This window comes from Camellia sinensis, chromosome 12, assembly GCF_055761805.1.
Source record: "Camellia sinensis isolate YWXY chromosome 12, ASM5576180v1, whole genome shotgun sequence".
NCBI lineage: Eukaryota > Viridiplantae > Streptophyta > Magnoliopsida > Ericales > Theaceae > Camellia > Camellia sinensis.
This window is the reverse complement of record NC_138972.1, coordinates 84352531-84424619: the sequence shown is the minus strand read 5'-3', so window position 1 is coordinate 84424619 and position 72089 is coordinate 84352531. Positions and strand designations below refer to the sequence as shown.

The window sequence follows — 72089 nt, the reverse complement described above, 5'->3', positions numbered from 1 at the left end:
TAAAATGGGTTTTGAAGATGGTTTTCAAGATTGTTTTGAAATGGGTTTTGAAGATGGTTTTGAAATGGGTTGTAAGATGGTTTTAATTTATAAAAGAGTAAGGATTGAATATGGTTTTTTTTTTTTTTTAAATGGTTAAAGCTGATTTTAGGATAAGTTTGGAATTTTTCAAAAATATTTGCTGAAAAAAAATAGTAAGGGTTGGAGTACTCCTATCAAATTAAGTTTTTTAACCAAGATTTCAATTGAATTTGATGAAAAAAGAAGAGTAAGGATTCGAAATATCATTTAGTTGTTGATGGATGGCAGATATTATTCTGAAGGGGAAGAAGACGGTTGCAGATGTTATGCCAATTGCTACAGGTCATGAGCGTGAAGAACTTTAGGCCGAACTCAAGGTGTCCTATTGTTTATTTAGTTCAATTCATGTGTCTGATATGTATGTGTAATACCATATACATTTGATAGTTTGAGAGAGAATTGAATATGAATTTAATCTAATTCTTTCATTTAGGAAATGAATGTTTTGGAGATGAATTATCCAGTTGGACCTTTTGTCCCCAAGGTTTGAATTATTGGACCTTTGCTGTGTACTGTGATTTCTGCTTTACTTTGATTGTGCTTTCATATGTATCCATTGAGTTCTGCTTTATTTATATGCATTTTGATCCCAATCTGATATGCATTTATAAAATTAATTTGAAATGTTGGATTTCTCACATGGTTTTATGTATCTACCACATCCAATTGTGGGAAATTATTTTTCATGTTTATAAAATTATTTTTCCAACATCTATAGTCCTAGGGGTGTGGATAAACATCTACATCTGATTTTTTATACATAGAAATTATTTATGTATCTGCCACATCTATAGTGGCAGATAAACATCTATTGTGGAAACATCATCCAATGGGTTTGATTCTTTAATGGGAAATGGGTGTTGATTTTCTATGGTTTTGAAAAACTTTTGATTGATAAAATTATTGCACCGAAGACTTAAGTGGGTCTTTCTGAGTAGAGAATTCTAATTTTACATAACAAAACAGAGGGTGTTTTTTTAAAAAAAAAAAAAATTGAAAATTGGAAGAAGAAAAAAAACATACATTTTTTGTGTTGGATGGGTTTATTTTTTGTGGGTTGAGAAAAGAATGGGTTGGCTTTTTGTATTAATTTTTGACTTTTGTGTATTGTGTCTATTCTATATGTGGATTGATGGATTTAGTGTTGATACATTAAAAATTCACACCAAAATGTCTGTTTGATTTTTATACAAGTGTAATATTTGAATTTGTATTCTGCAATTTTATTGGAATTCATTGTGTGATTTGACTTAGATTATCATTGTGGGTGTTCTTTGTTATCTTGCTGTCATATTTGAAAGTGGGGTTCAAGTGCCAATTAATCGAGGGTTATCACCAATTAATTTATTTCTTTGCTTCTGTTTAAATTTCGAATTCCTAAAGTATCTTAGAGATTGTTGAGTTTATGTAAGATTGATGCTGAGTTAAAACTCTTCCTCAGAAGTTCTGGGTTTTGTTTTTGAGGTGGAAAGAGCTTCATTTCATCATTTTATAGTGTGGGTTATACAGTATGTTTGGATTGGAGGTTGTTCACTTTATATGAGATTGATGTTGAGTTGAATTCTTCCTCTTTTGTGCATGTTATCATATTTATTAGGTGCATTTTTTTATTTTTTTTTTGTGCGTGTGTATTTTCTAGCTTAGAGTTGATTTTAGCTTTATTTACTTTTGTTTATATTTTAGAGATTGTTGAGTTTATGTAAGATTGATGCTGAGTTAAAACTCTTTCTTTTTCATGTACGAAATCAAAGTCTTAAATTTCGAACTGGCAAGGTATGATTGTTTGTTTTGATTTTGGTTGCTTTGGTCACTGTCGTTTTGATTTTGAAATCAGAAATTACGAAGAAGAGGTGTTTTTCGGATAATTTACTTTTAGTGCATTTTTTGGTTGCTGAGATTTTAAAGGGAAAAAAAAAAGGGAAAAACAATTTGGGGTTTTGGTGACTGAAGTTCATATTTTTTCTTTATAAAAAATAAATAAAAAAAAAAAATTGTATTTTCAACATTTTGTTAGTAGCTGAATAGATTTTAACTCAATACTCATGTTTATACTGTAGAACACGAGATTCAATGTTAAACATGATTGCTAAGGTAGCGTTTGATAACGTTTACGTTTTTTGTTTATGTTTACAAAAATTTTATAAATTAGTTTTTGTTTATTTTTAGAAAAACATAAATTATAAACGCGTTTGGTTTGAAGAAAATGTTTAAAAAATTTTAAAAACATAAACTAAAAAATAAGTTTGTTTAGGCCTAAAATATTTATATTTATTTTTATTATTTATGACAATGGGATCACACACATTATAATTGAAAAAAATGAAAAAAAGAATATTAATGAAAAAAAATTTAAAAAATTAATTGAAAAAATGAAAAAAACAAAGATGTAAACTCATTGGAAAAAAAAATTAATTGAAAAAAAATGAAAAAAAAAATTAATTAGAAAAAAAATTAATTGAAAAATGAGATTAATTGAAAAAATTTATTTGAAAGAAAAAATTATTGAAAAAAAAATTAAGTGGAAAAAAATAATTGAAATTTTTTTTTTGAAAAAAAAATTAATTGAAATTTTTTTTTTTTTGAAAACAAAATTTGAAAACTGAAAATGTAAACTCATTTTTTGAGTTTACGTTTTTTCCTCAAATTTATAAACTGAGACAACCATTTATAAATCAAAAAAATTATCAAACAAGTTTTTATGACAATTTTTAAAATTTTTATAAATATAAATTGAAAATTGAAAACGGAATAGTTACCAAACAGACCCTAAATATGTAGGACATGAGATTTCCTTTTGGATATGAGATTTCCTTTTGAAATTACAGTTTTAACTTAGTACTCCTATTTATACTATATATGTATGAAATTGCAGTTTGAAATTACCCTTTGAACTCGCACTCGCAAGGTAAGATTGAGAATCGTTTCAGTTTTTTTTTCGCTTGAGAATTGTTTAAGTATCTTTTGTTTATTTTTATTTCCTATTTTTTGGTAATTATTATTATTTAAAAATAAATAAAGTCTAAAAATAAAATTAAACTGCATGTGTTTCATCCTCTAATTTTGCTTCTCTAATTCCACCTCTAATGATGTAGAATTAGAGAGGCTAATTCTTTATAAGTTTTTTAAGAAGAAGAATACTTCTTTATATTTTTTCAATATCTTTATCAAAAACTAACAAGACTCTACAAATTTGAACATAATATGTATAAATTACAATTACATTTTAATCTCAATATTATTTACACCGTGCCTTTAGGCACGGGCATACACTAATATATATATATATATATATATATGATTAATAGATAGATACATGCGCATAAAAACAAAAAAGATGGAAGTTGAAAGCAGTTATTGAACGTGGGAAGTTATAAAATGTGGGAATTCTTTCTCTCCAACTTATCAGGTCTCACTCTCTCTCTTCCTCTCTCTCCTTTGATCCTAACATATATAAATTGAAACTATGATCCTAATAGAGTGATTTATTTTCACAAAGAACATAGCAATTCATTTTCCCCAAAATTTCCGCCAAATTTTCCCTCTCTCGCGCTCGGTTATTGTGATGTGATGTTTGTAACTAGCTTGGTTATTGTGTTTTCTGTTGTGTTTATTTTAATTATTGCCTAAGAAAAAGAGTAACCATTGTAAGGAAAGAAACCATCTCAATTGTCTTCTCTCTCCATTTATATCTCCGCTATATGTGTCAAGGTATGTCTCTATATCTACTTTCTCGATTAGCTTTTATTTTTTGTTGTATTGTGTGTCTATTATTTGTTACTGTTAGATGCATCACTATAAATATGGTCAGTTTCTTTCAATCTGTCATAGATTCATTGTTGCTGGTATAATTCATTTTTTTCTATTTTATTTTGATGACTAATTTTGAGTTTTTTGGTTATTGTTCAGTGAAGGGATTTTAATTTTTTGTTATGAAGTATATTGTTAATGCTATTTGAGTTTTTTTTTTTTTTTTTCTTTTTCCAGAGCTATTGTATCTATTGATGGTGTTAAATATGATTTTTAAATATAAATCTGTGTTGGGGGCGTTTGGTGTCAAACACATGCTCAAGAATCATTAAAAAGAAAAAAAGCCACAAAATGGCATAACAGGGCAGAAACATAACACATGCAAATTTGATTTTTTCTTCTGCATAACAGGGCACAAATCAAGGGTGTTGATTGTCATGCTTCTCTTCCTCCAAAAAGAGTACTATTGAATTTTTGTAAAAAATTAATGTTCCTTTCTTTTTTTATTAGGTTTTGGATGATGTGTAATTATTGTGTGCTTTATAATTAGGTAGTGAGTGCAAAAAATAATGATTATGGCAAATGCTACATGCATAAATCCAAATAAATTTCACTACTCTTTGAAAAAAAGGGCAATTTTCTTGGGTTTCATAGGTTCAAATTGATTTTTTATTCTATATTTTTCAGATACTTTTGTGTTTGATTCAAAAAGGAAAAGTGTTTCGAATCTTCAATGAAAGATAGATGCATTGGTTATTGCTTGCGTGAAAGTTTCACAATCTGTTATCAATTTAAGATGAGTAGTTCTTCTTTGTCCACATGGTTTAGTAATTTTATGTTTATTGCCCAAGTTAATTGATTAGTTCTCCATTGAAGTCTTTGCTAATTCAATAAATCTATATAATAAGGAAGCTCAGATTTTTGAATTTGGATGGGACTTTTGTCCCTTTGTCCAAATTTTGACCATTAGATTGATTTAATCTAAGGGCTGAAAACATCTCACTCTCATCTCTCTCAACACACACCCTCTCTCTCACAGATTTACTCCTCTCCTCTCTTTCTATTTTCAAATTTTGAACACACACTCTCTCTCTCTCTCTCTCTCCACCTCCATTGGAGCCCATTCCCGTTCTTCCCTGTCGAAACCCAACCCTTGCCGTGCTTCCCTGTCTTCATCATCTCTCTTCCTCCCTCCCTCTTTGCCGTCAACAGGAGAACATCAACAAGGGAGTCGTCACTGCCGGAACCGGACTGAAGTCTGTTCCCGGCCAGACCATCACCGTCACAGTCCCCGGTTACCTCTCTCTCTCTCTCTCTCTGAACTGAACTAGGACTTGAACATATTTCTAATTATTTTCATCATTTCTCACACCTCACAAGATCATGTCATGTTTCCCCTCTCTACCAATCCGTATTTCTGCCACAGCAAAATGACTCCATTGTTGCCATCACTAAAGTTGACATGAGATACAAATTATTATTTAGATATAGATCTACAATCAGTCTTTTCTCCCCCTAATATATCTAGATATAGATCTACAATCAGTCTTTACTATTGCTTTGCTTACAAAATGGGACAATGTAAGTTGAAGATGGGTTTAATGAAGTTTCCCACGAAGTCATTTGAGACTCAAAATTCAAATGCATCACTGTATTTGTGTGTATAATATATATAATTTGCATTTTGAATGTATATATATGTATGTAATGGGTTTGAAATGTTTGATGTTGAACATAGTTTTGATTTATAAAATGGGTTTGATTATTTAATGGGTTTGATTTATGAAATGGGTTTGATGATTTATGTTGAACATGTATGTATTTGTGTGTATTATATATATCATTATATGTATAATTTGCATTTTGGATGTATATAGATGTATATGTGTATATATATATATAGATGTATGTAATGGGTTTGAAATGTCTGATATGGTTAATCTGATATGGTTAATTTGAAATGTTTGATGTTGAACATGGTTTTGATTAAACCAAACAAGGCCATCAAACCATCAAAATATATTTTGCAGTACATGTTCAAACCATCAAAATATACTTATAAGTCTCAGTGAATCTCACATTACAATAGTAGTCATTGTTTGGCTCCCCAGGTCCCCTATTTAGATTTTGTTTATTTACTGTTCTGCAGATTTTGGCAGAAACCCTGTAATTGAGGGATGGGTTTTAGGATAGGAATGAGACACTGTTTGGCTCACTGATTGAGCGTTTTATTTATTTTGTTTTGTTTTACTTTTTTGAAAAGATGTGTTGAATTGTTTTTTTATTTATTTTTTTAATTTCTTAATAGTGTAATAGGGAAAAAAAAAATACACAAATATAAAGGGTTACAAATGAGACTTGCATCCCTATAATTTTGTACTTACACCTCATAACAGAATCACTTATATCTCATATGTCTGTATTTTTTTTTTCTGCTTCACTGTTAAGTAACTCTCCCATTTTTTAAATATATGTACTATATGTAAATTATGATATTTATAAAATTAATCATTATAAATGTCATAATTGAATTCTTTTAATGTTGTAACTAAAAAAAAATTGAGTCATAATCAAATATTACATAAGACATACATAATCAAACTAATATTATAATAGATATCACAGTAAATTTAATTTAATTATAACTAATACCAGAATAGGTTATACGTAAACATTACAAACATCGTAATTGGTGCATATGTTACATACCACAAGAGTGATGTGTATAGTAGAATTTTCCTAAAGTATTTGGTAAAGTTTAATTATTGGATAACCAACTAGGTTTAGCTTAGCTGACCACTATTACTTTCCTAAAGGCTTAATTCCTAGGGGAAGGTAATGTATTCAACTCTCTTTAGGGAAGTTGAATTAGGGAAATAAACACTTGGTGCTTTGCAAAGGGCGAGGAGTCTGACTCCCATAAATACTAATATAATAACTAACAACTAACTTTTGGCGATAAAAAAAAATAATTTAATTATTGGATACTCTAAGCACATTATGTAATATTATTTATGTAGTAATATAAATTAATGACATAACCAAAAACCTTGATTATTTAATGGGTTTGATTTATGAAATGGGTTTGAAATGGGTTTGATGATTTATGTTGAACATGTATGTATTTGTGTGTATTATATATATCATTGTGAACACACACCCTCTATAATCTGATAGCTCTGTTTTTTAACACACACGCTCTAATATCTAGAAATCTTTTTTTTCTCAAAGAGTCAACTTGGAATTTTACACAAATTGTTAGTGTTATTGGGACAATTATATATGTTGTTTAATTATTATTTTCTTTTTCTTTGATTCAACTAGGTCTTTCCTTGCTGGACTCTGTTGTTTAAAAAATTCAACTTCAGTGTTTCTTTCATTTGTCCTTTTAAATTTGTATATTAAAAAAAAAAATTTGTTTAGTACAGTTAAGATGGTCACAATTGTTGACAAATAGGGTTCTATCACTAGAGAATAGAGAGATGAGCTCTTGCCAAATTTTGGCATTGTTATAATTTGGCACCAAAAAATAGCACATGAATTGGAAGTGTTGTTGGCAAATTTTGGCTTTCGCATGAAGGGGAAGCATACCATTAGAGTTGCTCTAACATGCAATTTCCATGTCATTTGAATCTTTAAAGCGGCTTTGCCACGTTCCAATATGTATTTTTTTTTTTTTATTATGGGGTATAGGTTATTTGAGAAAATGGAAGTCATTGCCACCAACGTTGATAGTAATAAACATAATTGACATTTTTTTTTGTGGTGTTTCTTTTGATAAATGTGTATGAATGTGCGCTAAATCTGAGCATGTTAATGAATAGATTTAAGCATCCATTTTATGAAGTTTTAATACATATCGGAATGTATTATCAAATATGTAAAACAATTATATGTATTTGTTTACATGTGGTACAATCATAATAAGTTGCAAGTCTTCCCATTTAATAACTTCTGTTGTGGGCAACTTTTATAGCCTTAATTGGTTCCATATTAGTGTATCAGTTTTGTGTTTTTGGGCCAAAACTTGAAAATTGAACTGCAAGTCCACATGACATTTGGTTATATATGATTAGGGACAATGCAAATATTGAGAATACAAATATCCCAAATGTTGAATCAACTCTTTTATATATAGATACGATTATGGTTAGGTGATCTAAAATGGGTTTTGAAGATGGTTTTCAAGATTGTTTTGAAATGGGTTTTGAAGATGGTTTTGAAATGGGTTGTAAGATGGTTTTAATTTATAAAAGAGTAAGGATTGAATATGGTTTTTTTTTTTTTTAAATGGTTAAAGCTGATTTTAGGATAAGTTTGGAATTTTTCAAAAATATTTGCTGAAAAAAAATAGTAAGGGTTGGAGTACTCCTATCAAATTAAGTTTTTTAACCAAGATTTCAATTGAATTTGATGAAAAAAGAAGAGTAAGGATTCGAAATATCATTTAGTTGTTGATGGATGGCAGATATTATTCTGAAGGGGAAGAAGACGGTTGCAGATGTTATGCCAATTGCTACAGGTCATGAGCGTGAAGAACTTTAGGCCGAACTCAAGGTGTCCTATTGTTTATTTAGTTCAATTCATGTGTCTGATATGTATGTGTAATACCATATACATTTGATAGTTTGAGAGAGAATTGAATATGAATTTAATCTAATTCTTTCATTTAGGAAATGAATGTTTTGGAGATGAATTATCCAGTTGGACCTTTTGTCCCCAAGGTTTGAATTATTGGACCTTTGCTGTGTACTGTGATTTCTGCTTTACTTTGATTGTGCTTTCATATGTATCCATTGAGTTCTGCTTTATTTATATGCATTTTGATCCCAATCTGATATGCATTTATAAAATTAATTTGAAATGTTGGATTTCTCACATGGTTTTATGTATCTACCACATCCAATTGTGGGAAATTATTTTTCATGTTTATAAAATTATTTTTCCAACATCTATAGTCCTAGGGGTGTGGATAAACATCTACATCTGATTTTTTATACATAGAAATTATTTATGTATCTGCCACATCTATAGTGGCAGATAAACATCTATTGTGGAAACATCATCCAATGGGTTTGATTCTTTAATGGGAAATGGGTGTTGATTTTCTATGGTTTTGAAAAACTTTTGATTGATAAAATTATTGCACCGAAGACTTAAGTGGGTCTTTCTGAGTAGAGAATTCTAATTTTACATAACAAAACAGAGGGTGTTTTTTTAAAAAAAAAAAAAATTGAAAATTGGAAGAAGAAAAAAAACATACATTTTTTGTGTTGGATGGGTTTATTTTTTGTGGGTTGAGAAAAGAATGGGTTGGCTTTTTGTATTAATTTTTGACTTTTGTGTATTGTGTCTATTCTATATGTGGATTGATGGATTTAGTGTTGATACATTAAAAATTCACACCAAAATGTCTGTTTGATTTTTATACAAGTGTAATATTTGAATTTGTATTCTGCAATTTTATTGGAATTCATTGTGTGATTTGACTTAGATTATCATTGTGGGTGTTCTTTGTTATCTTGCTGTCATATTTGAAAGTGGGGTTCAAGTGCCAATTAATCGAGGGTTATCACCAATTAATTTATTTCTTTGCTTCTGTTTAAATTTCGAATTCCTAAAGTATCTTAGAGATTGTTGAGTTTATGTAAGATTGATGCTGAGTTAAAACTCTTCCTCAGAAGTTCTGGGTTTTGTTTTTGAGGTGGAAAGAGCTTCATTTCATCATTTTATAGTGTGGGTTATACAGTATGTTTGGATTGGAGGTTGTTCACTTTATATGAGATTGATGTTGAGTTGAATTCTTCCTCTTTTGTGCATGTTATCATATTTATTAGGTGCATTTTTTTATTTTTTTTTGTGCGTGTGTATTTTCTAGCTTAGAGTTGATTTTAGCTTTATTTACTTTTGTTTATATTTTAGAGATTGTTGAGTTTATGTAAGATTGATGCTGAGTTAAAACTCTTTCTTTTTCATGTACGAAATCAAAGTCTTAAATTTCGAACTGGCAAGGTATGATTGTTTGTTTTGATTTTGGTTGCTTTGGTCACTGTCGTTTTGATTTTGAAATCAGAAATTACGAAGAAGAGGTGTTTTTCGGATAATTTACTTTTAGTGCATTTTTTGGTTGCTGAGATTTTAAAGGGAAAAAAAAAAGGGAAAAACAATTTGGGGTTTTGGTGACTGAAGTTCATATTTTTTCTTTATAAAAAATAAATAAATAAAAAAAATTGTATTTTCAACATTTTGTTAGTAGCTGAATAGATTTTAACTCAATACTCATGTTTATACTGTAGAACACGAGATTCAATGTTAAACATGATTGCTAAGGTAGCGTTTGATAACGTTTACGTTTTTTGTTTATGTTTACAAAAATTTTATAAATTAGTTTTTGTTTATTTTTAGAAAAACATAAATTATAAACGCGTTTGGTTTGAAGAAAATGTTTAAAAAATTTTAAAAACATAAACTAAAAAATAAGTTTGTTTAGGCCTAAAATATTTATATTTATTTTTATTATTTATGACAATGGGATCACACACATTATAATTGAAAAAAATGAAAAAAAGAATATTAATGAAAAAAAATTTAAAAAATTAATTGAAAAAATGAAAAAAACAAAGATGTAAACTCATTGGAAAAAAAAATTAATTGAAAAAAAATGAAAAAAAAAAATTAATTAGAAAAAAAATTAATTGAAAAATGAGATTAATTGAAAAAATTTATTTGAAAGAAAAAATTATTGAAAAAAAAATTAAGTGGAAAAAAATAATTGAAATTTTTTTTTGAAAAAAAAATTAATTGAAATTTTTTTTTTTTTTGAAAACAAAATTTGAAAACTGAAAATGTAAACTCATTTTTTGAGTTTACGTTTTTTCCTCAAATTTATAAACTGAGACAACCATTTATAAATCAAAAAAATTATCAAACAAGTTTTTATGACAATTTTTAAAATTTTTATAAATATAAATTGAAAATTAAAAACAGAATAATTACCAAACAGACCCTAAATATGTAGGACATGAGATTTCCTTTTGGACATGAGATTTCCTTTTGAAATTACAGTTTTAACTTAGTACTCCTATTTATACTATATATGTATGAAATTGCAGTTCGAAATTACCCTTTGAACTCGCACTCGCAAGGTAAGATTGAGAATCGTTTCAGTTTTTTTTTCGCTTGAGAATTGTTTAAGTATCTTTTGTTTATTTTTATTTCCTATTTTTTGGTAATTATTATTATTTAAAAATAAATAAAGTCTAAAAATAAAATTAAACTGCATGTGTTTCATCCTCTAATTTTACTTCTCTAATTCCACCTCTAACGATGTAGAATTAGAGAGGCTAATTCTTTATAAGTTTTTTAAGAAGAAGAATACTTCTTTATATTTTTTCAATATCTTTATCAAAAACTAACAAGACTCTACAAATTTGAACATAATATGTATAAATTACAATTACATTTTAATCTCAATATTATTTACACCGTGCCTTTAGGCACGGGCATACACTAGTATATATATATATATATGATTAATAGATAGATACATGCGCATAAAAACAAAAAAGATGGAAGTTGAAAGCAGTTATTGAACGTGGGAAGTTATAAAATGTGGGAATTCTTTCTCTCCAACTTATCAGGTCTCACTCTCTCTCTTCCTCTCTCTCTCCTTTGATCCTAACATATATAAATTGAAACTATGATCCTAATAGAGTGATTTATTTTCACAAAGAACAGAGCAATTCATTTTCCCCAAAATTTCCGCCAAATTTTCCCTCTCTCGCGCTCGCTGGTTCACAGGTATGGATTTCTCTTTCTCTCGGTTTCTCAGTCCGTCTTCTTTCTCGCTTTCTCTTTCTCCAAAATTTCCGCCAAATTTTCTCTTTCTCTTTCGCTTTCTCTTTCTCTTTCTGTCGGTTTCTCAATCCCCCTTTTCTCTCGGTCTCTCAATCCATCTCGCTCTCTCAATCTAGATGACCTAAAGGTTTATATATGTATGTAATTTTTTTCTGAACTCAGAGCAATTACAGTGGTCATCTACCCAATAATTCAATCCTTTCGCTAATCAGCCTTTGCTATGGATATTTTATATATATATATATATATATATATATAATTTCTTACTGTCTGAAACTCTTCTGTTAGATAGATGTATTTGTTGCTTCTTCAATCTCTTCTCAATTTTCTGGGTATTTCTCATTTTGTTCCCATTCACCCAAATGCAGGGAATTCCAAGGTAATTAAATTCCATTTCTTTGAAAGGAACTAATCTCAAACCCCATTTCTCTCTGTTTCTTTTCCTGAAAAGATAGATTTTCATTCGAATGTAGTCTTTGAATCCGTCAAATGCCCCTGTTTTCAACCGATTGATCTTTGCATAAAGGGATCACGAGTCTTCGGCACAATTGCTTCTTGGGTTTTGTTTTGTTTTGATTTTGCTTTTCACAAGTATGATTCAACTATTTTTGGGTTTTCAAATTCAAATTTTGAAATTATTTATATTGTTCTTGATTTTTTTTTTCCCATCCATTTGGATATTCCCATGTCAACTTCGTAAAAATTGATGTATTTGTTTTTTATTTGTATTTGTGTGTATATATATATGTATGATGATTTGTTTGGTTGCTTAGGAATATTGGCGAACATTGAGAGATAGGAATTAAGGATGTTGGGAGATTTCTTCACCAGAGGACTTGTGTATGTTATCAACCGATCTTTCTTTTTTGCCACTGTTTGATTTCCTGTTTTTTCTTTTTCTTTTTCTTTTTTTCTTTTTTTTTTTTCTGAAATGAATATTCTTGGATTATTGACCTAATTAAAGGCTGATTCTTACATGTTTGATTGGCAGTCTGGTCCTTGGATATGCATACCCTGCGTTTGAGTGTTGCAAAACAGTTGAGAAGAACAGAGTTGAGATCGAAGAGCTTCGATTTTGGTGTCAATATTGGTAAGAACAGAATTGCAATTGAAGTTGACTCAAATATGTTTTGTGAAATTGTTGGTGCTAGTCTTTTTAAAATGTCTAGTGTGGTACAAGCTAATCAAATTTTATTTTTGAAAACTTTGGCACGGTCACCCTTCTCATTTTTACCTAAGCAATTTTTTGTTAATACAAAACCTGAAAACTAAATACATAATGCTTATAGTCAATAATAATAATAGCATCATTTTCAGCTTTCAAACAATAACGACATGATCATCGAATAAAAATGTCTGGTGATAATTCAAAGGCTGAACAAATAATCCAAAACAATTGAATATGTATGAAAAATTAGCGATGATGGCGGTTCATACTCTTCAATGCGTGAATTATGAGCAAGAATTAATGAATGTGAAAGAAGTTTCAAGAAAAGATTGAAATGAAATAAAATGTCATGAATTTGTTGATTTCTAGTTGGTTCTAATTTCTAGTTGGTTCTAAAAATGAATCAATCGAAGAGTCTCTTCGTTTCCAACTGTTCTTCAACTTATTGATGTGATCATTTCCCAATCAAAAAACGGATAAAATAGAGACATAGAATAAATACCCAAAACAAAAAACTAGTTTTTGATTCAACAGGTTTTCGAGAACTTTTAGATTGGCATGAATTGTCATGAATATGTGGATTTATAGTGTAGATGATTCCAAAAATGAATCAAATGAAGGGTCTCTTCTCTTCCAATCCCTCCTGATAAATTCCCTTAAAAAAACAGAAAACAGAGGAAAAAGAATAAATACACCCCCCCCCCCCAAAAAAAAAAATTAAAAAAAAATAAAAGAGAGAAATTTTTTGCAATTCAACAGGTTTTTTAATCAACTATTGTTTATGAATTTTGCAGGATAATTGTGGCAGTGTCTACAGTCTGAGAGAATCGGGGATATATTCATTTCGTGGTATATACACACTTTTTCTCAATCTTTGCTTGTACATATCATCCATTTCTCATGTTGAAATATGAAGCTCTGTTTTAACGCTTTTGAAGGTTGCCAATGTATGGTGAGATGAAGCTTGCCGTGTTTATCTACCTGTGGTACCCAAAGACCCAGGTAAAAAAAGAAAGAAAGAAAGAAAGGGACAATTAATCGCATCACCAAGCCTGGCATCGCCAAACATGATTATGATGTGCTAAAAGAAATAATTTTGTGGTGGTTAATAATGCAGGGAACCAGCTATATCTACGAAACTTTCTTGCGGCCATACATATCAAAGCATGAGACAGAGATTGACCGGAAATTGCAGGAGCTGAGGGCCAGGGCATGGGACTTGGCTATTTACTACTGGCAAAACTGCACAAAAATAAGGCAATCAACAATCATCCAAGCTCTTCTGTACATGGCTGCTCAGTCTGGAAAGATTACAACAACAAAACCCAACGATGAGGTAAAGCTTCTAACAGGTTAGCTATCTAGTCTTGCTATGCGCACAGAAATAGAACACAGAATATGACACAGTCACTCACAAGGCTATTGGTCCCATGTTATTATCTAGGGTTCATAGCTTTGTGAGCCTTATAATCATCCCACCCTCAAAGCAAAGAAGCAATCTGTTCCATGAACAATTAGGCATAACATGTATAGACACACTTGGTAGTTCCAAATCCAAACCAGACCACTTCTGTAAATGACAAGTTTGAGCTTTTAACTTCCAATTATGCATGGTTTGGATGACATTTTAGAAATACTATACTGTTACATTGGACAGGTTGAAAAATCTAAGCAAGAACTGCTATTTACAACATTTCTATACTGTTCCTACTTTCTTTCTTAATTTCTATTAACCCTATCACAAAATTTCACCATTCACCATTTGGGCAAACAGATTTGAATTGCAGAGATTTGTGACAATGAAGTGTTTATGGGAAGATGGTTTGTGATACCTATACACAAAAATTTATGTGTTTCGTTTTCATGCTTTCAGAAATAAAAACGGTGAAAAGTTCAAAACATCCATCGTTTTCATTTTTATGCAACAAACAGTTCTAAAAATTCAAAACAACTTTTTGATATATTTCCTAAAAAGTGGGTTGTTTTCTAACAATTTTTGCAGAAGCTATTTTCAGAAAGTTTGCCAAACAATTTTTACTTGTGCCTTTGGGAAAACAAACAAAACCAAAACCAAACACGACAACCATGGAACTCGAGCCCCTAATCACAAAGTTAAGAAAACAAGCACCTATACCATCAGCACCTTAATGTAGCTAACAAATCATAATGTCATGGACAAGCAATTGTAGGAAAATTCTCATTCATTCATTCATTAAAAGTCGCAATTGCATTAACAAGAATGCATTGTACCAAACACAAATCGATTTACTCTATATATTAGAAAATGGTTCACTATTTTCACCTTCATATGTTTCAAAATTCAATCTAACAAATAAGCTTAACCAGCCTATGCTGCAGCAGCAGCAGCTCCTCCATCCTCTCCGACTGGATCACCAGCATTTCACCACCGTATGGCTAACAAGCACAGGCACCCATCCTCCGAGAGGGGGCGGCCACCACTACCTCCTACATCTCTTGGCACTGCAAATCACCACCGGTTCGTGGCCAATTCACCCAAATCAGAGGCAGGTCAAGTTCACCTCCACAGCCCAGCAGAATTCATACACACTACTACTCAAGAGGAACTCGAACCGAGCTCCGGTAGCGAACCCAGTTCAACCGATGAAAAAGAAACCGGTGTTGACAATCAGCTACACGCCGCCCGGCTCCGACTCCGCCGGTCCAAAGGATTCCATTAAAAATAAAATAAAAAAAACTCTCAAATTCAATAATCTTTTTGTACCCCATGTAATTTGTTTTCTACATATGGAGAGAACTTGAAATTAATGAAAAATTTTAAAAAAAACAAAAACAAAAACAAAAAAGAAAAAGTCTTGAATAATTGTAGATAAATATAGAGAACAAATACCAGGTTGTTATTGATACCGTTAGGTTTGGCGTTATATGAGCACATATGATTGAAAATAAATATAGATAACAAATCCACAACAACCCTAGCATTAGGTTTGGAGTGTTATCTGAAGCTCCGAATGAATCGGAGGAGGTGATCGAAGGCTCGGTATATGGAACGGGAGAGGAAGCGGAGGAAGGAGGTGAAGGGATTGTTGAGGAGGTAGGAGGAGATTTTGGAGCGGAAGCGGCAGAGGAAGTGGCGGCCGCCGGAGCCAGGGGAGGTGGACATGGGCTGGAGGTAGGCCCAGGCGGCCTGTTTGACGAGGCGATTGCGGATGGAGATCTCGTAGCCGGACTGGGCGGGGGCGGAGGAGGTGGGGGAATTCACGGCGGAGGAGGGGAGGAGGTCCTTGAGGGAGGTGTAGGAGAGGGGTTTGATGGAGATGAGCTCGAAAAAGGGTTGTGATGATGAATTGGCTGATGAGGTGGTGGATGAGGTGGAGGAGGAGGCGGCGGCGACGGTGGGGAAGCTGGCGGCGTGGAGGGGTTTTGTTGGGAGGGTGAGGGTGGAGGGGACGACGGCGGAGGTGGCGATTGAGTTTCTGCGCCGGAGAAGAGGGTTTGGTCTCTTCGCCGTCATCAAGTCCATGGAATCCATTGATCCAGCAGAGAATTTTCTCACTCTCTCTCTCTCTCTCTCTCTCTCTCTCTCTCAAACAAATTAATTTAAATCAGTTTTTTTTTTTTTTTTCCATAAAAGTATGGGGTACGAAAATTATAAACTAATTATTTTTCATTTTATTAATTAATATTTTTATGATATTTGTTATTAATAAATGAGATGACAAATTAGAATTTACTAGTCAATTCCCTTTAATATAAACTAGTAAATTTTATATAATAAAAAAAATAGATTAATTACAAAAAAAAAAAAAACCCTCAAATTTTCACGCATTTTACTTTAAACTCTAGTGTTTCAATTTTGACAAATTAAATTATAGAGGATGCGTTTGTTTGGACGGACTGAATAAGAAGGAATTGTAATCTATCGGATTATTAGTCTTGGGATACATTGTCCCGGGACTATTTGATTGAACTAAATTTGTATCTTATATTTATTAAGTCATGAGATTAGATGTCTGGATTGAACTATTTTTAGTTATCTAATGTTTGTTTGGGATATCATGGAGAATGATAAATGCACAAATGACTATTTTATCATTTTCAATTATTTACTAAGGAATAGCAATATTAAACATAGCTTTAATAAATGCACAAATTTATTTTATTTTATTTTTTGCATAACATTTTAATTATGTTAATTTATTATTTTCAATTAAATTAAATTTATAATTTATAATTTTTATTTTTTATTTAATATATAATTTTAAATTAATGGCAATAAAAAATAATTTTATTTAATATATAAATTAAATTTTCAACAATACAAAAAAATTTAATTTATAAGGCCATAATTTATAATTTATTATTTTTAAATAAATTTAATCTATAATTTATATTTTTTATTTAATATATAATTTTAAATTAACAACACTAAAAAAATAATTTAATTTAATATGTAAATTTAATTTTTTAACAACACTAAAAAAATTTAATTTATAAGGCCATAATTTATAATTTATAATTATTATTTTTATTTAAATTTATAATTTAAATTTTTTATTTAATATATAATTTTAAATTAACAACCCTAAAAAAATAATTTATAAATGTTCAAAAGACTATTTTATCCTTTTCTAATTGTTTGTTAAGTAATAGCATGGAGGATAAAATGGACATTTTACAAAATAATCCCATGAGATACCAATCCCATAATTTCTATCCCACCTCTCCCCATGGGATATGATAGTCCCATATTTGTGGGACTAATAGTCCGGAGCAAAAAAAAATGAAACAAACAATGGACTATTAGTCCGATGGGACTAATAGTCCAATCCCACTCTCTTATCCTTCAAAACAAACACACCCAGAATTCCATCCATGTTTCAATGGGTTTTCTCCGTCTATCTCCATAAGGGTGGTTAAAGTAAAAAATACTGTAGTTTAAAGTGAAAAATACGTAAAATATTGAGGTTTATTTTTAGTGATTTTAATTTTTTTTTTTAAATGGTTAATTTCACAAAAAATCTCAAGATTTCATGTATTTTTTATTTTAAACTCTCTCCGCTACCTTACATAAACTGAGATGGACAGAGTGGTCATATTAAAACACAAATGAAACTTTAAGATTTAATTTGTCAAAATTGAAACAATAGGGTTTAAGTGAAAAATGTGTGAAATCTTTAATGAAAAATTATAATTAACCCAAAAAAATTTCTTACTGGAACCAACTCCGCCGGGGTTGTTAACAACTCTGTCGGTCCCAAGCCCGGGTTAAGGAGAAGAGTTGTGTGTTAGGTAGCCGACAACCAACATGTAAAAAAGCCGCTCGGATCCCTTATAAAAATGAATCCTACTTTGAATCATTTAAATGCTAGGTCATTCCCCTCAAGTGACGCGATGCGCCTGCCTCCGGGTGTTTCGAATAGTGAGCAAGGGGCGCCACATCGACGCCTGGGTGCGGTGAAAAATGGGCAAAGGTTTCCGCGTTTTTCTAGACGAGCGCGGGTAAAGAAGCTAGTCCAAGACTATAGATTTAGGGTAGCTACTTGGAACATAGGAACCTTAACTGGTAAGACGATGGAATTGATAGATGTTATGATTAGGAGGAGAGTTAGTATAGCTTGCATACAAGAAACTAAGTGGACGGGAGAGAAAGTTAGGGAAATTGAGGATACCGATTTTAAACTATATTATAGTGGTAAGGATAGACGCAGGAATGGGGTAGGAATCATAATTGCCAAAGGTCTTGTGGAAAGTGTAGTGGCAGTCACTAGGAAATGAGATAGGATTATGCTAGTTAAACTAGTTATTGGAGGGAATATAGTGAATATTATTAGCGCATACGCCCCTCAAGTAGGGTTAGATGATCAAACTAAGAGGGATTTTTGAGAGCAAATGGATGAGATCTTACAGGAGATACCCATAGGAGAGAACTTGGTTATAAGTGGAGATTTTAATGGCCATGTGGGCATAGATAAACTAGGTTATGAAAGGGTGGATGGTGGATACGGTTTTGGTGACAAAAATGAGGCTGGAGAGAGTATCTTAGATTTTGCGTTGGCTTCTGACCTGGTGGTGGCCAATACTATGTATAAGAAAAGGGAGGAGCATTTGATAACCTTTAAGAGTGGATTAGTTAAGAGTCAAATAGATTACTTCTTACTGAGAAAAGTGGACCACCTAAAATGCAATGATTGTAAGGTGATTCCTGGAGAGAGTCTGGTCTCTCAACATAGGATTTTGGTACTAGATTTATGTTTTAGAGGGCAATACCAAGCTAAGAAGGATGGTGGGCGTCGTAGGACGAGATGGTGGGATCTAAAAGGGGATAAACTAGAAATATTTAAGAATCGAATGGATAAGGCAAGTACTTAGGACTTAGAAGGTGATGCTAACACTATGTGAAACTCGATGGCAAATTATATGAGGAGAATCTCAAGGGAAGTGCTTGGAGAGTCGAAAGGAACGGGACCCAGGTCTAGGGAAACTTGGTGGTGGAGGGAAGAGGTTCAAGCGGTAATTAAGGTAAAAAAAGAGTGCTTTAAAAAGTGGCAGAAGGATAGAACTGAGGAAAACCTTAAGAGCTATAGATTGGCTAATAAGGAGGTCAAGAAAGTAGTGAGAGAGACCAAGTTGAAAGTATATGGTGACCTATACACTAGACTAGATAGTAAGGAGAGAGAGAAGAGGGTATACAAACTTACTAAGATATGGGAAAGGAAAACAAGAGATTTTAATCAAGTAAAGTGCATCAAGAGTGAGGATTCTAAGGTATTGGTGAAGGATGATGAGATTAAGGAAATATGGAAGAATTATTTTGAAAAACTATTAAATGAGGAACATGGAGGTACGACAATAAGGGAAGAAATAGCTAGTAATACGATAAACCAAGACTATAGGTTCTATCACAGGATTAGGAACTTTGAAGTGGAAATTGCACCAAGAAGATGAAATCAAATAAGGCTTTAGGACTCGATGATATCCCTATTGAAGCTTGGAAGTGTTTGGGTAAAAAGGGAGTTGGTTGGTTGACTAGGTTGTTTAGCAAAATTTTGTTAACTAGGAACATGCCAGATAAGTGGAGGAAAAGTATTTTAGTGCCAATCTATAAGAATAAATGTGATGTCCAGAATTGTAACAACTATAGAGAAATCAAGCTAATGTGTCATTTAATGAAAGTGTGGGAGAGAGTGATGGAACGCCGATTGCGAGATATAACAGAGGTGTTAGAGAATCAATTTGGGTTTATACCTGGTAGGTCAACAATGGAAGCGATCTATCTTTTGAGGAAAGTAATAGAAAAGTATAAAGAAAAGAAAAACGACATTCATATGGTGTTTATCGACCTTGAGAGAGCATATGACAGAGTGCCCCGGGATAAAATATGGTGGGTGTTAGAGAAGAAAGGGGTGACAAAAGGTTACATTGACGTGATTAGGGACATGTATGAAGGGGTGATGACCACTATTAGATCGCCAGCTGGAGAGACAAATGAATTTCCTATCACTGTAGGGTTACACCAAGGATCTACCATAAGTCCTTATCTTTTTGCGTTAGTTATGGACAAGTTGACGATAAATATTCAGGATGACGTGCCATGGTGCATGCTTTTTGCAGACGATATTGTGCTAGTGGATGAGACTAGAGAAGAAGTTAACACAAAGTTAGAGATTTGGAGAAAAGCTCTTGAATCTAAAGGATTCCGAATAAGCAGAACTAAGACAGAATATATGGAGTGTAAATTTAGTAACAGTAACAATGAAAGCAGAGAAGAAGTGAAGATTGAGAACCAAGAATTGCCTAAGAGTGAACATTTTCGTTATTTAGGGTCGATTATCACAACAGCGGGAGAGATTGATGCAGATGTGGCCCATAGGATTAAGGCGAGATGGTGTAAGTGGAGAATTGCATCTGGGGTATTGTGCGATAAACGAATACCCACTAGACTAAAAGGTAAGTTTTATAGAACGGCTATTAGACCAGCTATGTTGTATGAGACGGAGTGTTGGGCAACCAAGAAACAACATGTAAATAAGATGAGTGTGGCTGAGATGAAGATGTTAAGGTGGATGTGTGGTAAGACTAGACAAGACAGTATTAGGAATGAGTGTATTCAGGAATGGGTAGGAGTAGCACCGATAGAAGATAAGTTGAGAGAGAATCGTTTGAGATGGTTTGGTCATATTCAACGGAGACCAATAGAGGCAGTAGTGAAGAGATGCGATATTGTAACAATAGATGGAAGTGTTAGGGGACGGGGTAGGCCTAGATTAACGTTGACTAGCATTTTAAATAGAGATATGAATCTACTTAATTTGACTAATGAATAGCCTTTGATAGGACTGAGTGGAGAAGAAGGATTCATGTAGCCGACCCCATTTGATAGGACTTAAGACTTGGTTTGGTTTGGTTTAGTTTAGTAGAGGAGATGTTAAGTTGTTTAACTTAACTATTTTAAAATACACGCACAAAAAATAATAATAATTATATAATTAGCTAATATTAAATATATAATCAAAATTTTGAATTTCAAAAGCTATGCCTATCAAAGTTGTGCTGTAAAATATTACAAGGATTTTTTAAGTTATGACATATTAATAGAAATTTATTTAATAATTTTTATATTTTATATAGAATGATATGATAGATTTTATTGGTAATAATAATGATATTTTCTGTATAAAATTTCGGTATATGATTTTTTTTCTTTTTTAAATTCGTAACTAATAAATATAATAATGATAATCAATTAAGTTAGTCTCAATTGGATCTATTTACTAAATATAATAAATTATTAAACTTGTGTCAAAAAAATAAAAAAGAGGAATTAGGAAAAGTGGGCCAAAAAGAGAGAGGCTCCAGTTGAAAATGGGCTCACTATTATTAATTAATTAAGTAATTAACAAAATTAAATTAAAGAACAAACAAACAGTCCCTTAATAATGCTAATCTTTGTCTTCCTGTGTCTCGTGGTGCTTGCAAGCTTTTATGGACCAAAAAGAAAGTTGACCATTTGGTTTGGGTGTCTTTAAGAATTTTTTATTGTTTGTTTTTTAGAAAAATATTTTAGTGTTTTACAAAACAAGTTGTTCTCCACTCATCATCGCATCATATGATTAGTGGTGGTACGTACACTAATTAATATATATATTAATATATCAATTAGTATTATATTATTATTATTGATATAAATTATAAATACTTAAAATTTTTAAAATTATATCACATCTCTGTTATTATATTAATTAGTATATTAATTGATACATATAACACTATTCATGAAGGTTTGATTCAATTGTTAATTCTTGATATTTAAGATACTCCTTCCATCTCAAAATAATAGTCTTTTTTAGGAATTTTTTTTTTTTTTTTGGTAATATAATTTTTGCACTTTAAAAAAAATAGGTTGCGTTTGTCAAAGCTTTCTAAATTTGATTTAAGAGTAGGAGTTGTATTTTGAGTTTGTGAGTTTTGAAATTATGATTTGAGTGTGAAAAATTTGTTTTGTAAAAGAGTTTTGAATTGAGTAGGAAATTTTTGATGTGACATATGATATTTGATATAAAAACTTACAACTCATAACCAAACATATAACTCAAAATTCTATTAAAGCACATAAAAAAATTTAAAAATTCGAAAAATATTTTTTTCGAAAATATAAAAAATTAACATATGTTAATTGCAAAAAAAAAAAATTTACACTGTTCTGGTCAACCAACCGAACGATCGGTGGGACGTCTGGTAGGACATCCGGTGGGACGACCAGTTAGACCAAATTTAAAAAAAAAAAAATTGAAAATCACGCCTCACACAAAATTTTCTATAAAGTTTTCTAGATGTTGTGAAAATGTGATTTGAGAATACTATCCAAAAATCATATTGGAATGTGGGGGTAGAATCATAGTTTGAAAATCATTCCAAACACCGCCATAATTTTTCAAAATAGTCTTTGATAGTATTCTAGGAAATATCAATTGTTATAATTATACTTTTTATATTGTCAATGAATTTGAAAGAAAGATAAAATAAGAAATTCATACTACTATTGTCCTTGATTTTTGAAAATGAAATAATATTTTGAGATAATAAAAAATAAAATAAAGGATTAATACTTTAAAATGGAGTGAGTAATATATTTATGGAAAAACCTTACCGAGCTAATTGACAATTACAACCATTAAATTTGTATTACAAATTAAGCCCTCATTTGGGAAGTGGGTTAGTTTTTTAATTTTTTGGCTTTTTTGGCTAGTTTAGCTTAGGTTAAAAAGCTTAGTTTTGGAAGGACTTTTTGGCTTTTGACTTTTTTGACTTTTTTTGTGAGAGAAGAGAGAATATTCACATTATTTTTAATGTGTTGTCAATTAAAAATATATTCATATCAGATGCGAGAGAATATTCACATTATTTTTAATGTGTTCTCAATTAAAAATATATTCACATTATTTAATAATATAAAATAATAACATCAATATTATTTAATTTGTGTATAAAATTTCCTATGCCTTAGTACTTTTCCTTTTTTCTCCTTCCCGAAACATAAAATATCAACATTAAATATAAGGGCATAAGAGTCTAAGAAAATAATATAAATTAAGAAAAATGGCTTTATGGAATAAAAATATAAATACATGAGACTAAGTGGGTCAAAAAAAAATTTCATGAACTTCTTGAATTAGAACACTTCTAAATGAGATTTATCAATAAAAATTCATATGTTCATATGTAAGCCTAAATCTTAGGTAGTTAGACTAAGCCCACAAGCCAAGCTTACTACTTGGCCAGTAAGAGATGGTTTAATGGTCCAATTAATGGATTGTTTGGGATGTTCTAAATAAGTAAATTTTTTGACTTTTTATAAAATATGGGTTAGGTTTGAAGTGATGTGGTGGAGAGGTAATATGACTTAAATAAGATGATATGATTTAAATAGGATAGTGACTTTTTGACTTTTTGACTTTTATTAAAGATGCCAAACTTGACCTAAGATATTGGTATGGTAGTCAAACAGGACTAGTACAAAAAATTAATTATAGATCCAGATGCTATTTTTGCAAGTCTAACCAAGCCATTGTAAACCTTTTTATGTACATATTTCTTAGATTAAAATTGCGATTGAAATTTTAACTACTATGGAACAAACTATGAGAGAAAGGGTGAGAGAGTAGTGACCCAAAACGTTTTGGTACATTCAAAGAAAGCGAGAGGCTAGGCTGAACATGGCTAACCAGCCACTTGTATGCATCTTTAAAACTTAGCTTTCAAGTATTTTATTTTATTTTATTTTTTGTTTTTTTTTGTTAATAGGATTGGTCAATGTTGAGTGGCTTAAAGATTTGTTCAGTATATTTTTCAACATTTCATTTTCAATGTTTTGTGCTAAGCATTTAAATTCCTACTGTGGAAATGTGTGGTGGTTTCGTATGTTGTGTGACTTTTGTTGTGAGCCACCACTTCTTCTCAATCACTTCCATTCCAACCTCAACTACTTCTTCATTCTATTATGTTTCAATTTTAGGCTATTATTATGTTTGGATAGCCTAGGAGGAGAATTAAAATCTCAATACTATAATTTAGGGTGCTTCTTTTTATACAATAAATATTTATTTATTATACTCACTTTCTATTTGGTCCAGCTCCTCTCCAGTTTAAAAACGGACCAGACAATACTGTTAGATCATGGTGGATCTGACTTTAGGCCAATCTCAATGATCCAAGTTGTTTAATGTATAGAGCTTGTCGAGTACATCATCTCTGCAAAAAATCACATTAATCGAATATTAATAATTACTTGATCAGTTTGCATTAGTGTTTGCTATTTATTTTTAAAATCATAATTGTTGTTAAAACAAATGCGAGCTGATCAAATTGCTATCAATATCTGATCAATATGATTTTTTGCAACGATGATATACTCGACGAGCTCTACATATTCAGCGGTTTGAATTATTGAGACGAGTCCAGAATCGGACCCACCATGGCCCAATAACACTATCCAATCTGATTTCAAACTAAAGCGAAACTGTAACTTTTTAATTACAGTCCTTCCAAAACTTTAAATTTTTCCTTCTTTTTCTTTACACTAAATATTATTCCAAACACACTCCCATTTTTACATCCCTAACCAGCCAAATCCAAATTCAATCCCTACCTCTAACCGCCACCCTACGATCCTCTTCCTCCACCACAAATCCTCCCCTCCCTCCCCCCGGGGCGTTAACCCCACTCTCCTTTTCCCTAAATCTCATTTTCACCAACTCCATGATGTCAAAAATGGCAAGGAGTGTGTAAGGAGGATAAGAGAGAAAGTCCAACATCTATGTGTTGCTTGTGTGTGCACAGCGATTTTGACTCTTTTTTAAAACAAAATATTGTAAAAAAAAAAATTTGAACAAAGGCACATAGTATTTGTATCCTCATTGCATGACAAGTCTATATTAAAAGATTTTATACAATAAAAATTGTTGATGCATCTTTTTAGGGTTATACAATGATATATACCCTTAAAAGGTAAGTTATAACATTTGTAGGATTGATTTTCAATGTTATAACTAAATTCTTTTTTAGTCATAACTTAAAAAAAAGGAAAATATCTCGTAGCTCAAATTTTGTGGCTTAAAAGTGGCTCAAATGGCCAAAACGACGTCGTTTTGGCCATTTTTATGTTGTTCTGTACTCAAAACGACGTCGTTTTGACCATTTGAGCCACTTTTGAGCCACAAAATTTGAGTTACGTAGCATTGTCGTAAAAAAAATGAGTCATAACTAGATATTACATAAAGTATAACTAAAGACATTTTGAATCATAACCAAAAGGTAGTGTGTATAGATGTAATTGGTTAGGTACGATTGGTATTTAGGTAAAAATTTTCACCAAACCGCGGATATTAATTTTACTATTTTCAATACCGATACAAACCGCTTCTCCCATCAAACCACATTAAACCGAATCGGTTCGGTTTGGTACAATTTGCTGGACCATTTTAATATCTTTTATTTATTTATTTATTTATTTATATTGTTCATGAATCTTCTTTTGTCTTATTCATGAATCTCATCTTATTCATGAATGGAGATTCATTACTTTAGTGATCTTTTGTCTTGTTCATGAATAGAGTTTAATTAGAATTCATGAACTTGGTGGTGAATTAATATTTGGATACATTCTCCATTTTCTCTAGATTCATGGTCAATATTATTTTTTGATGTATTTTGTAATGTCCTAGTGACCTATAAATAGTTCATCTCTTCTACTCTTTTCTACAACCAACACATCAACTATTTTCTATACAAGAGAAATTACAAACAAAGAAGGGTGTTTTTCTTAGTGGAGTTTTGGGTTCACCATCTTATGAAGAGTTGGCCTGAACCATACGACAAGTGGTCCGGCTGTTGTATCCTGGAGGTGACAAGTCATAGTTTATGACTGCTGAAAACGAGATATACGTGCCTCAGCCTAATCTATTTCTATCTCATTTTCTTTGCATTATTTATCAATAAAATATAATTTTTTCTAATATTTTTACTAACAAAATTTAATCAGCCTACAACCTGTCAAACTTGAGTCACTTTTTAATATAGCCACTAATCTATGTAAAAATATTAAATTAATTATTTGTCCACTACTTCAAACAAATCCAAACTATCCATTTAGTAAATACTTTTTAATTCATAGATTAACAAAAATACAAACAAACAAAAAAAGTTAAAAGCTACTAGACTTTAAGAATAATAGCCTTTGTTTGGCATGTTGGTTTTAAGGGCTAAAAGGTTAAAATAGTTACAAAAAAATAAAAATAGGTTAAAAAGTTAATAAGATAATATGTCGCATCTAAATCATAATCATTTCACTCTTTATCTCATAAAAGTCAAAAAGTCTACCCAAACGAGACTTTTTAACCCAAGTTAAAATAGCCAAAAAATTAATCCACTTTTCCAACCAAGTCATAATAAATTATAGTTAAGATTATATATAATAAGAGTTTACAAATTAAAGTTATAAATATGAAAAAAAATAAATTAATTAAGCTTAATAATTTATTATACTTATTAATATCATTAAATTATTAGATTATGTATATTATAAAGACAATACATGTTGAAATGGTCGGTTTCGGTTTAATTCAATGCAAAACGTATTTAAATCGATACCGAATCGAAAATAAAAAAAAAATCAAATTAAAAAATCACACAAATCGATTCTTTTTTTAAAAAAAAAAACCAAATATAATCGATACGGTCTATTTCAATTAGTTTAATCGATTTTTTCAATTTTTCTTACATCCTTAATAATGTGTATGATAAAATTTTCCTACAAATATATAAATATATGTGTCTAAAAATTGTCCATTATTTTGGAAAGACCACGTGAAAGTGTTTCCAACTAACAATATTTTGTGATTTTCTCACGTTTTATTTTTTAAAACCATATAAATAACTTACTTTTATTGAACGAGCACGTGGCCATATAAAGTTTTTAGAAGAATAATTGCTCATGTGTGTTAGGCATTTGGGTATGATTTTAGTTCTGTTTTCCATTCTCAAAAACGAAAACCAAAAATTGTTACTAAAACTTTCGTGCAAATTATTTCCAAAAATCACCTTTTTTTAAGAAAACACTACTATTTTTTGAATTTTCAAAAATTATTTATGCACAAAATGATATGTAAAGTTATTTCCAGGATTTTTATTGTTTATATATTTATAAATAAAAAAAATAAAATAAAAAAAGAAGAATTTGAACATAAACTTGAGAAGCCTATAAAACCCACCACATGTTTCATTTTGATGATCCATACCGTTCATATTTTAAGATTTGTTAAGTAAAAAATTTATACAAAAAATAAAGATAATCGGATATCGATAGCTATATATTTAAATCAAATTTGAATTATAAAAAATGAATAGTAATTTTTAAAATTTTATTTGTCGTCTATTTTTTAAAAACAAATATGATTCAAACTTATAACTATTGATATCCATTCATCTTGATTTTTTTGCATGAATATTCTACTCAACAAATCTAAAAAAATGAATGGTTCAAACCATGAAATTAGTTCAAAAATGTGTAAGATTTAATAATACATGTAACCATAATAATAATGCGAAATTAAACTTTATAGGATCTTGAATTCAATACAACTCAAGAATAAAACGAATATACCTTTGTCAGCCATTGAATTTGAGAAGTTGAGAAAATACCCCTTTAGAATTGAACCATTAATTTTGGCTCACCTTCTTCTCTCTGTCTCTCTTAATTAGGATGACTATAAAACTTAAAGTGATGGAAAAATACTCATGATATGAAAGGGGAGTCACCCATCCTTATATAGAGGAGAGAAGAGGGCCAGATAAACTCTATCAGAAGAATTCCTAATCCATCAAGGTTTCCTTCTTATCTTAGAAGAGTGATTATATTAAAATTATATTTACTGAACTTGATCTCAAATATTGGCTTTATCTATTTGTGGAGTCCAAATAAATTAAAACATGTAGGCTATTGGGTCACACTAGAAAAATAAATCCAACAAAATGAACCTATTAAATCCAAATGCTCTCTCAAATTGAAATGATAATTTGAGAGAAACAATACCTTAAAAGAAATAAACAAACAAACCTTTTGAAAATAATACCAGACGAAGGAAAGTATATTTTCATGTCAAACAATATCATTAAAACCAAAATTTTCAAACCATACAATCATCCACCAATACCATAAAGCAATTTACAATTTGCATCAAAGCAACTTTCCTTTGTAGCTTCCTATATATCACCCTTCAAAAAGTTTTGCGCTTTGTTTAAGGGGAATTTTTTTTAAAATCCATAATATTATAATTTTATAAGATAAATAACATAATATTTTCATATTAATTAAGGTTCTCAATAGTTCTACAGAGAAAATTTCACTTTGACTCAAAGAAATTTCTCTGATTTTATAGAGAAATTTCAAAATTTCTCTCAATCAGGACCAAAATTTTTCTAAGTCAAGTGAAATTCCTCTAAATTAGATAAAAATTTTCTGAGTCAAATTTTATCTGTAAAAATATTAAGAGATCTTAATTAATAAAAAATATATATTTTAGACCTCCTACTACACAAAATTGAAGAGAGATGTTTCACTAATTTTCTCATGCCTAAATTATAAATTTAAATATAAATTTGGAGAGAAAAAGAAAAATAGAAACAAATTTTATTTTATATTCACATTCTCCTCACATTTTCTTTTTTCTTTTTAAACTCCTACACAAATTCATAATCCAAATACAACCTCACAAAGACACTAATTGAGCTACAACTAGCAACTTCCAGTGCCAACTTTCGTAATAAACTCAGTGACACAACTAAAATCAATTATTATGGGAATTTTACAAAAAGAAAACTCAAACCCAACTTAACTTAGGATCATTTTTTTCAATCATATATGAACCATATATACTGTAGATATATATAGATATGAAAAGAAAAATATTTGGTAGCCCGAATTTTTGTACCTCGAATGACTCGAATGTGTCAAAACGAAATCGTTTTACACCCAAAACGACGTCATTTTGGGTGTTTCAAACCATTCGAGCCATAATTTTTCGGACCACCAATCAGCGTTGAAATCCATGCAATGAAAACTGAAAATCTATAGGAATAAGATGTTCAGAGATTAGGAAAAATTGACCTTTAGCAATTTTTTCCATCCAAGATACAATCAATGCAACCTATCATGTGTAAACACGTGGCAATATGCGTTCATAATAAACATCCACCTCAATACTCATTCATCCTAAACATTCATTTCATGAATTTGGACACGAAATGATAATTAAAAAAAAATTATAAAAAAAAAAAAAAAAATATTCATAGCCAAACCTTGGGTGTAAGCATATCGAGGCATATTAATGGTGAGGGTTAATAATACCATAGGATTGGTTATCCAGCCAAATTATTTTGGAGTAAAAATAAGGGTGTTCTCATCTTCATTGAAAAAATTTAAAATATATTTTTTAATTAAAAAACACACAAAAATCTAAAAACATGTGTATAAAGAGTGACCATTATCTAAAAAATAATCAAAACAATTCCAAAACATCATTTACTTTATCATCTCAAATGCTGCAACCCAACTCGTACTAAATATCCTACATTTTTGTGGGATTGTGTCCAATGGTTACCAAATCCGGGCAATAAAATTGCAACCAAAATGGTGGAAAGTGAGTCCCACAGATTTGTAATCCCAATACCACTGATAATCCGGCCAAATCAAACAGGCACCAAATGTACAGTATAGCAGTTACCTCTACCTTGCAATGCCCTCATTTTCCTCAAAAAACTTCTCGTGTATATTTCTTAGGCAACCCCATTGCCATAATCCAAACCCAACTCTAGCATTGAGTTAGCAACACAATAGAAATTGATGGCAATGACAAGTTATAATGAGATAGCCATTTGTTGCTCAAGTTAACATATTGCAAAATCCCAGATCACCTTTGTGTGATGTTAACATCAGCATCAGCAACACCAGACGGTGGAGTCTGTGGCCGTGGAGTACCAGTATCAGCCATTCCAAACTCCTCGTGAAGTATATCGACTCCATCCCATTCAACAACAGCTGTTTCTCAAGTCAAGGAATTGAGCATTCAAACTAATAGAAAAATATAGCCAAAACATAATTTCAAAAAATAAAAAATTACAAGAGGATACCATCTGTCTTCCACATGTCAGTAATGCTAACGTCTGCATCTGATAGGAGCCAGTAATCTGCATCATTCTATAATAAGTACAAGAGGTTAGAATGTTCAGACAGGAAACGAAACCAGTGAAAGACGTTAGCATGTTCAGTCATAAAATACATATTTGACGAGAAAATTCTGCTGAAACTTTTACTTTTGAAATAAAGGCCTTGTTTGATTGTCAGAATTAATATTGAAAGGATTAATATTCTCATGAATTAGTGTAGGATTAGTTATCCAATTAAATTAGTGAGATAATCCTTTATTATGTATTCATTTTGTTTTTTTCCTTTTATACTTGAAATTTTGATCCACAACCTCTCTCAATATTAAAAGTTCACCAATTTCATTGGATTGAATATCCGCCGTACATTCAATTTACTCAATAAAATTTGTAATCAAATATGGGATTGTGAGTCTATGGACTAACAATCTCAACCCTACGTTATAATCCTACTAATCAAACATGCCCTAAGGGAGCAAATGTAATCAAGAGGTTGAGGAAATTTTGAACAGGTCGTTTACATCTTAGACAATACTTTTTGAACGTTGAATGCACCCATAGATGTTGGCACCACATAAAAAAGGTCCGACAGGAAAGAACTAGCAAGGAAACTAGGATGGTGAGGTGATTTTGGGTAATCTCACATCTTTTTTTTTTTGGTAGGTACAAGAATAAACTTGCACCATAACCCCAAAAAAAATTGAAAAATTACATCCAGTCACAATGTGATGAAATTTTTTCAAAAAACATCGAAATGCTAAAATTCTAACTAGACTTGTCCTTCGGCCAAACTTCACATCACTATAATGACACAGTTGTGTATCATGCAGCGGAATCCAAGCCCAAGTTTTAAGAAATTAATGAAGGTTTGCAGGTTTAAGTTAGTGATAAATATATAAATGCGATTTACACATCCAAAAATCTGAGTACTAAAAACATTTGGTGAACATACTCACATCACAGTATCTAACTATCAACTCAAATGAATAAGTCAGAATAACAAAACTTATGTAGAAAATTTAATATATAAAGAGAAATAGAGAATTGTATAGATATTGATTGTATTATTGATTGATATATGTTGTATATTACAAATGGTGAGGGGCTCCTTATATAGGAGATGTAGTGGAGTAGGTGGTAGTAGGTGGTAGTGGTAGGTGTGTAGTAGGTGGTAGTAGGTGGTGGTAGGTGTAGTAGGTGGAGTAGTTTTTAACAGCCCCCCGCAAACTCAAGGGGGATAGGAACTAACCAACTTGAGTTTGGAGAGAGTAACAAAACAAGAAAATAATCTGAAAAATAAAAAAATGGATAGGAGACACTGTATGGTCGTGTCAGACCGTTGTAGAAGACTGTATGGTTATGGCAAACCGATGTAGAAGACACTGGCTCGTGTTGGACCGATGTAGAAGACAGTTTATGGGGTCATGTCGGACCGTTGTAGCAGACAATGTTGTGACAGTTGTTGTAACAGTTTACGGAGTCTTGTTGGACCCTTGTAGAAATTAACCGAAATCAATGTCGGGACAGTTTACAGAGTCTTGTCGGACCCATGAAGGAGCTAACCGGAATCAATGTCGGGACAGTTTACAGAGCCTTGTCAGACCCATGAAGGGGCTAACCGGAATCAATGTCAGGACAGTTTACAGAGTCTTGTCGGACCCATAAAGGAGCTAACCGGAATCAATGTCGGGACAGTTTACAGAGTCTTGTCGGACCCATAAAAAGTCGCACCCTCAAAAGGTGTGCCCAATCTATCAAAAGGCGTGCCATCAAAAGGCGTGCCCAATCCATAAAAAGGCGTGCCATCAAAAGGCGTGCCCAAGTCATAAAAAGATGTGTCATCAAAAGGCGAGCCCAAGTCATAAAAAGATGTGCCGGACATGATAGCGAGGCACGTCACCACATTGGCTTGCGCGCCCGTTTTGTCGTCTGGCGTCAAGTGGCGCGCGATGCGCGTGTCTGCCTTGGCTATTTAACCAAGACGGAAGCTGAGGCGAAGGCAGAGGCTGAGACAAAAAACCTGCGAAAATCCTTTGAAAAACCTCTTCCGTTTCTGAGAAAGAGATTCTGGAACACTCTGTTGCCCAGAAAATGCTGGAACACTCTGTTGCCCAGAAAATGGCCTCGTCTTCCCGTTCAGCTACCCAGAATATGGCATCTTCGTCCCGTGGTCTGCTCACTCTCTTTCCCGACCTCAACGAGTCAACAAGAGAGATAACTGGTGCGGTGGCCAGTGAACCGCAACCAAACACCTTTGATTTTGCTCCGTTGAACTTTCCGATGCGGTCTGTGGAGCAAAAAATGGCGGTGCAAACTGATATTGAGGCCAATCAGTATACTTTGAAGTCATGTGTGGAGACCATGACGGCGGTCACAAACTTGTCGCACCGGCTGCAAAGTAGAACAAATGAGGTGCAGCAGCTAAACGCCCAACTGGCTCTGCTCCAACGCATGTATAAGGATGCGCGAGCAGAGATAAGTGTGCTAAAGGCGGAAAATAAGGAGCTGAAACGGAAGGCCACCGTGATGTTCCGATTTGGAGGTCCGCCATATGCTGCAGTGGAGGAGCAGGGAGTAGTGATCGTGCCTAGTGGAGTGGGAAACACGGAGGCAGCACCGTCAAGGACTGCCCAGGACGGAGGCAAAAAGAAGAGACCGGCGGCAGAGTAGAGAAGGGATAGAAAAATCCCGCCGGTGGGTGTGGTTGTTTGTGTATTTGATTTTTTTTTTTTTTTTTTTTTTTTTTGTGTTTTGTGGTGGAAAATGGTGATCGGGGTGAGCCCCGACATGAATAAAAGGAGTTTGGTGTGCAGTTCTTCTGCTGCTTTGTTTTGTTTTTTTTTTGTTGTTGTTGTTGTTTTTTTTTTTTTTTTTGTGTATAATGAAAAAAAAATAATAATAATAATAAATAAATAAATAAAATAAAATAAAATAAAGAAAGTGGAGCAACGTGGGTGAGGTGCAAAAAGTGAAGATTGACTGGGCAAAAGTGGACATGGTGGGAGCTTTAGGTAATATATAAACATATATATATATATATTAAAAGAAAAGAAAGTTGAGTGGGGTTGGTGTTGGTGAAAGCAAGAATAAACATATATATATATTAAAAGAAAAGAAAGTTGAGTGATGTGGGGGTAATGAGTTTAGCATATGGATGTCCCGATCTTAGAGCCCTTGATTTGTGTGGATGCGGATGAATCTGAAAATGGTATTTTTTTTTTTTTAATGAAAGAAGAAAGATAAAATAAAATAAATAAAAGGGATAGTGGAATGCGTAATAATGAGTCTGTGGTGTGGTGTGGATGGATGTCTCTTAAAATGGGTGTGTGTATGGCCCTCTCCCTCCCTAACCCGAGAGAGAGAGAGTGAGGTGGCAGTGTGTGTGTTTGCAAGTTCCAACTTCTGCAATGCTCTGTGAGAGATAGAGAGAGAGGTTGATGCCGAGAGTGATTGGTTTGATGCCAGGACAGAGTAAAAGAAATTGAGAGAGAGAGTAGATGTGCCAAGAGAGAGCCAGCCTCCCCTCATGCACACCACCGTGCTCGATGTCCCTTGTGTCTGTTTCGGTTGTCCATTTCGACCACTCACTGTAGTGGAAATTATCTGACCTGTTTCTGGTCCATTTCCATTGACAAAAGTGCCTTCCATATCTTTATCATCATGGTTCTCGTCTCTGATTTTCATTTCATGCATCTCTTTGGGAAGTTCATTGTAACCAGATTTTTCAGCTCTACCAATAGAAGATGCATGGGATGAGCTTGCAGCAGTTTCCTTAGATGTGGAAGCCTTATTTTGCTGTACTTCAGCGGCACATCTCTCGAAGGATTGTGATTCAACAGTAACCTTCCGATCTACTTCTTGGTCAACCTTCACCCTCTTTATGCTAGAATCCCCAACAGGATCGGAAACAGAGGAGCAGCCGGAAGCGATGCTCTTGAGGCGACGCATGACATTCATTATGGTTTCTGAAACGAAACCCTAATTTTGTCTCTCTCCCTAAATTTCTTGATCAAGAGAAGAGAGAGAGAAAGAGAAAGCTATGGCTCTCCAATGTGTGAGTGTTGCTGCAAGAGGAAGAGGATGACACCGCAAGACCAGGCGTCGGCCTTTGCGCCGTCGAAGCCGCGGCAGCGGAGGACTTCCGGGGAGGTGTATGCCGGAGTTCCGCAGGTGGTTTGGAGCACTTGCGGTGGAGCTGGTTTTCCGGAGAGGCGGAGAGGCCAAAACAACGGAGATTTTCAAAACTCCGGTGGCGGTAATGAGAAGGTTCTGGGGCTTGTGACATGCATGCTGATCTCAAAACCAAGTATGGTGTGAGTGGGAGCATGGAACATGCAATACGACCCACTAGAGTTGAGGCACTCTCAACTTTCAAACGAAGGAGAGTGTAGAAAATTCCAGCGGGCAGCGAAGGCAAGGTTGCCGGCCGGCTGCCCGCCGGTGAGAAAACAAAATACGGGCCTAAATCTTATTGCTCTGATACCATGTAGAAAATTTAATGTATAAAGAGAAATAGAGAATTGTATAGATATTGATTGTATTATTGATTGATATATGTTGTATATTACAAATGGTGAGGGGCTCCTTATATAGGAGATGTAGTGGAGTAGGTGGTAGTGGTAGGTGTGTAGTAGGTGGTAGTAGGTGGTGGTAGGTGTAGTAGGTGGAGTAGTTTTTAACAACTTACATCGATGTCAGAGGGGACAATTTTCATGATGCCCCCAGCATAATCCTGTGAAACATTCAGATCAGAGCTCAATCCATGACCGTCTTGTGCCCGTGGTTCAATCTCTACACCAATGCTTCCTGTGGTCGTCTCTGTTGCTGGATTTTCATTGGAGCCTGAACTCGAAGCAATGGGAAAGTTCATGGATGCCTCACCACCATTCATCTCCTCAAACTTCTCCTCAAATTGGCTAAAATAAAATTTTGGAGAAAGAACATGAACAAAGAAACAAGGAACTTAGGCTCTAGAGGGAATGGAGATCGTATATATACTTGTGTGAATATTGTACCAGAAAGAAGGCTGTTACCTTACAAGGTAGACATCAATGGGACCCATTGTGCTTCGAAGGATTATTCTATATCTCCTCTGTGGATAGTCAACAGCCTGATACAAAAGAGCAATTTCTTTTATGCGTCAGAAACATGGAAGTTAGATCATCACACAAGGGTTCCTCTTGCTAACCTCATCTGGATCTGGAACTTCAAGAGTGGTCCCATGAGGAGCTTTGATTGCTATTAGAGTTTCATTCTGCAAGAGTTAAGACATAAAAAAGGTTCAAGTACTGATGAGATTAGAGCATTATAAAGGATGCCATGCCAAAAGTGAGATGATCGCATTGCTTGACAAAACTGACCTGAAAGCAAGGTAGGCCCTTGATATCCTCTTCAGTCACAAAAAGCCACCTGAATTAGTTGGAAGATGAACAAATGTTTATTGACTGAACAAATAGTCCAACTCATTTATTTTATAAAAAATAAAATAAAAAATAAAATAAATAAAAACTGAGTCAAGGGTGAGAAGCAAAAAATCACTTTTGATTGTTTTCATCTTCACTCAAATCCCTCAATCTCTCCTGCATTTCTCTGCAACAATCTAGAAGAATCAGCAAAATCCAATGGTTTAAAGATAATCCCATTCATTGCTCTAGCAATTTAATAAATCATATAACCTTATGCGATCATCTACTCTGCGCTCTTCCATAGAAAGCTTTTCAACTTCTGCCTGCAGGGGAAAAAAATTCACAAGATGATAACAAGATATCTAAACAGAAAGTGTGGGCATTAACCAATCAACATAAAGAAACTGGAAAATTCATCACAAATCATATGAAAAGAGATTTGAACTATATGAAGCATTTGCATGAGAAAATTAAATATTGATTCTGCATACCTGTAACATGGTAATATCATCATCAACCTCCCCTGGTCTTAAAGCATCAAGTCCTCTAATCAATCATTGGAAATTCTCATATGAGTTCCAAATGCTTATAATCCCAAATAAAATGCTAAGTAAAAGCAAAATACTGTAATATCCTTAAACATGAAAAAACTGTTTACTTCCAACGAATTCTGTTCTTGAGCTTCTTCTCAATAAGACCAATTCCTTCAAGGACATTGGTGATGTCATAAATTCGCCTCTTTTGCACCTGCACCAGTATAACATTTAATGAGAGCTGTACAAAATGAATAAATCATACATCTAGCAATGAGATTCACCTCCAAGGTGTCAGCAGCATTGTTTAAATCTAGAATACCATCTTCTGCATGCTTAATCAGATTGATGAACTTTTTCGTCAAAAGCCCTGAAAAAGGCATGGTAAATTCTACCACTCATATCTCTACTAAACTTGAAACTTGACATGAAAGTTTGAAGTCATATATGGAGAAATAATCTTAAATGCACTGGGTATGCAATTACCTAGGGAGCTATCATAACGGCAGTTACCAGCAGGAGTAAGAGGAGAGGGACAACCTGCACAGTAGCAACCTTGTTACACATTTGTTTCAGTTCAATTGCTTTTGGTAGGTAGAAAGAACGTCCCAGGCACAAAACCATTTAGGTTGAGGACTATGATTTCATTTAAGTTCATGTCCAAGTATTGTTAACAAAAGTCAGTGTTCAATGACTGGCATTAGAAGATTTTGGACATCTTATCTCACCAGAATTTGACAGAGGGGTCTGAGGCCCAGATCTGTTGCTTTTTGAGGCTTTTGACCGGCCATATACCCTTCCTCCTTTTCCAGATACAGGTGTCCGCAGGGGGCTGTTAGCTATATTAGTGCATCCAGGGCTGCTAGTCCAGTCACTCGACACAACTTCATTATGGTCTGTTGCACTCTTCCGCTTCAATTGCTGAGAGACATTAATTCGAAGAATCAGTATCACCAACATATTGAAGCCCAACACTAAATAGAATTACATGGTGACAAGGGATCCAGTCCATGAAAGTTAATCATAACAGTAGACAGATGCAAAGTTGATGAAAGGTTTTATGCTTGTTGTAACCCAAACTTAAGGTGGAGATGACAATCAACGCCATGAAGAAACTGTAAGATCTCACTCCAAATTGTGTGAATAAATTGGTAGATGGATATTACAGATATTACAAACACAACTGGCAGTAAGATGAGACGTCATCAGTTATCACACCAAGATGCAGAGATGAATGTTCTTTTTGAAACGGAAAAACCAGTAATATAGTAAACAATTTACATATCAAATACCATGGCTTGTACTTGCAACACGGGAAAAAAAAAATTAAGATAAAATTCACTGTCATTGTTTCAGTATAGTTTACCAAGAAGTCTAAAAAAATTCTACACATTGAAGCTTCAACATCATTATCCAGCAATTTTCTAAGGCTCTATTTGGTTCTAGTGCTGGGGGAACTGGAAAGGAATGCAAAGGAAAGGGACAAAAGACTCCCTCCTATTATCTCCTTCACAGAAATAAACAAAAATCAAGGCTTGTATGGTTTCGTTTTCAAAAATTTTTGTTTTTGTTTTTCATTTTTCATAAGCAAAACAATAAAAAGTTCAAAAACACACAAATTATATTCGTTTTTGAGTTGAAAAAAAATTATGAAAATTCAGAAAACAATTAAAAAATATTTCCTAAATAAGGGTGCTTTTAAAAAACTTTCAAGAGAACAGTTTTTGAAACAAGTTTTCCATATCAGTTTCTTTTCTTTTTTTCCTTTTTTTTTAAAACAACAAAAAGCTAAAATGACAGAAAACATGTCCTTAAATTTCTAAAAAATCATGAATGATTAGCAAGAAGAGACGAGAAAATGACATCTAGAACTAAATGTTTGTCGATTAAATAAATAAAAAATAATCAATGATTTACTTCGTGTAATGTATCCTTTCCCCTGTTAAATCTGCGAACCAAACATAGAAACTATTACCCAGTGCTTGTCCTGCCAAGGAAATGTGTTCGCTGAGGTTCACTGGATACAGGCCTAACATCTTTTGCCTGACCCTAGAATCATTTGCAGAAATTGTTGCGTAAAACACAAACATGACATTGGCAAGCTTGACAGCCTGCCCTCTCATATCATCCAGCGGTAAATATTGCCCTTGAATTCAGTCAACCACCCCAAAATCACCCTTCATACTCAACTATGTGGGCTAATATAGGGGTTGCAGAGTGCCAATTATTTAAATAAGGAATTTCGAATGGAATGATTTTTAATACTGATTCTTTAGTAAAAAAGAACCCTCTCAAACTTTCGAATTGTTGAAACTTCTTTGGCATTCCCCTATTCACTCTTTGATCAGGCAATTCAAAAGGTCATAATTACTCAGCGAGCTGATAACTTTATTTCCCATCTCTTCACAGCGAATTTACAACATATTCGATCTTATTAAATATCTGCATTTTCAATTAAATTCTTGAAAAGTGTATCCAGCCTTCGAATACGATATGTTAACATCTGTTCTATGAGAAAGTTTGTGGGTTCAAAGCTTCATATATTCCCTTGAAGAGGTACTCTGTCACCACCATAACCAATGAAACTAACAACAGACGAACTCCTATAGCAGCACCAATCTGACTCCTCACGCCCCTACTCCCAGCTTAGCTCTAATCAACAAATTGGTAGATTCTTTCATGTCAGCCTAAATCTAAACTCACTAATCTCACATATGTGAACCAAGTTCTACTAGCAAAGTGGGCCAAACAAATAAAGAAAACACCAAGTGACAGATAAGATAAGATTCTTCGTCCATATAAACTAGAGAAGAAACTGTACATGGCATTACTTCAGAGGACAAACCAAGTAGCTTAAGAACAGTCACAGGCCCACAATTTTAACTCCTCGTCACCAAAATCACTGAAGAATTATTTCCAAGATTTAGATTGTAGCAAAACACCGCAATCCAAAACAGTAAACCTGCTTCAGAAGATACTACAAACATTGTAGAAACAAATTTCTGCAATCCCCTCCTCAGAAACCAATTAGCAAAGAATCCAATCCATCTTCGCTAAATAAAGCACATGGGTTAATTTACTATCAAACAAAATGAGTGAAATTTTTTTCCTTTCCAGTAGAACCATTTACTTCAATACCGTGAATGTAAATTAAACCCTAAATCTGAAGCATATCCTACACAACAAACAAGTTACTGACTACTCAGCGGCAACAACCATGCGATTCTGGCATAACCAATACTAGTGCTTATCAGATACCACAACCAACCACACAAATCCAGCAAGAAACTACAAGGAAGAACAGTAAATTAAAAACTATAATGAAGTCAAGAGAGCCAATTATAGTCAGTTCCATATGATAAAAGGGACAAGATATGAGAACTCCATAATCAACATTCAATCCAATGCCACAAACTTGAATACACAACATCACAGCTACGCAATTTTAAAAAGGCATTCAAAGACTAATCACTATCATCACAATCATTTTCAAACCAATCGCATAATTAATTATCCTCAAAACAACAATCAACAAAACCATAAAATCACAAACCAGCAATCAATGAACAGATTGAAACTCACCGGAGATTTCACAACAATAGCTTCAGCAACCTGATCGGCATCGACTCTGTGAGTCTCCCTCGAGGAGGACGAGAACCGATGGTAATCCTCGTGAGGAACGAACGGCGGCTTCATCGACGAGAACAGAAGGTGCCGCTTCATCGGCACCACCGCCGCCGCCGCCGCCGCAGGGCTTTTGGAAGCCTGAGCACCGGACATCAAAAAGAGTAATGGATTTGAAGAGAGAGATAGAGATTGTGAGGGGGATCTGAGAAATGTAGAGAGAGAAAGTGAAATTGAGAGCAGAACACGAGGGAGGGAAGGAGGGAATTTTTAGTTCGGATAGATGTGGAGGGAAGCTCTAAAAATAAATATGAAAAGTTGTGGGTCTTTTGCATTTATGCCCCCTCATGTTTCCATTTATTGTGTTTTTTACCCTATGTTTTGGTGTTTGTTACATTTTCAAACTAGGGTTTGATGTTTGAGTTTGAGTTTGAGTTTGTGTGAGCGACTGCATTGTGATGTCATATTTTATCAAACCTAACCATGATCAACAGGCTACAGCATTCACTACAACTGGAATGAAATAATAAAATAAAGTAAAATATAAATAAAAATATTATGGACTCTTTTAGAAAGTGGGTTAATAGTTAAAAGTCAATTTTTAATTCATTTTTGATCATATTATCTCATATATTTTTTACACGTTTTTTTAAAAAGAATCAAAATATTAACTTTTAACCATATTTCCAAAATATACCTATATAAAATTATATGATTGAATTCTCCACCTATTTTACCTTAAAACAAAGAAATTATTACACCACTGCATTATTTTTGTAATAAATTTTGTATAAATTTTTTAGAGTATCATTTTTTTTTGGTTAAATAGGTAGACAATAATAGTCTCAATCCCTCTTATAAAAAATGTATAAGAATATACAAAAAGTAAATTGAAATTCTAATTATTTTAGCATGGTTCTTACCTTAAAGAAAGTCCATTGGACCGTTTAAAAATAAGTGTAAATTACACTTTATTCTCTTAAAGTTTATAGTTTTTAATTTGATTTTTAGAAGGAAAAAAAAATCACTTTAACCCTTAACATTTGTATTTTTTTTTTTTAATTTACTTCCAATACAAATTTTAGTATAATTTTGACGGGAAAATGCCATGTAGCATAAAAATGAATAAATTATACTTTGTCCTTTAAGTTTTACAATTTTTCTAATTTGACCCTAAATATTTTTGTTTCACTTTGACCTTTATCGTTTGTAATTTCTCTCAATTTACTCCCAAAAGTACCATCCAATTTTTTATTAAAAAAATGTCACGTTGATGGTCAGGTTAAATAAAAATAAATTTGATTAAAATTTTAACATTCAAAACTTAAAACGTTAAACCAAATTCATGTTTGGTGGAGTTTTCGCAACTTATATTTCTATCTTTTTTTTTTATATAATTAGAAACAAGTTTGACAAAAATAAATATTAAAAAATATTTTTTTATTTTTTTAAAAATATTTGTGCCTCAACAAAGAGAAAACCATATGAAAATAATTAGTTTTATTTTTTTATTTTTCTCACCAAATTGGTTTTTAAAAAAATTATGAAAAATTACAAACATTAGGGACCAAAGTGAAAAAAATAACTTTAAGGGCTTAAAGGGAGAAAAATGTAATTTATCCTAAAAACAAAGGGTAATGCTCTGATTACAAAATTAGTGTACAAGAAAATATTCAAAAAATTTAATGTATGATTCAAATTCATTCAAAGATATATTTTCTGTGCACATATCTTTATTTAAAAGAAATCAATATATGTCAATAGGGGTACTTACGTGTAGGTGTTAAAAAACAAACTTATTATTTAATAGGTCTTGGGAGAATTAATTAGTTTTTTTCATCATTAAAAAAAAGACGTTAATTGTTAATTTTCAACGATAATTTAAAAAAAGTTTTACAAAAAAAAAATCATTAATTATAAGTTTTAGCAACAGTTTAAAAAAATTATTATAAAAAAAATCACTAATTTTCAATTTTCAACGATAATTTAAAAATTCGTCATAGAAAAACGTTAGTAATGGTAAATTTTAACGATAATTTATAAAAATCGTGACAAAAAAAATCACTAATTATTAATTTTGAGTGAGGTGCAAAAAATGTCAAAAAAAAATTTTAGTGACGATTTTACTAAAATATATTTTCAATAAGATTTGATAGAAATTAAATCTAACTATGATGAGGATAGTTTACCCAACAATGGGAGTGTTTGTTTCAGCTTTTCAGAGCTAATTTATGGCTTTTAGCTTTGAAAAAGTTATTTTGGACTGTTTGGTTAAACTTATTTCAAACAGCTTCTGATTCTAGCAGCTTATTTTAACTCAAAAAAGTTGATTCTGAGAAGCTGCTCACCCCTTGCTTCTGATTATCAGCTTCTGCTGTGGACATGTTAATTTATGGTTATACTCTTAATTTTTTTTATTTTTTATTTTTTTAAAAATAGAAAAAGACCCAAATGGACTATAGATTATTATTATTATTTTTTATGAGAAATGTAGACAAACAAAAAATAAAAATTAATTGAAAAAGCTATTTCACAGCTTATTTAACAAACACTACTCAGCAACTTAAATCTATAATCCAACAGCTACACCAAACAGATTAACAACTTCTGATTAAAGTCATAATCTATAATCTGTTAAGATATCTATAAACTATTTTAACAGTTACACCAAACGGGCCAATAATTTATAACATGTAAAAAGCATGTAAAGAACAATTGTGCTGTGGGTTAGTTAAACTTGCAAGCCAAAAGGTAGATGAATTTACAATATAGTTCAACTACATGGCAACATTTTCTCTGGGATCCACTCACCTCGATAGAAAATATTGAACTATCTTTTTGTGAATTCATCTATGTGTAAACTATTATTTTCCCTTCCTATAATCAACCAGCTCAAGAAATTATAGAAAAAAAAAAAAAAAAAATTTGAATGACTGCATTTGATCAGCATGACATGGCATTAAATCACTACAATAAATTAAGATTTTAGAAATAAAATCACTTTATATAAATCACTTTTAGAGACAAAAGTATCGTTGTTGTGTTACTAGCAATGAATTGGACATTTAGTAATTGCTATACTTTTGAGGCTAATTTTTTCATCTAAAAAAATAAACTTTTTAGGTACTATATTATTTTGTCTCTAAAAGTAAATTTATTGGTGATATTTTTAAAATTTTATCACTAAAAATGCTGCTTTTTAATTTTTAATATGATACTTTAACAACGACCCTGGGCAATGATAGAAATTGGTACTCAAATTTTTTTGTAATAAAATTTTAACTTTTGGAAACAAAAAAATTTAATCCCTAAAATCCTTATATGTTGTAATGATATCAAGTTAGCTATTTTAATTTTGATAGTTTTGGCTCAACTAATGTGACTAGTGATTTTGGCTAATTAAACATTAAAAAAATTAACTTTGGATGTTTTGTGTTGAATTAATATAAAAATAATAATAAATACAAATGAATTCAAATATTATTTAAATAATATTAAAAAAAGAACACGAATTACAAGACACTGGGATGTGGAAAAATATTTACCCAAAAATGGGAGGTGTAACTTTTGCTGTGATTTTTTTGCACAAAGACTATTTTGAGAAGATGGTTATAATCAACTTTAAAAGTTGATTATAATTAGTTTTTGTGAGAGAGAGAAGTGAGTTATAATCTGGAAAGTGGATTATAACCCACTTTCAAAAGAGGGCAAAAAAAATTGCAATATCCATGCATTTGAAATTATTTTTAGCCTTTTATATTGATTTACAATTTTTTGTATAAAAACAATAAAGAGTTTATCAAAGAGTGTATTAAAAAAATATATAATTAAAATAAAAAAATGAATTTTTAAATTATAATATAATAAAAAATTAACTAGAGAAAAAAGGTCCTTGAGGAACAAAGTCATGTGACATGCCAAGACATGTGCATGCGCCTAAAATGTTTTCAACCATCAAAATGACAAGCAAACTTTATGTGAAAAATGATTCACCCAAAAAAATTTATGTGAAAAATGGATAAATTAGGCATTCAAGAATATTCTGCAAATTCTTTATCAAACAAAGAAAAAGGAAATAAAACTGAAATTTGTGTTCGTATGACACCAAAAGCAATATTAAAAGAAAGAAAAATCCAACTATAGCAAATAATGATTTTGGTGTCTAGCTTCGATTGGTGGGTTTGGTCCAGAATGTGTCTACAGTCTCTCATATTTTCTAGAATAGACTCCCCATTTTGGTGTGATTTGTAATTTGACTTATTTTAGTGGTTTTAGGATATTTTTTTGTAAGATCAAAAAAAGTTAATAATGTATTTGGAAATGGCTTTTTTTTAGTGGCTTTTTAGTTATAAAGAAAAATATAATTGATTAATATATATGACTTGTTTTTTTGTCTTAAATTCTTATTTTATCCTTTGGGAAAAAATCTAAGTATTTTGCTCTTGGTACAAAATTGAGGACATGTTAATTTTTTACAGCCTGTGGTAGCCTTTGGCAATCTAGCCTTTCGAAATACATGTTAGTAGTGTGTCTGCCTTAAAAATTAAAAAAAATAATAATAAAAAAAAAGATAAATTATAAATACATCTACTGAGATTTGATTAAAATATGAATTGTCCTGTGTGATTCTGAAAATTACATTCCACTTCTTGAGATTTCTAATTTCATAACAAATCGCCATTTTTATTAATAAATTATTAAGTCAATTAACAGTTTTTAATGATATTAGAAATATATTTCAATTAATAATATAGATAGTTTTATTATTGTATAAAAGAGTAATTATGAATTTTATTTTTTGGTTAATTCTGTTAAATAATTTTTTTTGACAATGGAGTATTTGTAATTTTCTAAATCACATGAAGCAATCTGTACTTTAAGCAAAATTCAGAGAATGTATTAATAATTTACCTAAAAAAAAGATTAAAAAAATGCGTACATAGTTTAAACAATAAAAAAAAACATTATAAACAAATCACAAAATTTTAAGAGTGGTGATTCATCCCACTAATTTTTAGACCACTAATAGCTCTAATGAGCTTAAAAAAAAAAAAAAAAAAAAAAAACAAACTCAAGCCAAAACATCACATCACTTTGATGGAGGTCACTGTGCCACATCATTAGTGATACTCTAGAGCTCCCAATTTAATGCTCTAAAACATTATTCAAATTTTAATGTACACACAACCACATGGTGTATGGAACCTACTATATATGAGAGAAAAGTCTATATATATATATATATAAAAGATTTATTGTTTGGTTTGCATAGAGCAAGTAAGGGGATGGCTGAAAAATAAATAGCTACGATAGAAAATATGTAAAATATAAATTTTAGAAGAGAGAATTTCGTATTAGATAAAACTTTGGGGGGCATTTGTCATTAAAAGAAAATCAGAGAAAGGAAACAAAGAAAGAATATGTGAAATCGAATCGGCAATGCGCGCAACACCTGGCAGCTGCCGATAATTTGGGGTTCATTTTTCAGGTGACACCAAACCCAATTGATATGTTCAAATTGCCCCGAAAATAATAATAATAAATAAACAAAAATAAATTATTTATACATAACTCGAGCGATTTTGATGAGCTGAGAACTTGGTTAGGCTTAATCCCAATTTGTGATAAGAGTTGCCTAAACCTGCTCAAATTTGACCATAATCCCAATTTATATAGAAAAATTTAGCAAAAACCCCTTTATTGGCTTATTTGGTGAAAAGATAGTCTAATTTATTTTATTTCATAAACCCCCTAAGGAAAAAACACATAATTGAGTAAGGACAAAATAAAATATCTTTTTTTTTTCCTTAGATAATATTGCCATAGTAAAATATTACTGTTTATATCTATTTTGACGATAATAATTTATTTTTATTTTTTTTAAGAATTTCATAATCAACATTGATCTTATTTGACAGATTTTAATGAGAGAATTCTAAAAATATTAATTTTATTAAAAATCGACATCTACATCAAAAATTATATTATTTAAAAGTTTAATATTTTGATAATAATAGTATGTATTAGATTTTTCAAATAAAACTTCTTGTGCTTATCTTTAATGCATTAAAATTTTATTATGTGAGAATTTTAACCAAATCTCCCATTTATATACCTAAATCCAACCCGAGCATAATGAATTGAACTTATCTACCTTACCCTAAATCTGAGTTTCTTTCTTCTTCTAACAATTAGGCCTGCTTAATTTGTTGAAGTTGGATGTGTTATTATTATTATTATTTTTTGGATAAAATCATTAAGATAGTAAGGATTAGATCTTAGGGTAAGGAAAAACAACAAAGGATATTAAACTCCTTTTCATAAAAATTGGGTCCTTTTCATAAAAATTGAACCCACAAATAGTGCTTGGTATTTCATAAATATATATATATAGAGCAGGTAAAACTGCATTTATATAAAATAAAGGGAAAAGAATAGAGTTTCCACACATACATCCAAACTAACAGACATAGAACAAAGAAGAAACCATAAAAGACTAAAACAAAACAGAAAACATAAACGACACAAGAAAACTATGAACTCTAGCAGCAACAACACCAAAACCCGAATTACTGGATTATGACATTCCGACGCAGAGGGAATCGAAAAAGACTTTGGTTATTGTAGTTGTCTTCTATCTATAGCTCTCTCTTGTGTTTGTCATGAGCATATGAGTGGGCGTGGAAGGGGCTAAAACCAAGAATTACCAATTCATTTGAGCCTGCGAAGATATTCATGCAAACTTTAGGTGTAGGGTGGAAACATTACAAAAAAGTAAATGATTCCTATTTTAAAAAATGGTTCAACACCTCTTCAGTTTAGATAGTGAACTAGAGCGGTGCAATCTGGGACTTGTGGGAATGCATTTTCAGATTGGGTCTTACTAATAAGTGTACCTATGACACAAGTTTAAAAAAAAAATGAACACAAAAGACTTTTTACTAAAATTCAATGCACTTTTATTAAAATTAATACGCTTTTTAACATTTTCACATATTTTCAAGACACTTTTTGCACACCTTCCAACATTAAACAATGCCTAAGAGACGCTTGTTAACATTCGCCTTTCAGATTTCTTACATCAAAATGTTGATTCACCAAACAATGAGCATCCATATGCAAGCACAAATAAAAAAGGTATACGATAAAGGAAGGGCAAATTTAACACCCTATACCTGCAAAGTTGTAAAAAGGAAAATTAAACACCCCATTCCTGCAGAAGTTGTAAAGGTTTGGGACAACCAAATTGGAGAACATGAGAGAGTATCACTTACCTACAAAAGAAAAAAACCTTGGGTATCATCAATTAATGACTTTGGCACATGAAAAAAATCAAGAGGTCCAGTACAAAGGACAATCTTAAGGACATGTTTGTGTGCGCATAAGTTAAGTTTTCTGCTGCAAACAAAACTTGCTTGCAAGTTTAGACTATATATATATTTTTTTATTGACACCCAGGTATCTGGATCAAAACTCGACTAATCCCAGGAGTGTACAGGCTATCGGCAAGGAGTTTTCTACAAGTGTATCACAGTTAATTCAAGAGTTTTTCTCCTGTCCGATGGCCCCAAGGAATTCTTAGTACCTAAGAGATTTCGATCCTGAACCTTGGAATAAGCACACCCCCAAAACCAAGGCCTTGCCACCAGGCTAACCCCTTGGGGTTTTGCAAGTTACAACTATATAAAGCAGCCAAAAGTAAGCAAAATCTGATATTATGTAATTTAACTGTTGCTAGTCACCAGTAAAAATCACAGAACCACCCGTCCATTCAACAAGCACAATAGTAGGAAAACAGAACAGGAAGCTTGAATTAATCGTATTCCAACCGTGTCAGGTACAAAGAAGCAATAAACTACCTTGATCTTGATCAATTGCTAAATGGGGAAAACGACAAAAAGAGGAGGAAAATGGATAGAGGGGACTATGTGATCAAATGGTTCAAATATCTAATGTTTCTGAAAAAGATGGATTAATGAAAGTTTAGCTACAAATACAAGCATGACACTGTGAATGTATCAATGGAACTGTTTCTTGAATGCAGCCTCCATCTCAATGTCTCTACTTGATATAAAGAAAAATAAATATAAGAAATAGCTACAGAAAGTTCATGTTATTATCATATTCATGACACCGGCAAATTAACAATTGAACTGAAGTAGATGCCCATTGCCCATATGTCCTCGTATTCATGGTTCTGGAAAATCACAAGTTCTTTCCTTACTTTTCTCTTTCTTTCCATGTGAGTTGGGTTCTAGAAAGCCGACAAAGCCTAAGAAACCCATAAAAGAAAGAAGTAAACCATCCTTCTATTGCTTATGCCATCTAAATACCAAAACATGTTCTTGGCGACCAACTGTATGGAGCTTCTAAGCACAAACCAATACGATGGTGATCATCTCTGAAGATCTTACAAGTCAAGACTAGACAAAGAGCACATTGAACGGTACTGTGGAGAATACTGATCGTGTGCTCTATAAAAAAGTAAATGAATAACATAATAAAATAGGAAAACCAAAAACCAGAATCAGCATTTTCCCAATGTATGAATTGTGCAACTACCAATCGCTCAACTTGACCATGAGAACGGAAGGAAACAAATAAAGCATGGTCGGGCTGTGCCTTAACATCCATGAAGAATATTGAATAATCCACAGCCTTGGAGATTACAATATTAAGTTTCAGACGTGAGTGCCTCGCATCTTCCAAAACCTAAGCAAATTTTCCTCCCTCGTAACCCTAATCAATGCCAAAAGTTCAACGCATACATAAATCTTTACCGAATTACCAAAATAACCAAAACAAATATTGAAACACCTATGGCACCTATTAGTAAAAATTATGCTTATCCCCAATCGACAGGGATTAAACAAAAATTTAAACCAGACAATTAAACAAGGATAACCAAGCAATTGTGTAATTAATTCAAATGCCTCAAAGGAACGAGGACTTCTCTGGAACAATTAATCAGTTACAAAGCAAACAAAAAGTAATTCCAAGATGAAACTATTAAAGTACACAAAAATTTACAAGGATACGAATGATAGAAGAAACTACTCCTAAACTAAGAAAGCTACTACTAGATTATGTTAAGTCTAAAACTAGTTCTTTGTGTTGTTGATGATCCTTCTCTCTGCAAACTTTCAGCTTTTATACTTTCACTTAAAACTCTAGCACATGATCCCACATTCCTTGAAATTTGCTGGCCAATTTTTCCCCAACTGCTGCAACTGCTTCTTCATCTTTCTCCAGCACTTCACACAGACTTGCCACATGTCCCCCATGATCTCTAGCACTACCTTCGGCAGAGGAGACCATTTTACTAAAATCTATAACTACTTGCAACCTCCTTTGCTTCTTTAAACTTTTTATCTTTGTCCCAACTTTACTTTTAAACCCCCAGCCACATCATCACCCAATTTCCCTTCAACTAATGAGCATGATCGACAGAGGAAATTCCTATTAACATCAACATCTCTTAGAAATTAGCCCATGATCTCCAATAAAGCTTGCAACTGCTCCACAATCTTAGCCCATGGCATGCTCTTGCTGTATTGCACATGTGACTACCATTTCCTTGCCACATAATCCTCTGATTAATACGCACCCCAACTATGACTTTGTTGCCACATGTCACAATCTGATTTGTGCACCTATCGATAGACATTTTACAAAAATGGGTGAAAACATGCCCCCCTAACTTTTCAAAAATGAGACTTACTCGAATTCTTGAAGAGTTATAAAATCAAAATTAAATCGACAATTGCCCTTTCAACAAACAAACATATATAAAATATATGCCTATGGCCAAAATTCTAGTGATTAAACACCATATATACCAAAATAGTATCGTCGATAAATTGATGTCACTGTTATTAATGATTATGTGCCATTTAATTGGAAAAATTACAATAACACGCAATCCAAGTGAGGTATATTATTTCGACAGAGCAAATTGGCAATATTTCAAGAATGTGATCTTCATGTGGTTAATTAGAACCACCTTCCACCAACAGAACTATGCTCTTTGGTCTTATATTATTCAAACAACGTTGGATCTTTAGCCAATTCACCAACATTGTGATCCAGGGTGTTGAATGCCATAATTTATAATTTTGCATGGCTCAAAATTTCTGAAAAGTTCAACATTTTAAACAATGTCAAAAATACTAAATTCATCATGAATTGGTTGTTCATCACTTTTAGCTATGGTTGGCTTGAAATCAAACTTTTGAACCACATTGTTTGCATCACTCTTTGGAGTAAGATTTGCAAAAAAGAGCTAATTTTTTCTTTCACTCATTAATAGGTTAGAAATATTTTTTGAAAACCCAAAAAATATTTCTTTGTGAAATTGCCCCCTTACCACTGAGTTTTTATTCTCATGGCCTTCTGTTTTTGCAACCATGACAATTGATAGAGTAACAGCACCAACATTTGAAGGTGTCTTGTGGACCTCCACCCTTGTTTGACACAGCCCTCTAGAAAAATCATCAATAACACTTCTTAACTCACCACCCAAGCCTTCTTCAATTGTGAAACCAAAATGCTAATAGGTATTACAGAAGGGCTACTCATTTGGCTTTGATGCCTCATCTTTTCCATTGTTCCAAATTAGGATGTTGTCCCACTAGGCGTGCCAAAAGTTGTTAGTAAAAATTATGCTTATCCCCAATCGATAGGGATTAAACAACAATTTAAACCAAACAATTAAACAAAGATAACCGAACAACTGTGTAATTGATTCAAATACCTCAAAGAAATAAGAACTTCTCTGGAACAATTAATCAATTACAAAGCAAACAAAGCAAACAAAAAGTAATTCCAAGATGAAACTACTAAAATTCACAAAAGTTTACAAGGATACGAATTATAGAAGAAACTACTCCTAAACTAAGAAAGCTACTCCTAAATTATGTTAAGTCTAAAACTAGTTCTTTGTGTTGTTGATGATCCTTCTCTCTGCAAACTTTCAGCTTTTATACTTTCACTTAAAACTCTAGTACATGATCCCACATTCCTTGAAATTTGCTGGCCAATCTTTCCCCAACTGCTGCAACTGCTTCTTCATCTTTCTCCAGCACTTCACACAGACTTGCCACATGTCCCCCATGATCTCTAGCACTACCTTCGATAGAGGAGACCATTTTACTAAAATCCACAACTACTTGCAACCTCTTTTGCTTCTTTAAACTTTTTATCTTTGTCCCAACTTTACTTTTAAACCTCCAGCCACATCATCACCCAATTTCCTTTCAACTAATGAGCATGATCGACAGAAAAAATTCCTATTAACATCAAAATCTCCTAGAAATTAGCCCATGATCTCCTATAAAACTTGCAACTGCTCCACGATCTTAGCCCATGGCAGGCTCTTGCTGTATTGCACATGTGACTACCATTTTCTTGCCACATAACCCTCTGATTAATACACACCCCAACTATGACTTTGTTGCCACATGTCACAATCTTATTTGTAAACCTATTGACAGACATTTTACAAAAACGGGTGCAAACAACACCATAAACCCCAAAAATCGTATTGTGCCAACAAGCTTGCAAAAGCACAATCCCATAATATGGTCGAGAATTTGGTGAATAGAAGCTGGTTGAATGCAACATCTTTCCAAGCTGGGTAAATTGGTACCGAGGAAAAAACATAATTGAAAAAAGAGTACAAAATTCCGCCCCTTTAACCTAGTAAAAATAAAATAGGTTTCTAGAGGGAGTTCCAGGTTCAAGATTATGGAGAAGCATCGAACACCCAGTTGTGCAGACCTAACGTACTGACCCGCTCACATCCCCACCCACCCCCCCGGTGCCTTAAAAAAAAAAAAACCTAGTAAAAATAAAATTCAAGTCCCAAACAAGTTATACATTTTGTTTAATTGTTTGATAGGACTCCTAAACAAGTTCTAACTTTTTCGGAGCAAAATATAGAACACAGATTTAGTAGGGACCAGAATAGGGCAAAAATCACATCTTGTATATAAATCCCAGATAAAGTACTCTTTGGAACAAAACCCACAAGAAAAAAAGAAAAAAAAATTTGATCACAACATTAATTTTACAAGCTCATCACAAAGCCACCATTTTAAACCACAATGCATCAATATTTATTTTCAGCATACACTTTAACCCATTTATTCATCAAATTGGAAAAAAATAATATCAAATAAAATCAAAAACAAAACAGACAGCTACATTAACATCAAAACAAACTAATAACAATATCATATATAAACAATTGAATTTTTTTATAAGGCATTGTCATCATCATAATTTGTACACCACAAAGGAGAAGTTCTCACCGGTATTGATGAATTACAACACACTTCCAATCTACCCTGAAACCTCTCCTCTCCAGTCTTTAGCATGGCCGGGAGCGATAAAAACACGCCCTTCTCGACGCAACGCCGGTGCCTAGGCTTAATCCTATTTTCCAAGCTAAACGAAAAGTAGTGTGGAAATTCCTTCAGTTCTTTCAATTCCCTCCCCATTTCCACCATAAAGTAATCGAATTTGGGCTCGAAATTGTGTTCGATGCTGTAACAAAACAGAGATGGAAATCTACGGAACATGGAGATTGTGTCTCGGTAATTGAATCCGATTTTTTGAAAGTAATCAATTCTGGGTATGAATTTTTGTTCGACGGAGGCGGAGAGGAGAGAGGTGTGTTTGTTGATTTCGGCTATGCCGATGCTCTGGAGGAAGTATAGGGTGGGGCGGAGGCGGGACTCGACGGAGCAGAGGAGGAGGCGGGGGCGGCGGTGGATGACGCGGCGGAGGTCGGAGCCCTCCACGGCGGCTTCGCGGAGGAGGAAGGTGAAGATGGGGACGAGGGTGGAGATTTTGGAGGTGAGGATTTCGGGGCACATGGCGGCGATGCGGCGGAGGTCGGAGGAGGTGAGGCCGGCGGCAGAGCGGAGGAAGTCGACGACGGATTTGATGTCGGCGGCGGCGGCGGAGACGATGGGAGGGTGGGTGGAGAGGAGGGAGAAGAGGTCGATCCCGATTGAATCGAGGTAGAGCATTTTTTCTTGGAATTCAGAGTGGGGGTTTGGGGGGGTTTCTGGGGTTTTGGGGGGTTTTGGAGGGAGGGAGATGGTGGTTTTGGTGGAGGAAAGGGTGGGATAGTGGAGGTTTCTTGGGCGAGAAAGTGAGGGAAAGTTGGGGGGTTTGGTAGGAAAGTTGAGTTTGGGGGGGAGAGCATTGGTGGTGGTGTTGGGAGAGAGATGGAGGGTGTCTTGCATATTGGGGGGGAGGTTGTTGCTACATGTTTGGACGGAGAGATTTCTCTCCAGGTAGAGAAAAAAAATTTATGAAGTGGAGTGAAGTGTCAATGGATAAGGCTGTGGAGATGATTCGAACGATAGTGCTATCGGAAATCCGAAGTTCGAGAAAAGAAAGGATAAAATGTGTATAAAGATGGGTTTTAAATGTTGGGTTCTACAAACTCTTTAAATGGGCCTTGCTGTCAAATATGGTCTGCTTTTCATAGGCCAAACAAATTTCACTAATATTTTATATTTATTAAAAAAATTAAAATTAAAAATAAAATACTGTTACAAAAATAATGAATTTTATAATAAAAAATGTCTTAGAACCCTGGTGAGGGTGACCCCACCACCCCACTGATTTTTGATTGGCTCGATTTTTTTTTTGTTGTTGTTATTGTTGTTGTTGTTTGGGTCTTCCCCTCACTGCCCCCCACATGGGCGTGGGGGTGCTGGGGGTATAGAGCATGACTGTTTTATAATCTATAATCTATCATCTATATAAAAAGAGTATAAGAATGGTGTAACACTTGGGCTTCTTAGTGCAAGTCTGTGGCTTCTTTGGTTTGCAAAGCAGATTGGGGCTGGCTATGTGGCCTTCAGCTTAGCCACACACACGACAGTAGAAACAAACAAATTCCATCATTCTTCCTACAAATTTCGACTTCCTTCTTGTTGCTGCTACAAATTTTCCAAAGGTTTCCTGTAGAAATTTTTTTCGCTACTATTTGCTTCATTTCCAATACCATTCCTCGTAGAAATTTCCAAAACAGTGGTTTGTTGTTTGCCTATTTCCCAAAGCTCCTCTCTACCAAATTTTGTTACAGATTTTAGACTACCCACGTGGAATTCAGGCCAAGTTTGGCATGACCTAAATAATACAAAAAGTCAAAAAGTCACTATCCTATTTAAGTCACATCATGTCACGACCCAAACCCGCCCCTATGGGTTTAGCACCGTAACCGGCCAGTAATCCGTGATTACCGAAGGCCTGCTTAACAGCCAAACAATAATACAGAGTACAGGGGCATGGCGGAAGCCAAAACAATAAATAGACAATGTCCAATGAGCTGTGACAGTCTGTATGCAAAAAGACTTATTATTCATGTGCACATATACAATCAGTACCAAGACAGTATGTACAATATATACAATCATTCAAGACAGGGACTTAATCCATGTTAACAGTACAGTGCAACATCATTCAGTCTAAACAATAGTTATATAACAGATACAAAAAGGGGAAACTAAAACACCCCAAAAGCCCTGGCTTGACAGGCTCGGAACCTCGCAGTGAGGCACAATGGTTGGCTTGACAAAACTGGAGTTTACCCTGACGCTTCTAGCAACGGTCCGGTGCCTGTACACCTACATATATATATGAGCAGTGAGCTAAATGTCACGACCCAAAACCCGGCCATATGGGTTTAGCACCGTAACCGGCCAGTAATCCGAGATTACCGAAGGCCTGCAGAACAGTAACACAGTAAAACAGAGTACAGGGCCTGGCGGAAGCCAATACAGTAAATAAATAATGTCCATTGAGCTGTGACAGTCTGTATGCCAAAAAGATTTTTCATGCATTCACATATACAAACAGTACAGTCTATACAACATTTACAGTTACACAGTACAGGGACCTAATCCCTTGGTAACAGTACAGTTAGCAGCTGACAGTCTATACAGTAGTCCAACAGTGTGGGGACAGAAGGGGGAAAAACAAAACACCCCAAAGCCATAGCATGGCAACTCGGAACCTCGCAGTGAGGCACAAAGGCTGGCTTGACAAAACTGGAGTCAAACCCGCGCTCCTAGCTCCGATCTGGTGGCTGAGCACCTACATATATATATAAACAGTGAGCTAAAGCCCAGTGAATAACATAATGCATAAAGAGGTTAAGAATGAAATGTCCTTACAGTAATGAAAACAGTTCATTAAACAATACTTCAGTCCTTCAGTCAGAACAGTTATTCAGTCATATGTGGTACATCCATTAGCATAGCAGTAAACAGTAGGTCTTAAAGATCGAACAGTAATGATGGCCATCAGTCAGTAAACAGTAGTGGTTCCGCGAGGGAACCGACAGAGATCTCTGTAACAGTAGCAGTTACAGTATACAACAGTTGCTAAGGATGCCACAATACATTTCGAAATATAGGACATACATTCAACAATTAACAATAAGTACTTCAGAAAGCAGTTTCGTTAAACAGTCAGAAAACATTCTCAGTTGAACATATCTTTACACAATTGTTACTCACAGTGTTCGGGCTACAGTGTGCTAGAGCGTGTCTCCCCAGTCGCCAACCCTACACAGTTCACAGGTTGAACACACACTAAGCTACACAGTTGGGAAATATCATAATTTAATCCCTAATGCCTCGGTGTGTTCTACATCTATCTCCTCAACAATATGCCTTAAACTAGGCCTAAGAATGCCTAGAATGGGATGAGGATGCAAAGATGTGATCAGAAAACAGTTTCGAAATTTTCAGAAAAACAGATTCCCGCTCGAGCTTAGGTTTACCCGCTCGAGTGGACATGCAACAAAGGTACACGCTCGAGCGTCAACTTTCCCGCTCGAGCGTACTGTAAAAGTACTGGATGGATGAAATCTCCGCTCGACGGACGCTTGACGCCCGCTCGAGCTTGAGACACATGACTCCGCTCGAGCTCCCAATCCTCCGCTCGAGCGGACTGTAAAACAATGCAGAGATACTGGATGCTCGGATTCCACGCTCGAGCGGAAGTGCAAAATCTGGGAATTCCAGATTGCACCTTCAAGCCAAAACCCAGGTTCAAAAGCATCAAAACCGATCCTCTTGGGCTGAATTTCCAGAAAACACTTGTAAACATATAGAATAACACGGTTCAAAGCTCAATTTTGAGAAATCAAAGCCCAAGGGTGTTTAATTCAAACTCAATTTCAAACCAATTTCATGAACAATATGAACATGCAAACATGCATGAATTCAAATCATTTTGAAGCTCCAATTTGATGTTCTAAGGAGCCACTTGATCCCAAAACAAGTTGAAAACATGGACCATTACAAAATTATGAACATGCATGCACCATTTTACCATGAATTCAACTCGAAAACTCATTAATTCAAACATGCATGCATGAAGTGGGCTTCAATTCACCATTAATGAACCAATTCATGACTTAGCTCTACAATTAGACATGAACCATGCAAGAACAACTCAAAGACACTGTGAAAAAATACTGTATTATTGATTGATTGTATTAATTGATGTCTATTACAAATGATTCCTTATATAGATGTAGGTGTAGTGGATGCTGGTAGTGGGTTAGGTTTAGTGGAGTAGGTGAGGTGGTAGTGGTGTAGTGGGTTAGGTTTAGTGGAGTAGGTGAGGTGGTAGTGATGGTAGGTGATGGTAAATTCTAACAGCCCCCCGCAAACTCAAGGAGGATAGAAACTAACCAACTTGAGTTTGAAGAGAGGAACAAAACAAGAAAATACATAAAAATAAAAAAGGATAGGAGACACTGTATGGTCGTGTCAGACCATTGGGGAAGACACTGTATGGTGGTGTCATAACGGGGTAGAGGACACTGTATGGGGGTGTCATAACCATGTAGAGGACAGTTTAGGGGGTCATGTCGGACCGTTGTAGAAGACAGTTTATGGGGTCATGTCGGACCGGTGTAGAAGACAGTTTACGGGGTCATGTCGGACCGTTGTAGCAGACAGTTTACGGGGTCATGTCGGACCGTTGTAGCAGACACTATTGTGACAGTTGTGGTGACAGTTTACGGAGTCTTGCTGGACCCTTGTAGAAACTAACCGGAATCTATGTCGGGACAGTTTACAGAGTCTTGTCGGACCCTTGTAGAAACTAACCGGAATCAATGTCGGGACAGTTTACAGAGTCTTGTCGGACCCCTTAAAAAATCGCATCCTCAAAAGGTGCGCTCAATTTTTTAAAAAGGCGTGCCATCAAAAGGCGTGCCCAATTTATCAAAAAGTGCGCCGGACATGATGGCGAGGCACGTGAGTGTCTTGGTTGGTGTGCCCGTTTGTCGTTTGGCGTCAAGTGACGCGCGATACGCGTGGCTGCCCTGTCGTCATGGTCTTTATAAGCGGAGGCTAAGGCTGAGGCAGAGGCGGAGACAAAAAAACTTGCGAGAGATATTCTGAGAGAGATTTCTGAGAGAGATATTCTGTAATACTCTGTTGTCTGAGAGAGATTTCTGAGAGAGATACTCTGTAACACTCTGTGGCCCAGAAAATGGCTTCATCTTCCCGGAGTCTGCTCACTCTCTTTCCCGACCTCAACGAGTCAACAAGAGAGAGAACTGGTGCGGTGGCACTGGAACCTCAACCAAGCGCCCCGGAGTTTGCTCCGTTGAACTTTCCGATGCGGTCGGTGGAGCAAAAAATGGCAGGGCAAACAGATATTGAAGCCAATCAATATACACTGAAGTCATGTGTGGAAACCATGACTGCGGTTACAAATTTGTCGAACCGGCTGCAGAGTAGGACAAATGAGGTGCAGCATTTGAACGGCCAACTGGCTCTGCTCCAACGCATGTATAAGGATGCGCGAGCAGAGATAAGTGTGTTGAAAGCAGAAAATAAGGAGCTGAAGCGGAAGGCCACCGTGATGTTCCGTTTTGGAGGTCCGCCATATGCTGCAGTAGAGGAGCAGGGAGTAGTGATCATGCCCAGTGGAGTGGGAAATACGGAGGCAACACCGGCAATGGCCGCCCAGGACGGAGGCAAGAAGAAAAGACCGGCGGCAGAGTAGAGAAGAAAATCCTGCCTGTGGAAGTGGTTGATTTGTTGCTGTTTTTTTTTTTTTTTTTTTTTTTTTTTTTTTTTGGTGTAAAAGTGTGATCGGAGTTGAGCCCCTGATATGAATAAAATGACAAGGTGGTGGAATGTTGTTGGTGTGATTTTGTGAATGTTGTTTTGTGTAATAAGAAAAATAAAATAAAATAAAACAATGGATAAAGAAAATAGAGAAAAATATTTGTGGATGGGGGATAAGAAAAAAACAAAGGTGTATGTTTTTTTTTTTTTTTTTTTTTTTTTTTTTTTTTGGTTATAATAAAATATATATATATATATATATATATATTAAAAGAAAAGAAAATGGTGAAATCGTGGGTGGAAGAAAGTAAGGGAAAGGAGGGATATGATTAAAGGTGGTTTAAAAAAAGTGGGAAAATGTGATGATAGTGGTGAGTGGAGCATAATGGAGAATAGAAAAGGTGTATATAATAATAAGAAGAAAAGGGAAATGGGTTGGCCGAGGTGAGGATTGGTGTTGTAATAAATAAACCATGGTGGGTGGATTAAAAAAAAAAAACAATAGTGGCATCATAAAGTGCATATGGGACGGTGACAGTGGCGTGCTGTGTTGCCTCCCTTTTCAGTGGGTGTGTGCTAGCTTTTTTTTTTTTTTTTTTTTTTTTAACTTTCTTTTGCAAAAAAAAGGAGAAGAGTGACTCAGTGGCGGCAGAAGAAAAAGAAAAAGAGGATGGGGTGAGATTATATTAAGAAGTTGGGTCCATGGAGAGAGACAAGTCTCTTTCTCTCTCTCTCAAAGCTGCAGATCTAGCTTCCATGGCGTTCGACCTGGTTCTCTTGAATGGTGTGTGTCTCAGATCGGAGAGATAGCGACCCGCATGAGAGAGGATCGCTCCGATATGTCCGAGGACGATGACAGGCCGGATGGACATAGATGCACTTGAAGTGGAAGCTGTCTCTGCTGGATTGGGAGTTGGAGATCTTGGTTCTCGGAATTATGGGAAGAGGCAGGCCATTAGACAGCAGAACGAAAGATCTGAGGCTGAAAAAAAGAAGTAATGCATACCAAGCTGCATATGTTAAAGCAGACGAGGCATCTAAAGCACTGCGACTAGAGCAAACTATCACTGTTAAAACAGAGGAAGATGATAATCCAGTATTTGGTGACGATGATGAAGATCTACGCAAATCATTAGAAAGGGCAAGAAAATTTGCACTTAAGAAGCAAGATGAGGCTTCCACATCCGGTCCTCAGGCTATTGCATTCCTTGCCTCTTCAACTGTCAGCAATTCAACTGCAGATGACCAAAACCCTGCATCTGGAGAGACACAAGAAAACAAGGTTGTCTTTACAGAGATGGAAGAATTTGTCTGGCGACTTCAACTCGATGAAGAAGCCCATAAGCCAGGGAGAGAGTTCTACCGTGTGTGTGTGTCCGAGAGAGAAGCAGCTTTTGAACATTGTTTACATACCATGCAGAGTAGTAACGTCATCAAACAAAGACTTGTAGAGAGAGAGAGAGAGAGAGAGAGAGGGCATGTGCAGAGGTCCGGCGGGCGGCCAAGGCGAGGCTGCCGCCCGCCGGTGAAGCAGAATTATTAGCTTCTTAACCTTGCTCTGATACCATGTGAAAAAATACTGTATTATTGATTGATTGTATTAATTGATGTCTATTACAAATGATTCCTTATATAGATGTAGGTGTAGTGGATGGTGGTAGTGGGTTAGGTTTAGTGGAGTAGGTGAGGTGGTAGTGGTGTAGTGGGTTAGGTTTAGTGGAGTAGGTGAGGTGGTAGTGATGGTAGGTGATGGTAAATTCTAACAGACACAATTAAGAAGATGAATGATCTACCTTAGGTGTAGAATTAGGAGTGAGGGAGCTCAAATATGCAAATACACTTCAATTTCCTTCAAGTCTCTCAAGCTAATTCACAAACATGAACTCAATTCTCTCTTAAAGCTCTCATCTCTCTCTCTACTCGGTGGAACTCAAGGAAAAGGCTGATCAAATGTTGCTCCTAAGTGAAATCAAGTCTCAAGAAGTGAGCTTCAATTCACCATTAATGAACCAATTCATGACTTAGCTCTACAATTAGACATGAACCATGCAAGAACAACTCAAAGACACAATTAAGAAGATGAATGATCTACCTTAGGTGTAGAATTAGGAGTGAGGGAGCTCAAATATGCAAATACACTTCAATTTCCTTCAAGTCTCTCAAGCTAATTCACAAACATGAACTCAATTCTCTCTTAAAGCTCTCATCTCTCTCTCTACTCGGTGGAACTCAAGGAAAAGGCTGATCAAATGTTGCTCCTAAGTGAAATCAAGTCTCAAGAAGGTCCAAGTAGTGGGCCACTAGAGTGGCATTTGTGTAATTACGGCAACTATTGCAATTTAACTCATTTTAATCTAATTTAATCATACATAATCAGTTTTTTGATAATTACACCATAAAATCACATAAATCATAATGATCATGAAACATCAATCAATTCCCGGTTCGGCCGCCGATAAGGCCTTCAATTAGCAGTTTAAACATGGAACGTGAACAGATCAAATAAACAATCAAACAAATAGAATACAGATTAACACTCATACTCGGTCAATTCAGTTCCAATTTTCAGTCAGTCAGTTCAGTACTTTAATCAGCTCAGTTTAACGGTAATCAGTGTTTATCGGTAATTTATCAGTCATTAATCGGTAAACAGTATGAGGGTTGTTACACTAAAGCCCAGTGAATAACATAATGCGTAAAGAGGTTAAGAATGAATGTCCTTTCAGTATAGAAAACAGTCGATTAATTCAGTATATCAGTCATTCAGTCATAACAGTCATATGTAGTACATCCAATAGCAGAACAGTACAGTAAACAGTAGGTCTTGAAAGACCGAACAGTCAATGATGGCTATCAGTAATGGTTCCAAACATGGGAACCAACAGAGATCTCTGTAGCAGTAGCAGTAGCAGTAACAGTAACAGTAACAGTAACAGTAACAGTAACAGTAACAGTAGTTGCTAAGGATGCCACAGTACAGTTCAGAATAGAGGACAAACATTCATTCAGTTAACAGTAAACAGTTCAGAAAACAGTTCAATTGATCATTCAGAAAATATTCATTTTCGAACATATCTTTACAACATTGTTACTCACAGAGTTCTGGGCTACAGATAAGCTAGAGCGCGTCTCCAAAAGCCAATCCTACACAGTTGCAGAATGAACACACACTAAGCTACACAGTTGGGAAAATAATAATTTAATCCCTATCTTGACTCGGTGTGGTTCTACCTCAATATCTTCATCAAGATGACTTTAACTAGGCCTAAGAATGCCTAGATTGGAATGATGATGCAAAGATGCACTTTAAAAACATTTTCAGAATTTTTAGAAAATAGGTGTTCACTCGAGCGTGGGATTCCCCGCTCCAGCGGACATGCAAACAAAAGCCTCCACTCGAGCGTAAACTTTCCCGCTCGAGCGTACTGAAAAAGTACTAGATGTGTGAAAATCACGCTCGATTGGGCGCTCGATACCTGCTCGAGCGTGTGACACAAGTCCTTGCTCGAGCGTCCAATACCCCCTCGAGCGGACTGTAAAACAGTGCAAAGTGCTGGAAGCACGAATTTCACGCTCGAGCGCCAGTCACTCCGCTCGAGCGTGAGTCCAAAATTTGAAAATTCCAAATTCGAACCTCAAGTTCAAAACCAAGTTTTAATGTACTAAATTCGACCCTTTTGGGCTAATTTTCTAGAAAACACTTCAAAACTCATAATATAACATGTTTCAAAGGTCAATTTGAGAAATCAAAGTCCAAAGGTAGTTCAATTAAACTCAATTTCAAACTAATTTTCATGAATAAGACTAATATGGAACATGCAAGAATTTAAACACTTCAAAGCTTCAAATGCTAGCTCAACTGAGCCAACTCTTTTCAAAACAAGATAAATTCATGGTCCTTAGCAAAAATATGAACATGCATGTGACAATTTTCCATGAAAACAACTTTAAACTCCTCAATATAGGCATGCATGCTTGAAATGAGCTTCAATTCAACATATAGAATCAATTCTAAACTTTAACTCACCAAATTTCCATGATTCATGAAGATACAACTTAAATACATAAACCAAGGGATAGAATCTCTACCTTAGGTCTCCAATCACAAGTCTAGAGGCTCAATTTGGCAAATTCTCTAACAATTCTTCCAATTTCCAAGCACACCATCAAGTTGAACTCAATTCTCTCACTCTCTCACACTCTTGGTCGGCTAGCTCTCAAGGAAAAAGGCTGATGAAATGTTTGGTATGAATGTAATGAAGCTTAATATGTTTTGTATGAGGTGGGCCACTAGGTGGCAAAGTGGTAATTAAGTCAACTATTGCAATTTATCCTTATTTAATCTAATTAAATCATACCAAATCACATTTCAGGTAAATACACCATAAAATCACATAAATTATGATTAACACATATCACTAATCAATTTCAGATTCGGCCGCCAATAAGGCCTTCAATTTGCAGTTTAAAGTATAAAACATGAACAGATAGTTTAACAGTCAACAGATAGATATGCATTTAAACTAGCACATTCAATCAATTAGTTCAGTTTTTCAGTCAGCTCAATTACTTATCATGATCAGTCTCAGTTTAGCAGTAATCAGTAGCTTAATCAGTAATCAGTGGTGAGGGTTATTACACATCATCTTATTTAAATCACATCACCTCTCTAACATATCACATCAAACCCAACCCATATAAGCCAATAAGTCAAAAAGTGCACTTTTTTAGAACATCCCAAACCAACTCTCAAATTAGCCACGCCGACAATGAAGAAGGAAACAAATGTTACCCCTTCGAATAGCAGAGGATTTTGTTTTTCATGCCACCAACAAACATGGGGTTTCTCACAAGATATATATACATATCTTGTGGATGGAGTTGTTGTATCCTATTCTTCTTATCACTATCGGTGTTGTTGTTGCCGTGACGATGTCAAAATTAGGCATCCAAAGCTTTGCTCCTACCTTTACAAATCCTGGTAATTACATTTGTAATTTAATGCCTACTATTTACAAGTGTGTTGCATAATATTTACCCACACTGTTTTCACCCCTATCCACATGTTAAACAAATGCACACTATGTGTTTGTCAATATGTCTCAATAAACAAAGAGTTTACCAGGCTCAATTTTCTAAAATAGAATACATATTTTCAAACAAAAAGAAGGCTGAAGAAAAATAAAACCCATCCAATTTTCTAAGTTTAAAATCCAAATCCAAGCAATATAAATATATGATATATTACTTGAAAATATAAAACAAATAAATAAAGAAAATGAAAATCCAAAAACCCCAAGTCATTAAAGCTTCCAAACCAAACACATATTAAGCTTCTAAAAGGAAATTTTCTGTCTTAGAGCAACAATCATGAAGCTAAGGAATTCCTCCTCGTCTTGTGCTATAACAAGCCAAGTTACTGTGCAAATGAAAACCAGTGCCCAAAAATGAAACGTTCCTACCTTCAGTCAGAGATTTATAACAAAAACATCCAAGAGAAAACTAAAAAATTTGTTACATGTATGCGGGGGACATACTATTGGGATCCAAGAAATTTTCCACGTTGACCAAACAAATTAGTTCCATAAAACAAGTCATCTATGTTAATTACCTATGTCCCAAATCGTAAGTTTCAATCTTTTCCCACCAACTGTTAGTAGCTTGATCTTGAAATCCACACGTGGAAATGATCATAGTAAGGACTCTAAGCTCAATATTCAATGAATTCAAATAAAAAATGAGTAAAGCCCATCAAAAGAAAAATAAAGCGTACATTAATCTTCCAGTTCATATCATTTCCATTCTTCACAGGAAACTACATTAGCTAAACAAGCAAAAAGAAACTACATTTCTAAGCTAAATCGCTGCGTGGAAGTTCAAAAAGCCGCGAGTAAATAAAAAATTGTGAGACATAACAATAATATTCATTCCATCTACCCCCCTAATCACCCATACAAATATTCTAAAAAGTTGAGTTAAGTGTATATGTATCATTTTCAGCCAAAAAAAACAAAGAAGCTAATCTCTAAAAGATTTTTCCTTATGGTATTTCAATTGAAATGATTCCCAAATGGACAATTCAAAGAGCACAAGTTTGGAATCATAAAGAAGGCAACCAACTCAAAAAAATAGCAATCAAATTTGATTCCCCTGTTTATGTCAGTTCAATTCACCTTAAAACTACCAACATAGAAATTAAATTATTTTGAAACCCAACTGATCAAGAAGATGCAATTAAAAACCCTATACAAATTCCCAAAGAAATCATAAATTTAGATTCACTTTGTAAAACTCCCATCGTCTCATCAGCCATGAAGTTTTTTAGCTATATAAAAACCAGAAGCATAACTCAATTAAGCATTATTATTTAAGCAGCTTTGAACTATTTATAGATATTAAAAGAAAGACGATAAAGGAAAGGAACATGAAAACTCACCACAATAAAAGCCTGAATAACAAGAAGAAGATTAGTAATTTATAAAGAAAACAAGAAAAACAACCCAAAACCAAATTTGATTGGAAGTAACAAGTTCCAAGAGCAAATGTTAATGCCCCTGGCTCATTCATTTCTTTACTTGTAGCTTTCTCCGTCTACAAATTAACACATTGTACAACACACATGTCAACCACATATATTGCACTAAAAAATCAAACAAACCCATGCATGAAACTCCATTGCTATGCAATTCTCTCTAAAAATTTGGGGCTAAAAAAGGTTTCCCATATAGAAATTGAGAAAACGTTAGTTAAAATTGAAAGCACAATTGTTTAAATCATGAAACTGTGTAATTGCTGAGTGGGTGTTGTAGATTGAATCGTAGAATCAAATTAAGGATCATAAAATAAATCTGCTCCTTGTCTTCAATGGGGTGTAAGTTTTCTTTGAGTAAATGGATTAGATTTGTTTTAATTCTAATAGCAATTTCTAGAACTACATTAAGTTTTCATCTGAGAGAATGATCTTCATTTGGCTTGAAAAATAGTATTACTAATTCTATCAATAATATTTGTAGATCCCCTTGACAGCAAATAAAGCTAGCATATACACATACAAATTAAGAAAAATGGCAAGTTAGGCTAATAGGCTGAATCCATTGTATTCAATTTATGTGAATAGAAAATGTATTAAGACATGCTCAATAGGTTCATTGAATTGACTTCAAAACACATTCAAGCTAAAGAAATGCCAATCACCCACTACCCAATAACACACACATATTTACAAACAACCTGAACCCCAAAACCAAAACCCACTTCTATGTCTATCTTGAGATTTAAAAATAAAAACAAAAAACAAAGAGTTATTTGCATGAACATACCTTTAGGAGCCATTGTCATGCTTAATTCAATACACAATACCAATGAAATCTGCAGATTATGCTGAAGCATCAACTTTATGTCGTGGATTAAAATTGTAGCAGAAAATGAATGGCTAAAGATATGGGCAGAAGGTGATGCAAAATTGTTAATCGAAACAATTCTACACAATACACAAAGAGATTATTACAACATCGTATGGAAACTCATAGGCAACATTCAAAGAAGAAGACAAAATTTCGAAGATTGTAAAATCACCTTCATTTGTAAAGAAGGCGACTCTGCAGCAGATGCATCATGCAACCACATCAAAGGAAAATATGGGAACTTCAAATACGATGACAAGACTTTACCACGCAAAATTTAGAATATTGTACATCAAGAAATACAAGGATGTATCTATACACTTTGTACATAATCATACTAACACAGAGTACTTCTTCTTTTTCTTCTTATCTTTTATAGATAAATCTTTACTGTACATATGTGACGCCCCAAAGTTTTGGAATATCAAGGGAAATTAAATAAACAAAATGACTTAATAAACCAAAAAGTTGACATCTTAATAGGGCAATCCAACTCTCGTACATAACCAAATGTTCAAATAACAATATATAAAAACTTAAAATTATCCAAATACAACATCAAATGAAATTATAAAGTCCTTAATAGCTATTATATAAAATAATATAATTTATTCGGCTCTAATCGGGGTTTTAAGTCAGCCAAGGCTCTACGTTAGCGTCAACTCCATTTCAGCTTCAATTATTTCCTCACCAAAACCTGACATAAAATGTCAAGGCAACAAAAATATATGCCATGAGTTTTGTAACATAGTAAGAAAACATAACCAACCTACCATTCTTTTTAAGAGAAAATAATCAAATCATGACAATTAAAATAATAGTAAAATTCAATAGCATGATAAATGTACCAACCATTATAATAATTTCGACAATTTTAATAGTTTGGGTGACACTCAAAATCTCACTAAAGAGATTTACTTTCAAACTGTTCATCATAACTCCATTTTATCTTATTTTTCTGTCATTGGATTTATCTCACGGCCTAGTTTTTGGTTCACTACACACACGCCTCCTTCCGGCTCTTTTTGCATGCCATCGGATCTCTAAAATTTGACGAAAAATTAGATTTTTTTCCTACCATCTCGGACATTTCTTCGAACCATCTTTCGGACTCCATAACTTTCTTAATTCTTAACGGTTTTACTTCATTCTTTCGCCAATCTCTTCAACTTACTTCGTACTTCATCTTCCATTACCTATTTTTCTCACTTTTTCCCGGAATGGATGGTTTTGGCATGCCGAAAGTAAGCCGAAAACCAGCTTTTAAAATTCAAAATAAACTTCTCTGACTTTGTTTATTTCTCTTCCATCTTTATTCTTCTTCTTTTCTTTCTTCACCTACAACACGTTGTGAATGGTGGTTCTAGATGATAATGGAATTAGGTGATACTGGTGGTGGCGGTCCGACGGTGTGCTGATGGTGGAGAAGTTCGCAGGTTAGTGATAGTGTGGGTTAAGGCCGTGGCTATAGGGTTCGGGAGGAGGAGAAAGAATAGAGATAAAGAAGAAGAAAGAGAGTTTTGAGAATGAGAAGTAGAGAGAAAGAGAGGGCACTGACAAAGAGAGAGATATGAAAACTCAGCATGTAATCTATGCATATATATATGCATGTTACTCCTTTGATTAGAGAGGTAAAAGAAAATCTGAGACCAAAAAAGTTAAGTGAGGAGAGAAGGAACAAAGGCATTCTGTGAGCACGGTTAGAAGAAGAGTAAGAGGTTAAGGAAGCTAAAATTTTTTACCATTTCATCATCCTATTGTTAAGTAAGAAAACCCTCTCAACCCTCTCATTTTTTTTAATTGTTGAAATTTTCAAATTATATTCATATGATAAAATGACTAATTTATAGATAGAAATTTTTATATATATGTATGTAAATTTTGTGATGTTTATATCAAATATTTGAATATATTGATAGTCTTAAAGTGACGGTATTATTGTGGAAATAGGCTCGCATGTGTAGTTTATACCATTAAAAAGAGAATTGAATGTTTTATTTGGCCCTTGAATCTGCTAAAAAATTTGTACAAATTTTTAGACAATTTTATACTCAAAATTTGAATATGATTTATTCTACAAAGATGTTTAGAATGGTGTCTAATTCATTCATGAATTTTTTTAACAATTTTGGAGTTTTGTACGAATTTATACAGATTTTTAACCAAATCTGGAGCTATAGGCAGGTTTTACTATGTGTTTGAAAAATCATTAAAGATTTTATATTAAACCAAATCTGGTAATTTATAAACAAAAAATTAAATTTGAGAAGTCTAGTTTCATAATAAATTTTTATATTATGGAATTGATATATAAATTTAAGTATGGAATTAATTTAAGAAAATGTGATGAATTTGTGTCATAAACTTTCTTGGAATTTTTAAGAATTATTTATAATTTATTTTTGGAAAATGCTTTCTGAAAAATGACCATAAAATGTTTATTGAGTATTATGTAGATTTTATGAATTTTAGAGTTCTATAAGTAATTTATTTATAATTTTAACTGCGAGATATGCATTCTGAAAATTCTAGCAGATTAAGGAGGAATAAAAAATTGTCTCTTCAATTGTTTATTTGGACTAAAAATTTAATATTGTGTTAGTCTAATCTTGTAGATTTAAAATCCATGCATGTGTGTAATTATGATTTATTTCTTTTTTTTGGTATCTAAATTATTATTTCATATCATGGTTTAAATAAATTGTTTATTTAAATTTTGTACAATTATTTATTATTGTGTAATATTTTATGTTGGGAATTTTAATGAGTTAGTATAACATTATTTGTAATAAAAAATTGGAATTATTTGTGATTAATATCAAAACTAACTGAAATAATTAACGGCATATACAAAGTCAACAATTGACGGTTAATACCAGTTGTTCAGGGTGAGTCCTGGTTTTAAAGAGTGTACGAAATTAAGGGTTAACGGTTAATACCGATTTGTTCAGGGTGAGCCCTGGTTTTGAGAATTCTCACGTAAATTGTGTCGCGAAACCCTAAGATGGCACGGGACTTATTTGAACCCTTTTCGGTATTCAGTTTTGGAATAAGGGCGGATGTGTAGGTGGCACACAAGGAGATTACGTACCCCTGGCAGACCGTTTCCTTGGGGTAGACCACAGATGCCACTACTTGGGTATATAACCTCGAACGTGGGCATCCCTGGTAGTTACGGTTGGTAACACTTGAATATTTGACCAAGAGGGGTTTCAAATTAACCGTTGCCATGCTTCGTGGTTAGTAAGAAAATCTCTTTGGTGAGATTTTGAGTGTCACCCAAACTATTAAAATTGTCGAAATTATTATAATGGTTGGTACATTTATCATGCTATTGAATTTTACTATTATTTTAATTGTCATGATTTGATTATTTTCTCTTAAAAAGAATGGTAGGTTGGTTATGTTTTCTTACTGTGTTGCAAAACTCATGGCATATTTTTGTTGCCCTGGCGTTTTATGCCAGGTTTTGGCGAGGAAATAATTGAAGCTAAAATGGAGTTGACGCTAACGTAGAGCCTTGGCTGACTTGAAACCCCGATTAGAGCCGAATAAATTATATTATTTTATATAATAACTATTAAGGACTTTATAATTTCATTTGATGCTGTATTTGGATAATTTTAAGTTTTTATCTATTGTTATTTGAATATTCGGTTATGTACGAGAGTTGGATTGCCCTATTAAGATATCAACTTTTTGGTTTATTAAGTCATTTTGTTTATTTAATTTCCCTTGATGTTCCAAAAATTTGGGGCGTCACAACATATCTACTATAATGTATAATGTTATGAAAACAAGCTACTGTATAGAGTGACATAATGAACATATTTTTTTGGTTAAATTTATGTTATAAGATGTATACCGTATGCATATTATTATCAAACCATCAACATAAGTATGTTTTTATGTAACGTTTGGACAAGATCACATTGAATACTTATTATCAATAACAGTGTTATAACTATACAATTTCTTCCCAAAATACATATAAAGAGAGTTTGAACGAATTTTTGAATGTAGATTTTTAAATTTTACTTGCCAGGTTATTCAGAGAAATTATGTAGATGAATTATTTTTCTGTTAGTAAATAAATATAGTGCTCTTCTCTATAGTTTTGTCGACTTGGTTATCAAAAAATTTTTTTTTTCCCTGCAAATGTGAGGATATATTTACATCTGATATGACACATAGCTATGTTCATATTTCTATTAATTTGAGAAGAAATTTTCAAAGAGAAAAACAAAAGATAGACAAATTAAGTATAAAATATAATTACATTTTACTTCTCAAATTCATAAATCAAACATAATTTTAAAAATATTTATATTGAAACTGTAGCACAACGCGTGGGGGGTCAACTAGTATATATAAATAAAAAAAATTATCAAGTTACCACATGATTCATGTACCAAAGCATCTCTATTCTTTTATTATTACTTTTTGTTAAATTTAAATTTGTAGAAAAATTGATTAAAACTGTACTCTAACCATTTCATCAAATTTAGATAGCGACAATTTTTTATCATATCAATAAAAAGTAAAGGGGAAATTACGGTGAGATTTTCAAAAAACAATTATAGATAGAAAAAATTTATAATTTTAATTATTAATATTTATAAAGTCTGTCACTGATTTATAATTATTTTTTCAAATTGTCACTAATTTGATATTTCATCTAAATTAATTTTTTTTATTATTTTTTTAACAGTTATATTTTTACTTAAATTTAATAAATGAAAAATAAATAAATTGATTAGTTTTATTTATAAAAAAAAGGACAAATTACATTGACACCCCTTGCGGTTTCTGTTTAATACAAAGCCTCCCTCACATTTGAAAAATTACACTTATCTCCTGTCAGATTAAAATGACACATTTGTCTCTTAGTCTTTATACATATAAAATAATAAAATAATATAAATATTTTGTTCATGTCATTTCAAGAGAAATAACAATCATCTTTGATGGGTTATTTTACACACAAAAAATAAACACTAAATTATACCAAATTCCTTAGAATAACGGTAAGTCCATGTATCGATCCACAGAGACAAACAGGAAATTAAACTAATTTAATTGTTAATTTCCTAAATTAATTTTGATAAACAAGATTGTCACGACCTAAACCCGCCCCTATAGGTTTAGTATCGTAATCGGCCAATAATCCTAGGATTACTGAAGGTCTCTGAGACAAATTAACATAATATTAGGGGTTAGCGGAAGCAAATAACAAATATACAATGTCCATTGAGTTGTGCGAACTTATATGAGATAAAAAAATTTAAACTTTATATACATACATTATCACATCATTCCTACGTCATCCTATATGTACATATGAGACAAAATGAGACTTAGCCCTATTTACAAAATAAACAAAGACTTGTTTAACCAAACAAAAAAATGAAACTTAAACTTTCGTCACATAGCCATAACCACTTGACAAATCCAGAACCTCCACGAGAGGTATATAGGTTGGCTGACAAAAAAAGAGTCCAGGAAGACGGCTCTAAGCCTGGTCACGCACTTGATCACCTATATACATAAATAATACAGTGAGTTGGAACCCAGTAAATAATAACAGAGTAAAGTGTTTTAATGAATGGTGTCCATCATAGAGTCAGAAATCAGAGTTTATATCATAAACAGATTCTTATCAGAAACTGAGTCTTATGCATATTCAGATTTCAAATCAAAAACAGATTCATATACACGTTCATATTCATACTCATATTTAGATTTTGCATAAGATCATACGTGGTACATCTATTAGCACTAACAAAACAGACACAGAACGACTGATGGTTATAAGTAACCAGTTCCACAAAGGAACCTCACGGTATTGTTACCCCCGGGTGAGGGTCATGAGACCACAGTATTATTAACCCTGGACAAGGGCCATGAGACGACGGTATTATTAGTCCTGGGCAAGGGCCTTGTGCTCATAGACTACGATATTGTTACCCCCGAGCAAGGGCCATGTGTTAAGGATGCCACGAATACTTTTCAATATATAGCCAATCATTTATTGATACAGAACATAGCATTTCAGAAAACAGATCATTTCTTGTCATATCATATAAGAAAAATACTTAAACGTGAACATAACTTTACAAAGTTGTTACTCACAGATAGCTGCAGAAGCAGATCAGGCAGACAATAGCGTGTGACCCACACAAACATATAACATATACACATTGAAACACAATATTACTTCTTTGATCAAACTTGACTTCTCTTGTCTTCTGTCTAAATAATCTGAAGGTCTACTATGTTTATTCTTTTTTTAGTCAAATGAATCGGGTTCTCATTTCACATATTCTTTCATTACTAAATCATTCTTTTCTGAATAAACGACTAATCAATTACTACTAAGTTAATGACTTATTTTTTAATCAACTAATTTATGTTGATTATTAGCTTATTAATCTTCATTGAGTCATAAATCATGTCTA

General features: G+C 33.4%; 2 protein-coding genes, 2 long non-coding RNA genes and 1 pseudogene across 13 annotated transcripts; 1 reads left to right on the top strand and 4 right to left on the bottom strand.

The window, feature by feature from the left end:
* The first annotated feature begins 11539 nt into the window (after positions 1-11539).
* Positions 11540-16402, top strand: LOC114277211 (putative HVA22-like protein g; annotated as a pseudogene). The gene is made up of 7 exons (XR_014346728.1): positions 11540-11628; positions 12459-12525; positions 12677-12775; positions 13648-13702; positions 13792-13855; positions 13971-14205; positions 15200-16402. The product of XR_014346728.1 is annotated as a putative HVA22-like protein g (transcript).
* LOC145804609 (uncharacterized) lies at positions 13676-15206 on the bottom strand. Its single transcript, XR_014346729.1, has 2 exons — positions 14269-15206; positions 13676-14154 (listed from the first exon to the last, which is right to left on the bottom strand). It is a non-coding gene; the product is annotated as an uncharacterized LOC145804609 (long non-coding RNA).
* Positions 16403-29762: 13360 nt separating the features above from the next.
* E2F3 (E2F transcription factor 3) lies at positions 29763-40555 on the bottom strand. Its single transcript, XM_028219176.2, has 14 exons — positions 40071-40555; positions 37217-37409; positions 36975-37028; positions 36773-36858; positions 36614-36702; positions 36447-36501; positions 36226-36278; positions 36089-36139; positions 35911-35959; positions 35739-35804; positions 35584-35660; positions 35238-35466; positions 30518-30584; positions 29763-30425 (listed from the first exon to the last, which is right to left on the bottom strand). The coding sequence occupies exons 1-14, from the start codon at positions 40266-40268 to the stop codon at positions 30298-30300; spliced, it is 1395 nt and encodes a 464-aa protein (XP_028074977.2). The 5' UTR covers positions 40269-40555; the 3' UTR covers positions 29763-30297.
* Positions 40556-46484: 5929 nt separating this feature from the next.
* Positions 46485-53542, bottom strand: EMB3114 (Mitochondrial transcription termination factor family protein). Of its 9 annotated transcripts, XM_082899114.1 has the most exons (4): positions 52424-53513; positions 47288-47386; positions 46922-47008; positions 46485-46833 (listed from the first exon to the last, which is right to left on the bottom strand). In XM_082899114.1, the coding sequence occupies exons 1-3, from the start codon at positions 53363-53365 to the stop codon at positions 46943-46945; spliced, it is 1107 nt and encodes a 368-aa protein (XP_082755240.1). In that variant the 5' UTR covers positions 53366-53513; the 3' UTR covers positions 46485-46833; positions 46922-46942. The 9 variants fall into 9 exon arrangements, with proteins under 9 accessions (XP_082755240.1, XP_028074969.2, XP_028074970.2 ...); XM_028219168.2 differs by lacking the exon at positions 46922-47008; XM_028219169.2 differs by lacking the exon at positions 47288-47386.
* A 5295-nt stretch (positions 53543-58837) lies between these two features.
* LOC145804608 (uncharacterized) lies at positions 58838-59991 on the bottom strand. Its single transcript, XR_014346727.1, has 2 exons — positions 59642-59991; positions 58838-59487 (listed from the first exon to the last, which is right to left on the bottom strand). It is a non-coding gene; the product is annotated as an uncharacterized LOC145804608 (long non-coding RNA).
* Positions 59992-72089: the final 12098 nt, after the last annotated feature.

Excerpts from the sequence above, each read along its gene's own strand:
- E2F3 (XM_028219176.2), bottom strand. The coding sequence starts at position 40,268 with ATGTCCGGTGCTCAGGCTTCCAAAAGCCCTGCGGCGGCGGCGGCGGCG. Across the intron at positions 36,703-36,772 it reads ATGCTGCTGACACCTTGGAG|GTGCAAAAGAGGCGAATTTA; the intron begins GTGAATCTCATT and ends ATACTGGTGCAG. Across the intron at positions 35,467-35,583 it reads ATTGATGTCTACCTTGTAAG|CCAATTTGAGGAGAAGTTTG; the intron begins GTAACAGCCTTC and ends ATTTTATTTTAG.
- EMB3114 (XM_082899114.1), bottom strand. The coding sequence starts at position 53,365 with ATGCAAGACACCCTCCATCTCTCTCCCAACACCACCACCAATGCTCTC. Across the intron at positions 47,387-52,423 it reads GTTGTAATTCATCAATACCG|GTAAGTGATACTCTCTCATG; the intron begins GTGAGAACTTCT and ends TTTCTTTTGTAG. Across the intron at positions 47,009-47,287 it reads TCCTTTTTACAACTTTGCAG|GTACACTTATTAGTAAGACC; the intron begins GTATAGGGTGTT and ends CTTGTGTCATAG.